Here is a 71,651-nt window from a genome sequence, read left to right as displayed (position 1 = left end):
TAAAGAATAAAAATATCAAAGTAGAGTCACCCATCAAATTTGAGGGCTAGAGTTTCTTTATGGACTTCAGAAAAGGAAAGGAAATTCACCCTTTAAATGACACATGGATGCCTCTATAGCTCATCTCTCTCTCTCTCTCTCTCTCTCTCTCTCTCTCTCTCTCTCTCTCTCTCTCTCTCTCTCTCACACACACACACACACACACACATCGGTGCCCCATGCAAGGGTGTAACAGATTTTCAATAAGTGTGCCCCTCCTCTCTTGGCATAGCGTGTACTCGGAGTGGTGAGAGAGTAATCATGGATGTACTGAGCATTTGGTTTTTCTATATCTGTCATGTTCTTCCATTTTGGGACTATTTAAGATTCCCAATGTTTCAATAAACCAAGGTTTAGTGTATTCTTACCACTGAAATTATAAATGTCCAGCTAGAGTTCAAGCTTGCCTTAAAAGAAAGTCGACAAAAATTTTGCAAGTTTTAGTGTAAATATAATCAATTCTTTAAATTTCGACCTAAAATTCAAAAGAGTTTTATTTTGCCTTTATAAATTTTTAAATTTCTTCGATTGGAAATTTCATTTTTAGTAAGCCATATTTGAGACACCTCTCTCTCTCTCTCTCTCTCTCTCTCTCTCTCTCTCACACACACACACACACACACACAGCCTCAGCACGCTCATGTTGTTCCACATTAGGTGTAGGTAGTGCCAATTCAACTTTAAGACCATCCGACTATGGCCCTTTGTGCAAAGCTACAACGTGTAATGTGCACATTCTCAGGGTCAAAAAGACAATGATACATAGAGGTGCCAAGTATAAGATTATAATTCAATGTTAGATGATGCGTGAAAGCTTCAAAAGCTCAACATTTTTTGAAGCTCGAATATAAATTTCAGGGCTAAGTGTGCATTTGTGTAGAAAGGAAAGGGGAGTTCTTTATGGCCTTCAAAATGCAAAGTAGAATTGGCACCCCTTCAAACTGAATTGTAAAACAAAAGTAGTCACCTTTCAAATTTGAGGGATGGAGTGAAACTCCAAAGCCTTGTCGAAGTCTATAAATAATTTAAAAGTCATCATTTTCATTTTCTATCCTTTACTTTTGCATTTCAAAATAGATGTTTCTTAAGTTCTTTTTTGAAATGTATCAGAGTGTGACATGTGGATGTCCTCTCCTTCTTTGAAAAATTTAAGTTGCTTTATATACGATATAGATATACAAACTTGTAAAAAAATTTTAAAAAATATTAGTGTTGGTCTTGAAAAAAGCACTTTGATAAAATACATCTTCAAAAATCAAATTTTCTTTAAATAATAAAATTTCTATTAAAATTATTATTTTTGTATGTGCTTTTAAATTTCTACATTTGTTCTATGTTGAGTAAAAAGTCTTTAAACTTTAAGTTGTGTTCTATGTAGAGTACAAAGTCTTTTGACTTTACAATCATTTTCTACATTCCTATCCTTCACTTTTGCATTTTAAATTAAATGTTTTGTAAATCTTTCTTTGAAGTGAACATATGAGTGACACGTGGATGCCCTCTCCTTCCTTTAAAAAATTCAAGTTCCATTATATACAGTATAGACAGTGTTCGGAAAAAATCATTTTCACAAACATACGAAAATCCCTCCAAGACAAATCTGAACCGGAAATTTTACAATACTAGCTAGTATTTTTGCAAAATTACACTATTTTCCATGTGTTTTAAGCAGAATTTTCTCCTTTTTACCCTCCTCTCAACCGGCTACGTTGATTTTGCAACCGGCTCAAGGCTAAGTTGAGGCACACTTTTCCCGAACACTGCGTATAGATATAGAAGATAGATGTCCGTGCAAAAGGGAAACATTTTTGTAACTAGTTTTAGTATAGTTGATTATTTTTTCTATGGCCTAGGATTATAGCATTATAGCATTATAGCTAGGTCGTGGGGGCAGGTGGACACAAAGTGAAAGTGTTGAAGTCTCAATGTGAAGCTTCTTCATTTAATTTATTCATTTATAGCTTGGACACTCAACAATAGGCCTTTTACAAGAAGCACAAAATTATATAGAGAGTTTGTTTATAAATACTAACATTATAGACAAAGCTCTTGAAGATGGACCGTGAGGGGTGGTCCATCGGGATTGGGTGATGACAAAAAGTGGAGGAAACTCAAGGAAGGAATTAGAACAATTGTCCATGTGAATATGGACTTCACCAAGGCCACTTTTCTCTTACTAAATACGGAAAATTGTCCATGTGAATATGGACTACACCAAGAAACTTTTCTCTTACTGGTTTTTTTTCCTTTTGGATGATGGTGTGTGAAAGACCCTCTATGGATCCTTTCATTCCAAAGGGTGTGAAAGTTAAAAAACTAGTATAAAAATAATTTTCCTTTGGGAAAGCAAATGCCATGTGCAAATATTTCTACATGGTTCTTGCTCCCTTTAGAGAGAAGTTTTGCCTATCTCTTTGATGGTGTTTTGGTCTATGTGAACAAGCCTAAAAGAAACCTTCTCTTCCTTCAAGCTTGTGTGCATCCCCACAACCCTATGAGTCTATGACCAACATTTTGTATGAGAGGATGTTGTAGTTTCCCAAGCATCCTGCAACAATTGTATGGTACCATGATTGATCGAGGTGATTATCGATGAGCTCATGTACCTTGATTGCATGAAAGTTTTCTTTAGGTTCATTTTACCCTTGCTTCACCCATTGGTAGTATATGCTGTGTGACTTTTTGTTGTTGTTGAACAAACACCTTAGAGTCTACTTTGGGCTTTAATTAGTTAGCATAGATTGGTTTTGTGTCTGTGTTCCTCTTTTTAGGCAATAATTGCATCATGTATCCTTGATCATTGACAATCATTTACTCCATATATTGACTATCAAGGACAAGTTGGACGGAACCAAAGTACCTACTAAGGTTGTAATTATGCATCATTTATAAACCTTCAAAGTACTTTGCAACATTGTATAGACTGGTGGAGTTTCAATTGGTAATATATAATAACTATAACAACATTCCAATTTCCTACGCTATCATACATTGATGAACCTTTTGTAAAAATAATCCCACAAACTCTATCGTCTTATTTGAACCTTCCAAAATTAGGATACATTATACATACTTTGTGGATACACATCATAACAGGGTCTCAATGGTCCCTAATTTCCAAAAGCAAAGGGTTTCATAGGAGGAAGTTTGTTGTTTGCAAAGAGAAAACAAAATTTAGGCACGTGCATATGCATCAATACAATAAAATATCCCATTGAAGTGGTTTGATGTGCATGACTCCAATCTGAAGTTGTCTACAATGGTCATTACGAACTAATAATGGGGTCTGGAAAGTGCTACCCAATTATTTGAGAGTGCATAAAGTGAATCAAATCTAAAGGAGTAAGACAATTTCTACTTGTAAACCTAAAGATAACTTTCAGAATGAAATGTAGATGGTGGAAAAATATCATGGAATCTATCAAGCTTCCAAGTAGTTCATTGCAACGTCCTTGAAGCTCACATAGCTAAGCATAGTTGTAACAATGGAAGCCTCTTTTCTAAAAAAATGCTACCTTATGACCCGAAGCCACAAAGGTAGTACCTCTTATTGTTTTGACAAAAAATATCATCTCAACCAAAGTCTCAAAACTTAATTTAAGTATACTCTATGGCTTCATGCCATGTAGATCAAACAACACAAGTATAAAACCAAAAAAAAAAACACGTTCACTAATTTATCCTACCAACGTAGTTCAAAGCAAGGTATGCTTTAGTACATCAACATAGTGAATCAAATTAACACACAAAAGTACGTGCTTCAACTATTTCTAGTAGCCAAGGTTGAACGTTGCTATATGGCATGGCCATCAGAAGCTCGAGCCATCTTTGTCATCAATGCATTCAATCGATTCAAATGGACCTTGAGCCGGGTAACCTCTCCTTCTAAAGCAAGGACCTGGTCCTTAAGTGCATCAATTTGGACCTGGATTTCCCTATTGGGCATGTGTGAGCTTTGCATTGATTCAAATTGTTGCTCCATGCGCACCAGCATGTTGAAGTGGTTCTCCTCAACCTGGGCCATTCCTCCATTGAAGCGTTGTGCACATAAACGCACCTCATTGCGAAGGTCTACAATTTGTTGGCCATTTGCTTGCTGAGCCACATCCAAAAGTGCTTCCAAGTGTCGTTCGAAGTCCAATTGCCTAGACTCACTATGGACAAAGAAGTCCCATAATGCAGGCATGAGTTCATGATTCCCATCATTTACCACAGGATTAATAGAAGAGGATCCCACGCATCGAGCACTTCTCTTTGCCGCTCGAACATTGGCAAACCTTGGAGGAGTGGACTCAATACCATCCGACTCGGTCTCAACGATGGCATTGTGATTCATGTTTTCCATAGTTGTACCATTAAAAAGTACATCACAATGCATATAAAGTTGAACTATGTGTCAACTACCACAAAGGAAGCAATCCCTTGCACAATATTACGAATTTAACATCTTATCATACAAAAAAACATAATCTACACAAAGCATAAGAGGTGCAAGTTCAAGAAAAGACACAGAGAGACTTTAATGTTTTCCTCAAGCAACATGCATGATTTTCTCTCTTCCTTATTGCACATCTCTCTCTCTCTCTCTCTCTCTCTCTCTCTCTCTCTCTCTCTCTCTCTCTCTCTCTCTCTCAACCTAGCAACCTGTCCTCTCACAAACGTGAGGATCAATGCATAGAATTGTTGTGCTTAAACAAAGATCTCTAAGATATGAACCTAATATCTTGGATCCCTCAAACTCAAATCGCAAGTGGAAAACCGTATTGCATAGAATTACAAAGTCATAATAAACACCAAGACATTTAGAAATGTATCCAGATTTTCAAAGAACATTGCCTAAAATGGATCACAAGCATGGCAAAGCTATTGTATGTTTTTCATAGAAGCAAAAACAGTCAAGGACATTATCGTGCCACAAATGATCTAAGAGGCAATATCAACGTAGCTCGCTTCATCATGCAATTGGCAATCGGCTTGGAGTTTCTCCATTCCTAAATTAAGGACCGTTTTTCCATCCCAAGGTTGATTATCTCCTGGATTAACAAACAATAGTAGTAAAAAAGGGAGACTTTTTTTAAAATAATACAATTGAAGCACCAAACACAACAATTTACACATACCAGTTATTGCAGCTATGTGTGGTACTGCCAAACATGAAAGTTGTTTAGGCAAGTAGATTTGGTAGATCAACTCAGCGAACCTAGAACTCTGGAGGTACTCCCAATCATCGGGAACGGAGTATTTTTCATATCTAGCAAACCATTGAGCATCATCTTCATCTTGGGAAGACACACACTCCTTCCTTATCGAGTAGACACCGTACTCAATGTCGGAGGAGTATTCCAAAATACGCAATGTAAAGATATCGATAGATGGCAACTTCCTAAGGTCCGTAACACATAAGGAAACAAAAAAACCATGAATCTTACTTTATGCCGTGAATTTCTGATTTCATGCACACACACCTGGTCTTGTAGTGCTTGCGGATGGTCCTGAAAATTTTTTTGTGCGCCAAAGGTGCACACCAAAAAAGTGGCTCTGCTTAAAATAATGGAAAAAAAAATCAAGGTCCCAAAGATAACATAATAAGTCTCCACATCATGTCTTAATGGTGGACAAAAACATACCAGGATGTTGATGATCTTCTACATTTAATAGAAAGGACACCTCGGAGATGTAACTCATTTGATCCATGATCTATATACCCAAATAGAAACCACAAAATATACAATGTGAGGAAGGAACAAAACCTTCACATGACATAGTTTAGTATATATTATGGAGAGAGGTAGAAAATTAATTCACAAAATATTTTATGATTTGAAACATATATAAAGAAGACAATTATGAGAAGGATTGGAGCCTTAGTATGGCATTGATTGATATCTCATGGTACATAATGTTTATTGTTAGTGCAATTGTTTTGTAATTACATCAACGTCACGTAGGAGAATTTTCACTCCAACAGTTGAGCGTGCGCGTGACAGTGCAACATACAATTGTCCATGAGTGAAGACCGGTGTCACCAGGTATAGGCCCAACATGGTAATGCTTTGGCCATGTGACTTATTTATCATCATACAGAAAGAAGGATTGGAACCTTCATATGGCATTGTTTAATATCTCATGGTACACAATGTTTGTTGTTAGTGCAGTTGTTTCGTTTACATCAATGTCACGTAGGAGAATCTTCACTCCTGTGGCTGAACGTGCACGTGACAATGCAACATACAGTTGTCCATGAGTGAAGACCGGTGTCACGAGGTATAGGCCCAACATGGCAATGCTTTGTCCTTGTGACTTATTTATCATCATACAAAAAGTCAATCTAACTGGGAACTACCTCCGTCTAAGAACAAATGGAAACTTTGTACCAGAAGGCACAAAACATATTTGAGGGATGAAAACCGAGTGCCTACCCGTGTACCTGTAATAACTTCTGCCTCCAGAACTCTTGCATGAAATGCCTTGCACACCAAGCGTGTCCCATTACATAGACCTCGACTTGGATCAATGTTCCGTAGTAGAATTATTGGGGCATTCATTGTCAACTCCCAGCAATGTGTTGGAAATCCACCACCCAAGGTGAGACTATTTAAAAACTCCACAGAGTATAAGAAAGGATCTTGCATCGAGTTTTCCGCCACAGAGTCAGCACTAAAGTATTGCACAACATCACCTTTCATTGTGTACAGGGCCTTAGCATTGACAATATCAACTTCAGAGTTTTTTGGAGCAAGGATGGCCCGCTCTCTGAAGTATTCTGCATGGACCACATCTTTATCAATTTCTGAATAGATGCAACCTATCAATACATCCAATGAGGATGAAGAAAGCACCATGTGACAGGGGATTTCTATCATTTGTTCATAACCGATTGTCAAAGTCCCATTTCCTACATCCATAATCCATTCTCTATAGGCAGAATTTGCAACATCACCACCTCCCACACGCATGTTACGTGCCAATCTAAGAATCTTCACACGATTCCATAAGTGCGATCGACAAAGTGTAGCATCAACAATGTCAGCACGCGCTCCTTGGAACACCACTGGTAAGATCTGTCTGAAATCTCCCCCAAGAAGCAACACTTTTCCACCAAATGGATTTGTTGAGCACATGATATCTTGCAAAGACCTGTCCAAAGCTTCGAAGGCATAACGATGCATCATAGGAGCCTCATCCCACACAATCAACTTGCACATTCTAAGCAATTCAGCAAGTTGACCTTGAACAGGGATATTGCATGTGCTACAACTATCAAGGTCCAAAGGGTATCTTGAATCTAGAAGTGCGTCCATTTCGCAACAATAATGCTGAAATACCAGAAGATGCTGTGGCCAATGCAACTCCTCCTTCTCCACGCACACGTGACAACAAACAATTATACAAATAAGTTTTCCTAGTCCTTGCAGGACCATCTAGGAAAAAAATAGCCCCACCATCAATAGTCAATCCATGCAACACTGCCTCAAAAGCAATCTTTTGATCTTCATTTAGACTCTGCTCCATTTCACGTGACACGGATAGCTCTTGCATTGTGTCAAGGCATTGCTCTTGGAAAAGCAAGCTATTTTCATCACGTGTCACAAAGCGTTCATCAGGCATTGGAATTCTAGGAAATTCAGCTAAACTTTGTCCAAAAGTACCAAGAATGTTATGCAAATCTCTCAATGCATACCCTTCAGCAACCTGTGCACAACCATCTAACGACTCATATCTCATCTCCAACATGTGTTGATAGTCCTCATACAAAAAAAGTCGAAATCTTTCCCATAAGAGATGAGGGGAGGAGGGTTCACAAAACAATAGATGGTCACAAACAAATGTCTCAATTGCAAGCCTGTATGTGTACTGCAAGCTTCCTCCATGCATCCGAACCATTCCCCATCATCTTCCAAGATATCCCTTGCAATGCATGCTGCCTTGAATGTTGGAAACAATACACCATTTGCAGAGTGTAGATCCTCAAATGATTTACATCCTTTACAAATAGTCAAAAGCAAACGGACATAATATCGTTCACCTGCAGAGGGATGCACAAAATACATCCGCCCAATAGTGTCCCCACGACGTCTCTTTGTCCATTTCTTGGAACCCGAATTCCACACCCACTTTTGAGGAAAATCAATGTACAAACTATCGTTTGCTTCAGAATTCTCCAAGTTGCATGTGAACCACTCTGTCAAAGTGGTCTTCTCTGCATTATCTCTTTGCAAGACATCATTAAGTCTATCATTATCTCGAAAAGTCAACATTTGACTAGCCGGAACATGCACGCTCAATCTCTGAACAACTGGTGCGTCATTGTGCAAAGGATATTAAAAAATTCTCCAGCAAGACTCAGATGCAGATACATAGCGGCCATCTGTGTACATGTCTATCTCATCAATGTTCACCCTTTGTGCATCACGTACCGATGTATGGAATCTTACAGTTGCCCTATCATGCCCCTTGTAGATGTACTTATAGACATACTTGACGGCTGAAATTGTCGAGCATACCTCAACATTGATATGCGCATTAAATAGTGTTGACGAAATAGGATTATATGGCACAACCCATCGGTTATCAATAGTAGAACTCCTAACCTTGGCGGTGAAGCCATTGTTTCGTCACACATAAATGGGGTAGCCATTATTATCCATGCTTGTTTGCTCACAAAATGAACATGGATATTTTCTAATACATCGGCCATCAACCATGCAAGGAGATGAACTATTGAACTCACCGCATGGACCATGAATGTTACAACTACCAATGATATCATGCAGCACTGGAAATCGATTTTTATCTGGCAGCTCTGCACAAACCATCTTGTCATAGTCAAATGTTGATTGAGGCTTACATCGAGGATCTAGAATCAATAATGTATGAGAATGTGGCAAGCCTCTCTTTTGGAACTCCACAACAGACATGTAAGCCACCACTTTCCCAAAAATATCTTTCTTTAAGATATACTTCATCATGCTCGAGTGTTTTAAGAAGAAAACCCTGGTGGTTATGTCTGGTCGATCAGAGGAAACCTGTCCTGGAAGTAATGCCTCATTTATTTCTGGCCATTTGGGGTTACATGTGAATGTGATAAATAGGTATGGCTTTCCCTTTGCACGCACAATTGCCATTGCATCTTGATACAATTGGTACATGTGTCGAGGGCCGCCTATAAAAGATGAGGGTAAGACAATTCTTCAACCTGCAGACCGTCCAACTACAGCATCACTCCCAGACAAATGCACCATGTCAACCAAGCCTGCATACAATTCTGCCCTCAACGTCTGCTGATTTGTACGGACCAATGCAAGACGACATTCCTCAATGGCACAATATGCATCAACCATAAATTGTTGAAGTAAACGACCCCCACGAAGCAAGCATGACTCTATATCAGCACGAACCTGTAGCCGATATGCATAGTACTCTCTTTGAGTGACACATTGTCGACCAACCAAGGCATCCAAAGGGCCATGCACATTATCATAAGGAAGCTTGATATGCCATCCATCTTCTCCCCGTGGAAAGGAAAACATACAATAGTGGCATGTACGACCTGTGTAGATTTGAAATCCTTTACAGCCTTCCATTTTGACAATGTATCACAATGTCTCGATGTCCAACTGTTTGTACATCCCCTTGACCTGGCATAATCGCAGCAACCTCATTGCCAACAGGTATCAAGTACTGCCTGGAAGTATTTCTATTCTCACAAATTGTCATTTTGATCTCCACACCAGGACTGTCACGTAACATTCTACCAACATTATAGAAGGCATTCGCATACGGATTACATGATCGCATCATCATTGATAATGCTTCAAGAGTGGACAAATTCAAACCATCCAAGGCACTCATATGATTCCGAACCTCATGCTCAGTATCATATACATATATCTGTGCAAATTTTGGAGCCCCTGCTTCATGTGGTAGCAAAGAACCAATTCGATGGTACACACCGCCATGTACACGAAAGCAATATGCACTAGACCTACCCATCAATTTCTCATCAATGGTAGCTCCAAGAGATGCAAATGCCATAACACTATTGTAACTCCTGATGTTTCTTCTGAAAGACCTACTCAAAGCATCACTATTAGTGAGTAGCCTCTCCAATACATCTAGCGGTCTTGCAAGAGGAAAGAGGGATACTTTCCCACCTTTGCAACAATATTTTCCCATTGATGGTGTATCTTCCTTCTTCATTTCACACGGCCAAAGACATGCACCACAAAACTCACAGAAGGAGGACATGGTTCCTGTATGATCTGTAGGCAATGAGACATGTATCAATGGTAGCATGGAAGGGTGGACACCTCGTAGACATGGATAGGCATGTAGAATGCAAGCAATTCCTCCAAGTGATGTGTCATGAACATACGGGACCTGTTCCTCATTTTGAGCGTCTATGAGAGGGCAAAAGTGTCCGTCATGTTGATGGCGTTGTTGTCTTATGTTGGAGGTGCGTTGCCTTGCCCGTTGTCGACGATATCTTCTTGTCGCATCCAAACATGAAAAAGTGTGATGTCTTCGTCCTTGTCCTTGCATGACAGTTTGCAAAGAAACTTGTGGAATAGTAACATCACCATGGATAGAACCCTTCACAAATGTGGAGGGACTCCTACCACGACCATGGCCATTTGTTGAACATGGCAAGGCATCCTCTAGCAAGTATATCGTACGTTGTATAGTGAGTTGACGTTGATAATTTCGTGCAACCTTTCGGCGTGCACGCACATGAGAGGAATGACTTGTAGATTCAGGAAGACAAAGGCATGTGTCCCTTGTCCTCATAAATGCTTCTATCAAGCAACAGAGAAAACACTAAGTTCATAATGAGTGCATAAGTTTTATCATTTTAGTTACTCCCAAATGAAAGCATAAAATATCCTCAATACATCATAGTATTAATTAAAGTAGTGTACTTAAGGTAGGGAAGTTCCTTATCTATACTAACTTCCAAATGCAAGCATATAATACCCTCAACACATCATATTAATTGGAGTATTATACCCAAGGAAGGAATAAAGAGTGCGCATGAGTTCAAGGCTTGTTTGATAGATCCTTTCTATTGCTTTAACAAACCTTTCCTTTCACGCATCCTCCCACTTCTTCTATCAGTAAGATATTTTAAATTTAATAGACGTCATAGGATAAATTGAATATGAAATGACACCATTGGAGTTGAAGACTCAGTTGTGAGACTTCTTGAAGGTTATTTAGCATCTCCTATCATTGGTTATCTCTATGACATCAAGAACAAATTTTTCATGGGTTCTTGCATGAAGAAGGAGAGAAAGGTTGAACCACCCAAGTGTTGTAAGAGTGGTTTTGTGGTTTTCTCACCCAATGTGGTAGATTGGCTTTTCCAATTCCTTCTCCAAATATTGTAGGTTGGTTCTCCCAATTCACATTGAAATAATATGCTTAGGTATCAAGACTCATCGGCAAGTCTATTAGCATTGCTCGTATGACATTCAAAACCTGCCCCGTAATGGGGTCTTCCTATTGTGCTACAAAAAGTGCCTATCATGGCTACCTGCATGAAGAAGAATAGGAATCTTAAAGTTTGGTAAATTGGTTATCAGAGTTTCTTGCCCCGTTGCAATAGACTGGCTCTCCCAGCTCTCTCTCCATTTTTTTTGACTGCTATGCTAAGAGCAAAAGTTTCAAGGGGTCTTGCTTGTCTCATGCAATATTTCTCAGAATAACGTAAATGAGGTAAGGAGTTCTACGTTTTCCACTGTAATATGAGGAATCACTTGGGTTTCATTCAAAATAGCAAATTTTGGGGTTAGTTTTTTGTCACAAATTTTCTTGACCGCTCTACCTCTCTCTCTCTCTCTCTCTCTCTCTCTCTCTACCTCACAATGCTAGGAATTGCATGTGCCATGTGTTTTTTTTTTTGAAATGCAGAATGCCTTCTTTTATATAGGGAATGTTGAGATGAGGTTACATTTGGACTCTTTTATCTCTCTCTATGGTGCTAGAAAATGTGTTTATCATTGCTACATACATTAAGAAGGAGAGGAAGCTTGAAGTTTGGTAGATTGGTTATCAGAGTTTTCTGTCCCGTTGTAATAGATTGGCTCTCCCATTTCCTTCTCCATTTTGGACAGCTATGTTGCCCGTGATTAAGAGGAAAAGTCTAGTTCATTGACATGTGGACATGTCAAGGGGCCTTACTTGTCTCATGCAATATTTCTTTCTTAGAATAACACAAATGAGGTAATGAGCTCTACGTTTATGACTGTAGTATGAGGATTTACTTGGGTTTCCTCTAAAATAGAAAATACTCGGGCTAGTTTTTGGCACAAACTTTCTTGATTGCTCTCTCTCTCTCTCTCTCTCTCTCTCTCTATATATATATATATATATATATATATATATATATATATATATATATATATATATATATATATATATATATATATATATATGTGTGTGTGTGTGTGTGTGTGTGTGTGTGTGTGTGTGTATAGTTTTTTAGGAATTGCACGTGCCATGTAGTTTTTTAGAAATATAAGGTGCCTTTTGTCATGAGTGTGAATCATGCACTTGCCTGATGTTAAGATATGTTGAGATGAGGTTGTATTCCACCTGTGTGTGTGTGTGTGTGTGTGTGTGTGTGTGTGTGTGTGTGTGTGTGTGTGTGTGCGCGCGCTTCACAAGGCTAAGAATTGCATGTTTCATATGTAAAAAAAAAGAAATAGAACGGCTTTTCTCATGAGCGTGAATCATGCACTTGCCTGATGCTTGGAGATGTTGAGACGAGGTTCCATTGGGCCTCTTTTAGCAGTTCAATATGTATAATCAATTTAGACATCATGGCAGCGTGATAGAACATAGGTGCAGTAGTCCCAATGGTCTCGAAGGCTATGGTGCAAAGGTGTAGAGAGGTAGCTAGTGGTCAAAAGTGACAGAGAGAGAGAGAGAGAGAGAGAGAGAGAGAGAGAGAGAGAGAGAGAGAGAGAGAGAGAGAGAGAGAGAGAGAGAGAGAGAGAGAGATGTTTTAGCAGGGTGATAGACTAAATCACTCCAAAAGAAATCTTAAAGCTCTCAAGTATTGTAGCATTGATATTTTTTATCCAAGTGCTCAAAAAAGAGCTATGTTTAGTGTAATCCCACATAACTTTTACTTTTGAAATCATTATTTGAAGCTGAGAAAACCTACAAAGACATAGAGGATAGCTCGTGGCCAAAAGTGGTTATGATAGAAAGAGGGAGGGGGGAGGGAGACAGTTGTCTCAAAAGCTATAATTTTCCTTTAAACATTGTTCAAACCTAGGTTTAGTGCATTCTCACATGCAAATTTGGAATTCACATCTAAATTCCAACTGGAAAGCAAGAACACCTCCAAAGCTCAAAGGAATTTAGGGTGTAAAAAACTTCAAATATAGGCAAGGGTTTCCCTTTGCCACCACCCATCTTCACCACTCACATTTTGGGAAAAATCATTGTGTATTGGAGTGCTCGAAGATTGGTTTAGTGTACTTCCATCCATGGATATCTTATTTTAAAAAAGAGGGCCAAATAATCTCAATCATGATAAAGTCAACGACGCAACATTGACTGTAGGTGAGACCATTTGAACCATCACCAAATTAAAGGCTTTTGCTTCTCTTTCTGGTCCCAAGGGAAAACACACCACATCAAAAGACCACCACTCATTGACACACAGGAAAAATCCAAGTTTAGTGCAATCCCACCTATGAATTTTGAGATCCACCTCTAAACTTTCACCTCAAGGTGATAGCACCCATGAAACTCAAAGCACCCGTGTTTTGGAGAAAAGCATCCTAACTTAAGTGCAATCCCACCTACGAATTTTGAGATTTATCTCTAAATTTCACCCCATGGTGACAGCACGCATGAAACTTGGAGGAATTTAATTTAGAAATCTCCAAATATAGTGGAGGGCTAGCCTAATTCATCGTGCCCTTCATCATCAGTGTTTTGAAAAAAAACATTTGGCTATGAGAGTGCTCTAAAAGATCAGCTTAGTGTAGTCCCACCTAACAAATTTTAATATTTACCTTGAGATTTTCATTTTGACCTTGAGAACACCATAAGGTGATTGCACACACGAAACGCAAAGAAAATGCAATGTCAAGAGGACCGGTTTAGTGTAATCCCACCTGACAAATTATGATATTTACGCCTAAAAATTGTAATTTTCAAATTTTCATTTAAACCTTGAAATCCCAAGTCAAAGGTGAGAATGGCATACAGTTTAGAGAAAACCTTCAACTTTAGTCAAGATTTTCCTTCGCCTTTGTCGCCTCGAATTCACTCGTGCTGCCTTGGATTTGCTCACTCTTTGCCTCGGATTTGCTTGCCTTCAACCTTGGACTTGGCTTCTTACTTTGGGCCTTGTCAATGCCAAAAACCAATATATGGAATTAGCATCTTATTTTCTCTCTCTCTCTCTCTCTCTCTCTCTCTCTCTCTCACACACACACACACACACACACACACACACACACACACACACACACACACACACACACAATGTGTTCGGGAAAAATGTGTCTCAGCTTAACATCATACCATTTTCTACCATTATAATAATAGACTTAGTTGTGGTGCAACAATGTCCACTATCATACAAATTCCTAAGCTTATACACCAATTCCGCCCCAAGATCGAGGAAAACAATGCAAAAACACCCTAGTTTCCAAATTTTCCCCTTGTTAATAAAAAGTCCTGGTTGAGGGCAAGGGGAGAAGGCGAAATTCCACCCCAAAATAAGTAGTACAAAACCCTGGAAAACAACCAATTTTCTAAAAAACTTTTGATCTAGCAATCAGAAAGCGCCAATTGGGGGCAAGGGGAAAAGGTGAAACTCCACCCCAAAAAATTTGAGAAAATTAGTGCAAGCTTGGCAATAACTTGAGGGCAAAGGAAAAAGGCCAAACTCCGCCCCAAAAGCATGGGTGCAAGACAATCGTCAAAGTACATGGGTTCGCCTCGCAACAATGTTTGGAAAAAATGTGTCCCAGCTTAATATTGTGTGGTTCTCAATGTCAAAATGCCAATCGAGGGCATTTACAATTAGTGATCTCTTTCTAGAGTGCCTGGCACACCAATAAGGCATTATATGTAAACTTTTATTAAAAAAAATTCCCCTTGGCAAATTAAAGGAAAGGAATTTTGTATGAATGAAAAACGGTTTTCTATACTCCAAAAGCAACGTGAGGGCAAGTGGAAAAGGCCAAATTCTACCCCAAAAGCATGGGTGCGAGATAGCCGTCAAAGTACATGGGTCCACCTCGCATGGCCTGTAGTGTTCAGGAAAAATGAGTTTCAGCACAATATTGTGTCGTTCTCAATTTCAAAAATGCCGATTGAGGGCAAGGGAAAAAGGAGAATTTCTACCCCGAAATAGAGAAAAATAGTTTAAAAATAGAAAAAATAAACTTATTTTTTTAAAATTTCCCCTTGGAAAATTAAAGGAAAGGAATTTTGTATGTTTTAAAAGGTTTTAACACCTTAATGTCCAAACTTTCAAAACAACTATTTCCCAAAGTTTCATTTTAGGGCAAGGAAAAGGCGAAATTCCGCCGCAAAACCCTGGACAACAACCTTTTTTTAAAATAAACTTTCGGTCTAGCAATTGAAAAGAGCCAGTTGGGGGCAAGGGAAAAAGTGAAACTTTGCTCCAAAAAATCAAGAAAATCTGTGCAAAGCTTGGCAATAAGGTGAGGGGCAAGGGGAAAAGGCCAAATTCCGCCCCAAAAGCATCAGCGCGAGATAACCGTCAAAGGACATGAGTTCGTCTCGCATGGCCCGCAATGTTCGGGAAAAATTTGTTTCAACTTAATATTGTGCCTTCTCAATTTCAAAACTGCTGGTTGAGGGCAAGGCAAAAAGGTGAAATTTCGCTCCGAAACAAAAATAGTGTAAAATGTTCAAAAAATAACCTTATTTTTTCAAAATTTCCCCTTGGCAAATTAAAGGAAAGGAATTTTCTATGTCTAAAAAACATATTTTATACCCTAAATTCCTAAATATTTTTTGTTCTGCTTCATTAAGAAGATGCTTTTCAAAGACATCATCTCTCCTGACTATGATATTCTCCTACACCAAACCATAAAAGCGCTAGCTTTTGGAAAAACTGTTATAGCTAGCATATATAATTTTATTGGACTTTCAAGACAAACTTCCCAAGTTCCCCCTCTACTTCTTTGGAAATGGATTGAGGCATCGAAAGTACTGCTTCATGAGCATATATACCAATTTATCAAAGGTCTCATCCTTACGATAAAGAAAACATATCCAAGCGAAATGATTGAAGTCATCAACCAGTAACATCAAATAAAGGGCACTCTCAAGTGATGGAACCTGCATAGGTACACCAAGGCTCCAAAATCTTCAAGGCTTACCGAATAGAGTACTTTCATAAAGTCTCTCTATGTTGCTTCCCTCAGATAGCAGAACTACATCATTGCATTGGAAGTACTTCTCCACAACTGTGTGCCATTTATAAAGGTCTCACAAGTCTCATCCCTATGGTAAAGAAACCATATCCAGGCGAAACAATTTGAGTCATCAAAGAGCACCATGAATTACTTATATTGTGCCAACTCGCTCCTCTACTATTTTATTCAATTTGCACTCAGATTATTCTACCAGATTCTCTCCCAAGGATCTCCTACCTTTACAAAAGTAAAGGTCGAAATTCTAACCCGCGCCTTTCAATCGCACTCAACCACTCCAGCAAGCCCGCCGCATGGCTCACATTGGCAATCTATGAAAAAAAAAGATATAATGATTTGCCTCCACCCCAAACTCTGAGTGTCCCCTGCCCTCGTCCCCATCCTTGCATGCATCTAACCACTCCAGCAAGCTCGTCGCCTTGCTCACTCTCGCCTTTTATGGCGAAAATAAAAAGATATAATGATTTTCCTCCACCCCAAAGCCTTTTTATTGTCTCACGCACGACGCAAATGATTGGCGTGGAGGGTAGACTCAATCACAATAAGTTTTGGACAGATTCTCACAATAATTCCCACATTATGACTTAACGCAACATCATGAGCTTCTGTGAGGGAGGCACGACATACCTAGCTAGGTACGATTGGGAACAGGGGACCGCCGGTCCAACGGGGGGACCAGTGGTCCCATGCCCCCAATCGCACCTAGCTAGGTACGTGGTGCCTCCCGAGCAGAAGCTTCATGATGTTTTATGCATTGTATGAAAAACACTGAAAAAGTCTCCCTTTTCCTACATGAGGAAATTTCTAAATCTTCTTGTGGATGGACCCTTTTAAATAGCCATACAATAGGTTGGCACTAGTGTTAGAAAAAAATCGGGGTCTAGTGTATTTTAACCGGTTGAAATTGTAAAATCCCGGTTAGATGTCAAGCTTGCCTTTAAGAAAACCGGCAAATTTACACAAGTTTTAGTGTGATTAACAGCAAAAGCTTCAAATTTTGACCTAGAAACCGGGAGAAATTCAAGTTTCCCTCCCGAGCAGAAGCTCATGATGTTATGCATTGTATGAAAAACAATAAAAAAGTCTCCCTTTTCCTACATGAGAAAATTTCTAAATCTTCTTGTGAATGGACCCTTTTAAATAGCCATACAATAGGTTGGCAGTGCCAGTGTTAGAAAAAAACCGGGCTCTAGTGTATTTTAACCTGTTGAAATTGTAAAATCCTGGTTAGATGTCAAGCTTGCCTTTCAAAAAACCGGCAAATTTACACAAGTTTTAGTGTGATTACCGGCAAAAGCTTCAAATTTTGACCTAGAAACCGGGAGAAATTCAAGTTTCCCCTTGAATTTTGACCTAAAAACTGGCAGAAATTCAAGTTTCCCTCCCGAGCAGAAGCTCATGATGTTATGCATTGTATGAAAAACACTGAAAAAGTCTCCCTTTTCCTACATGAGAAAATTTCTAAATCTTCTTGTGAATGGACCCTTTTAAATAGCCATACAATAGGTTGGCAGTGCCAGTGTTAGAAAAAAATCGGGGTCTAGTGTGAATGGACCCTTTTAAATAGCCATACAATAGGTTGGCAGTGCCAGTGTTAGAAAAAAATCGGGGTCTAGTGTATTTTAACCGGTTGAAATTGTAAAATCCCGGTTAGATGTCAAGCTCGCCTTTAAGAAAACCGGCAAATCTACACAAGTTTTAGTGTAATTACCGGCAAAAGCTTCATTTTGACCTAAAAACCGAGAGAAATTCAAGTTTCCCTCCCGAGCAGAAGCTCATGATGTTATGCATTGTATGAAAAAAAACTGAAAAAGTCTCCCTTTTCCTACATGAGAAAATTTCTAAATCTTCTTGTGAATGGACCCTTTTAAATAGCCATACAATAGGTTGGCAGTTACATGGAATTTCTACAGATGCCTTGTTTGGAGGGTAGTAAAAGAAAAGGCAGAGGGGCAGCAGCGCTGTGACTGCGGCGTGCAGCTGGCTTGCAATGGCCCCGACGGAAGCCCGCAGCGCTGTGTTTTTTGCAAATCATGCATGCAGCTGGGAGACTGCGGCCTGCAGCTGGCCTGCAATGGCGCCGGCGGGAAGCCCGCTGGTGACCTTGGCAGAGTTCACAGTCTGAAAGCCGGACTTCTACGACGTGGGGGCGGCAGCGGCTCCGGTGGGCGGCAACGGCTACAACTTCAGCGTGGCCGGGCGGATCTGTGTTGGTTGCTGGGAGTATCGCCAAGGTCAGCAGCGCTGTGTTTTTTGCAAGTCATGCGAGGGGGGCAGTCCTGCAGGGCACGAAGGTTTGCTGGACTTGAGGCAGCAGCGTTGTGTATGCAGATCATGCGAGGGGGGCAGTCCTGCAGGGCACAATGCAAGCTGGACAGAGACGGCACACGACACACAGAGACGACATTGCTCTCATGGAGGAGGCAGCGAGAGAGAGAGGGAGAGAGAGAAACCTTACCTTCAGTCGCATACACAACGAGCTTTGACCTCCACGTTATCTTTCTCTCCCCCTCTTCCCTCTCCCTCTCCCTCTCCCTCTCTCACGCACAGACGTGAAGTTTATCTTCTTCTTCACTCTCTCTGTCACTCTCACACGCCATAGCAGCAGGGGCCCTCGACTTTTGATTTTCTTCAAGCCCACCCTCCTTGAGATCTTCTCACGCGCTTGACAGGCAGCTCTCCAACGTCGTAGCCTTGAGGGCAGCGCATGCACGACAGGCAATCCATTAAATGCAGCATGCACGACGATGAGTCTCTAAGCGATCAACTCAGCGCGTTAACCCAAATTTTTTTGAAAAACCAATTTTTTTGAAAAATCAAACCTCTCCAGCGTAAGACACGTGGAGGGGCTGAAAGAGCTTGAAATTTTGAAGCTCCATAATAGAAGTATAGATATAGAAGATTTTGCCGAAACTGCACTGGGTATGCAGGGTGCAATGGGTTGCTTGAATTTTGCCACTCAAGTGACCATTGGGCCGTCGTCTGTGAGCAAGTATGCTCCCCTTACGGCAAACAGAGCGCTTTCTGGAGCAAGTGCCGCCGTTCCCTACACGCGCAGCAGTGGGTCGCTATTGCATGCCTCACACGGCAGTGTTTCTGTGGTCGGGTCTTTGACAGATGATCGTTTCGAATCATTTTATGCATCTGGGTCCATGCCTCTAGCGACTCAAACTCCAGCTGTCGCACAAAAGGCAGCTGAAGCAGACGTCATGGGCCTCCTCCTGAAGCAGCGCATCGTCTTCTTGGGCTGTAGCTTGGATGACTTCGCTGCCGATGCCATCATCAGCCAGCTCCTTCTTCTGGACGCCCAGGATCCTAATAAGGACATTCGCCTATTCATCAACAGCTCTGGTGGTTCCATGAGGTATTCCAAATTTCACGACTGTAAACTTTGGAATGTTGATTACAAAACAGTTGTTTGTCAGTAGACATTAGCCAAATGGATAAAATTATAGCTCTTTTCTCTGCTCATCATGAAAAACTTGGAGCGTTTTGCTCGTATTAGAACTTATATAGTCAACACCTGTTCATCAGTACTACAGATTTGCTTTCCTGCAAATTGTGTTGATCAATACCCGTTCATTAGTACTTTAGATTTGCTTTCCCACAAAGCCTAAGTGAAGTGAGACTTTGTGAGCCTCTGATGGCATGAGTTAAGGCTATGAACAAAATCTTATAGGCACTACAATAAACTTCTGTGCTTTTGCATATCTAAATCTTGATAGGCGGCTTTTCATGATAAAATTTATGAATCTATGCATTTTCACGTCTTAAATGCTGCTTGAGCCATCCTCCGGGGATTTACTTTTTATAGAAAAGGACAACTAGAAAATCCCCTATTTACAACTAGTATATGGTAATTATGACCCTTATACTTATGTTATAAGAGTTGTAGTGAAAAAAATTTCTTACTTCGGGGGTTACCAAATCTCAGGAAGTCATGTGTGGTCTAGTGTGATGCGTGTGGCAACAGTGGGGCAGTGTTAATCCAAGATGGTCGGGTAGTAGCGTATGAAAGCAGAATCTTGCAAGGACCAGAATAGACTATGCAAATCTATGAGAAAGAGCTACTCGCCATGATTTATGCGCTTTCTAGTGACAAGCTCAAGGCGCGGTTCTTGCCACCTTAGTACCTAGCGCAGTTAAAAGAAAATTGGCGCAATCTCAAGCAGAATGGTACTCCAGTCATGTCTTTTTCTAGCCGTGTTTTGCAGCTTGGCACCTAATTACGCAAATCGGATGCGAAGCGCAAAGAGGCTTTTATGTTCGGGCTGGACGACTATATCAGGTTTGATGTCGAAGTCCTCGACCCCGTAGATCTCAACAAGGCGGTAGCAATTGCTCTCGCATAGAAGATGAAGTACAATAAGGGAAAGCCGAAGGAGAACAGGACTTCTCAAAGTACCTCTTAGACTCCCGAGAACCCGTAGAACGGTAAGAATGGTAACTCTTCTAACCAATCTTCCTCTAGTCTTTCAGAAAAGAACTCACAAATGAATCTAAGGGTAAAGCTAACACAATTGCTGAACCTAAGCTTACCCCATATGAAAAAGCAGCACAAGGAATTTTAGGAGGATACATCACGTCAAAGGAATAAAGCATTTATTCCAAGGGAGGTCGATGTTATTATTGTCACATCAAGGGTCATATAAAAAGAATATGTCTTAAGATTGAATCTAGCGAATCTAAAGAATCCACAGAACCCACATTCTCTGCTAATGCCATAAATGAGAACACGAGTGTGACCCAAGTTTCTCATGATCCTCCCATTGATGAGTCTCTCATTAAGTGTTATGGTCATGTGAAGCGTCTGCGTTTTGTCATATTGTTTGATCCAGGCAGTATGCATGATGTGATAAGTGACTCTCTTGTTGAAAGAGCCCGCTTGGAGGTTAGCAAGACATCTCCTTTCGAGGTGTTGGGCTTCGCTCCCGGTGTGGACTCTCTTACACGAGAGTGCTTTGATGTGTTGTTCATTGTTCAACAAGCGTCTTTCCGCAGGAAATTGTAGTTTCTCCTCTTTCAGGATGTGATATGCTTTTAGGCATTCGATGGTTTCGTGAGCATAACCCTCTCATTGATTGGACAGCCGATACTTATATTTTCAATGCCAAAAGTGACTCTCCCATTGTCATTCATGGAGAGAAAGTTGTTTATTCTTTATCTCATTTCTAATGTGCATGCGAAGATTGAAAAGAATCAACAGGTGATGTGCCTGATGATGGGGAGCCCGATGAGCAACCCGAAGTGGAGGAAAACGAGGAGATCCTTGTTCCTGAACAGATTTTGGGACATAAGGACACAAAAAATAAGGGTAAAGTAAGAAGGTGGTTCTTGGTTAAATTCAAGAACTATCTTGCATTGGATGCGAAGTGGATGGAGGAGGAGGACCTAGCAGATACTCATCAGATCGTGAACCTTTACCTCGAAGCTTTTGGTTTAGCATAGTCTACTCCAAATGGAACCCAGAATTCAGCTTGGCCGCAGATCTGGTGCAGTGGGATGCACAAGAGGGGAGTTACTCCGCTCCTTTGTCAAGAGATGCCTTGATTTTTAGAATACTAGAGTCACTGATGTCTCTTTGAGCTTCAGGGATATTGAGAGCTGACAATATTCTGTTGTATGACTTTATGAAATGGAATTCCAGAAAATATGAAACTGACTTGTTCTTGACTTGTTTAAGTGCAGGAACTGATAGACTAAAATGACTGCAGCATTTTGGTCTAATTGATCTCGAATAGACATGGTTGCAATAGGGGTTAGTCAATCGAGCATCAATGAGGTCTCGACTGGATCTAGATGCGATTGCTAGCTACATTGCCGATAAATCATGGTCTAAGATCCAAATGAATGTTGAATGTCATGTGATGTCCTGTGATGTCGTGTGATGTGATGTCGATTGGTACATGTGCTAGATGTGTGTTCCTAGTACGTAGGTACTAACAGTCAGTGTCTGCTAAGACGGTTTATGGCCTCTGTCTGTTTTGGAGCCGTAATCGAGGGCGATTACAATGCTTTCAAGAGGGGGGTATGTCACAAAGTGATGACGTGGCTGCCAAAAATCGTAATTCTACTAAAACCCTAACCCTAACCCTAACCCTAAAATCAAAAACCCTAACCCTAACTGCAATAACCGTGATTTTGCTGACGTGCGAGTTGACACGTGGCAGCAGTACGGATCTCGGTGATTTGCGGCGGGATTCACGGAAGCTTTGGGCAGCTTTTTGGTTTGCTTTTTTTTTTTTTTCCGAGAAAAAGATCCTTCTATTAGTTAATGAAAACTGCCCATAGGGCTACATCCACCTCTGCAGGAGAGGGCTACAACAAGCATGATGGGGAGACTCTCCCAATGAAAAAACAACATATATACAATGAGGCTAAATCAAGAGATGGGAGGAGGGAAGAGCCACACAGGTGGGCAGTAGTGCCATCTGAGCACCCCCTGGACAATGGGTAGAAAGGCCCAGGGCGCCAGAGTCGAAGGAAAGCCTTGCGGCGCTCTCGCATGCGGTCGGAGCTGCCCTGTAGTCCCTCAAGCTGTCCTCTGAGAGTATGGATCAGCTCTAGCCAAAAGTCACGAACAGTCTCTGTTGGTGGCACAGGGCGAGCCTCAAAGATGCGGAAACAGCGGGCCCGCCAGATGAACCAGAGAGCTAGGCCGCTGATGAGCTCCCAACACTCCTCTCTCTCACTGCACCACTCCTGTGGAGTAAGATCTGTAGCAGGTTGGAGTGTAGGTCGCCCCCCCTGCATCACTATCATCCTGCTGGTGGAAGATAGCTCAAACTTAAGTGCCGGGCCCGTTAGGGTGGACCAAGCCGCTGCCCCCCAAGTGTACTGTCGAGCCGTGGAGAGGGCACGCATCAGCCGAAGAACTCGTAGCCACACCTGTAGGGCCGAGGGACAGTCCCAAAGACAGTGATGCTGACTCTCCACCAACTGGTCACAGGCTGCATATGCGGCTGAGAGACCACTATGCACAAGCCAGCTCCCTACTGCTGTGGCTCTGTGTGCAACCAGCCACTGGAACAAAGTGACGCGCCCCGGCTGTCTGGAGTCCCACAGCCTCTGCCAAAAAGCTGCCAAGAACGTGCTGCAGCGGGGCGGGCCTCTCTCTGTGTTGCAAGTATATGACGTCCAAGCCAAACAATGTATGGAAAGAAGGGGACTCTTGGGCGGTCTGCAGAAGAGAAGGGGTCCCTCCATAGCCACTCACCAGGATCCCACTGTACTCGTGCCAGTGGACAGCACTCCCAAGCCCATAGCCTCCAGTGTCCTGTCTCAAGAGCTGCTGGGTCAGGGTCTATGACGCAAGTCCTCCCACAAATGCCCACAACTCGGATCCTCTGGAAACAGCACTCTGCTACCTGCGGGGCCTCTACTGCAACTCGCTGTAAACGTCCCCCACCTTGAAGCTCGAAGAACAGGGCTGGGACAGTCTCTGAGCAAGCCCTGACTGAAATGAGAACCTCCAGTCGTGTGAAGGCTCCCATCCACCGGGGTGCTACTGGCTCGAGAGGCGTGAGCCACTCAGCTGGAACTGACTCTGAGATGTCTTGACACATGCTCTGCACCCCTCTCATGCCCTGTAGGTGGACAGCCTGCACCTCCTCTGACAAACCTGTGAACTCTAGCCAGTCACCTAGAGAGCGCGCTGGACCTGCTGCCATGGGACCCCAAGTAACATGAGGCCGACTCCCAACCAAGTGGCCTCTCTGAGTGCTAACCATGGGGTTCCAGACGAGGGGCAGCCGTAGGCGCTCCTCCGTGCACGTCGGCTGTCTTTGCCCTAGGCACGCCGTAAGAGCTCCCAAGATCGAAGCAAACTCACAGCGAATCGGTCCTCCAGTCTCCTGCTCAAACCAACTCGGCGCAACTATGTAAAGATCCATCTGGTCGAAGGTTGCCAAGGGCCTCCTGACTGAGGCACCCTGGCACGAAGCCTCTGCGGCAAGAGCTCCTTCCAGGGCTCCTCGCCTGGAAGAAGTCCTCTGACGACGAACTTCCCAAGAAGGGCTCTGCTGTGCTGTGCTGTGCTGTGCTGTGCTGGATCAATGATCCCAAGCCCTCTTTGAGAACAAGGAAGTGTGATGACCGACCAAGCCACCTTGGCTCGGGCAATCTGAGTGTCTCGACCTGATCAAAGGAAGTTCCTGATCAGCCTCTCTACCTGGCTGATACAAGAACTCGAGAAGATCCAGCAAGAAGTGATGTATCACATAGTCGCCAACAACACCTGGTTGGCAACTACTACTCTACCAGCCAACGAAAGTCGTGCTAAGCTCCAATGTAACAACTTTCTCTTGATGGACAGGAGAAGAGGAGCAATCTGCTGCTCGGGGGACAAGTCCAAACCAACCTGACAACCCAAGTACTGAACTGCAGTCCCTGGAGGAATCCACCTGAAACCCTCTCCTGGCATCCAATCGGGTATAGGAGCACTACCAACTCAGAAAGCCGCTGTTTGCTTTTTCCTACGCAATTGGGAGAGAGAGAGCCTCTTTGCTTTAATTTACTGAGAGAGAGAGAGAGAGAGAGAGAGAGAGAGAGAGAGAGAGAGAGAGAGAGAGAGAGAGAGAGAGAGAGAGAGAGAGAGAGAGAGAGAGAGAGAGAGAGAGAGAGAGAGAGAGAGAGAGAGAGAGAGAGAGAGAGAGAGAGAGAGAGAGAGAGAGAGAGAGAGAGAGAGAGAGAGAGAGAGAGAGAGAGAGAGAGAGACCTGCCTGCCTGTTGCCGCGCGACCTGCGTCTTGCCTGCTGCTGCCGCGCGCGCTCTGCCTGCTGCCTGCGCGTACCTGGCTGCCCTGCGCGTACGTGCCTGCCCTGCGCGTACCCGCCTGTGCGAACCCTAATTCCGCGTAACCCTGGCTGCACTGCGCGTACCTGGCTGCCTGCGTGTACCTGTTGCTGCCGCGCGCAACCCTCACAGGCCACATCTGCGAAACCCTAATTCCGCGAAACCCTAACAGCCCGAAAACCCTAACTGTCCCTATCCCTAACTGTCCCTAACCCTAACTGTGCGCATCTTTCTACCGCCTGCAAGAGAAATAGAGAAAGAGAGAAAGAGAGAGAGAGAGAGAAAGAGTCCAAGCTTCATTTCGAGTCTTGCTTTTCCCGTTTGCCAGTCTCGCCCATTCTTCATGGCGGCTTTGCCGGTCTCGAGTGCTACACATGGCGCTCCATCACCACTTGCCTGTCGCGTGGACTGTATTGGCGACTTGTTGACACGCATTGACTCCAAAATACAACACTTGGCACAGTATGCCTTGGTTGGCCGGATGATTGGACAGTCTCCACCTCGATCTTCTATACGTGATTGGTGTCAGATTGCATTGGGCACTACTCAGGGACGGGTCTCGGAGCTTACATTCCTTGGCAAGGGCATATTCATGGTACGTCTTTCAGATCCCGCCACCACTGCCTCAGCTCTCCTGGCTCGCTCTCTGATACTCTCTGATCGCAGGATGATATACTTGACGAGGTGGTATCCCGAGTTTACTACTGAGGAGTTTGACAGTCGACACCTTATTCCCAGATTCCCTCTGACGCTCTCCTTCCCGGATATGCCTCTCCATTTTATTGATGAGCATCTCCTTCAGATGATTGCTGCTCATTTTGGCACAATAGTTCCAGGATCCTGCATCTTCTCATCTGGTCCACCTCGCATTCAAGTCTTGGTGTTTGGGGATACTTCATTACCAGATACAGTTACTGTGGCTGTGCGCGATCGAGACTACTCTTGCCGAATGGTAGTCACTGGCCGCCCAGGACAGTGCTTACGCTGTCACGAGATGGGACACTTGGCACGAGATTGCCCCACCCTGCCACGCCATCGGCGGCAACAACAGCCGGCTCGTGGCACTCATGCTCAGCCACGTGGTCAACGTCAACAACCGGTTCCTCCTACTACTACTCGAGCACCTCAGCAACCTGTAGGTGCTCCTCGAGCTTCGACCCTCCATGTTCCTCCCTCCGCTTCAGCTCCTACTGAGGCAGCATGGCAGACAGTGGGTCGTGAACATTCCTTCCGTCCTCGTCAGCAACCTACAACGCATGCAGCCCCCAGTGTTACCTCTCCTGCTCCCTCTCAAGTTTCCACCACCCCCTTACCCCCTGCTTCTCCTCGCCATTCTTCTTCTTCAGCACAGGATCACTTACCTCTGCTACCAGCTCCTCCTTCACTTGCCGTTCCCCGGCCCGCTCCTTCCCCTCTTCCCGAGGTCCCTATTCCCATGCAGATGGATCATTCACCGCTATTACCTCTCCCTTTTCCTCCTCTCCCTCTCGCCCTTACTCCCCCCCCTCCACCTTTTGGTCCTCCCCCTCCCTCAGCCGCTCATACTTACGTCCCACGCAGTTTTCTAAGCTCTTGCCCTCTTTCCTGGGGCACTCATCGGGCTGAAATGTGCGGTGACTCAGAAGGGCCATTGCAGGTGCAGCTCTACCTTATTCATCACAAGCCAGGTTGTGTTCCCTCTTTAATAGGCAGTCGCTCTCAGCCTACCCATTCTTTTTTCCTTCCATTCCACGCGGCTCAGGAATGGTTCGAGGATCAGGTTCTACATTTTGTGCATGCACAAACTATGGCTCGGCTTCATTTATGGTTGTCTACTTCCGCTCCAGATGTATTGTCTCCACACTTCCCTTCATGTATTGGTGCTATGGAGTGGAGTGATGTTTATGCTTGCTATTCATTGCCTATGGTCATTCATGTATCCTCAGATGTGGTGCTTCCTATGTCTATGTGCATTTGGGGTGTCAAAGCTGCAGCATCGGTAATGCAATGTAAACAAGCTGAGGTCCGCAGTTGGTGCAATTTCACACCTCCAATTCTATCATCCATTTCTCCCGATGAGCAGCCAGCTTGGGATCGATTTCTTTTAGCTATTCAAGGTGTTGACGCCTGGCACATACCCTCTTTTGGTCACCACCCTGCTACACTTCATTACTCGTGGGGGTTTCAGAGACATCAGGGGAGATTATTAGAGCGACTTGATCGTTTTTACATTGGCCCTTGGGCAGCAGCTCTAGGTGGATTTACTACTATTTGGAGAGGGACCAGCCTCTCAGATCATTTACCCATCTCATTGTTTATCTCCTTCACTAGATCCTCTGCACAGAGACGAGGTTGCCGCATCCCTGATAGTGTTCTCACCACTGAAGTTTTGCAGCAGCAGATTCGTGACTTATGGTCCACGGGTGCTTCTTATTGTGGTCCCCCTGGAGAGTTCCTTGCTCATTGCATTACTCAGTCTAGTATATACTGCCGTGATCAGACTGCTATTATTCATCGTCAGTTGAGAGTACGCGAGTCTGATCTTCACATTCCTCTTGGTTCCACTCAACGCTTGCTTGAGGAGTGGCCTCAGGATGCTTATCTCGCTACTAGACAGACAGAGCTCATGGAGGAGATTCGTCGCGTACAGGAGGCTAGGTCTGAGTTCACTCATCATGCTTCAGTATCTCATTTGATAGCTAAAGCTGATCGAATGAATAAAGACTTCTTCGCTGTGCATAAAGAGCGCCCTCCTGGCACCACCCTTCGGACTTTGTGCGATGCTTAGGGGACACTACATATGCATCTTGATGTCATTCTTGATATGTCTGCCAATTATTTTGAGGCATTGTTCACTGTTGATGTATGCACTACTGAGGTTTTACTTGCCCGTGAGCAGATCTGGCATCACACCCGACACCGTTGTATAGACACTATGGCAGAGATCTTGTTGGCACCCTTCACACTTGCAGAGCTTCATGCTGCTATCGAGAGTCTTGATCCATCCTCTTGTCCAGGAGAGGATGGCCTCACTAGAGCTTTCGTTTTGACTTATTGGGATGTATTGCATATACCACTGCTTCGCGGTTGTCAGGACATCTTTGCATCAGGATATATGCATCCGGATCTTTGTTCAGGTCTCATATCTCTTATTCCGAAAGGGGGTGACACCACACAGCTCCGCCAGTGGAGACCTATTACCCTACTCCCTTCGGTCTATAAGATATTAGCGTTACTGATCATCCATCGCTTGCGATCGTTCTTACCAGATATTATTCATACTTCTCAGACAGGCTTTGTCATGGATCGATGCATACTAGATAATCACTTTTTATGAGGCAGTAGAGTGGGCCAGATCATCTACTGAACCTCTCGCTTTTTTCATCCTTGACTTCGAGAAAGCATACGATCGTGTTGAGTGGGACTTTCTCGAAGGATCATTAGCCAGGATGGGTTTCCCTTCGAGATGGATCTCAGGCATTTCCGCTCTCTTCAGGATTGCTAGTAGTGCTATTACTATTGGTGGTCGTGTCAGTCGCAGTTTTGAGCTTTCTCGATCTGTCCGTCAGGGATGTCCTTTAGCAGCATATCTGTATCTATTTGTAGGAGAGACTATGTCCGACTTTCTTCGTGCTCAGAGTCATGCATTTCGTGGCTTGACCATGCCAGTACCTTCAGCTCCGGACCTTATCGATCAGGAGTTTGCTGATGACACTATGCTGATGTTGCGCTATTTGCTAGCTGCTCTTGATGCCATGCGGGAGGTCCTAGAGGTTTTTTGCATTGCCAGTGGTGCACGCATTAACTGGCATAAATCCTATGGGTTACTGGTTGGCACTGATGACATACTTACTTGGGGGGTAGCTGATGGTTTCACATGGCTGCAGCCGGGTCAGACATGCAGATATTTGGGCTTTCAGGTTGGATTTGACGTTTCTTCACAGTAGCAGTTTGCACCCGTACTACAGTCTATTTGCAGGAAGCTATGCCATTGGGCTTCACGTCATCTGTCGTTGGCTGGCCGTGCATTGGTCGCCAACCAAGTCATTCTGGCTACAGTATGGTATACGGCCTCTTGTTGGATGCTACATTCTGGTGTGATAGCTCAGCTCTGCTGACTAGTGCGGAACTTTTTATGGAGTGGCACAGATAGGACTACTGATACTCGTGCTCGAGTTCGCTGGTCCACGATTATTCGTCCTAGGTCAGAGGGAGGCCTTGGCATTATTGATCCAGAATTACAGAGCCGCGCCCTTCTTACCAAGCTTATTGTTTGGGGTCTTTTTCCCGGCCAAGAACCTTGGAAGATGCTTCTTCAGGCCGCTCTTTGCACAACGACTCCACGCCTCGGCACTAGAGATGGTCATACTTGGCATGCAGGGTATCGTTTTCTCTTTACGGATGCCCCCTTGTTCACCAGCACTCTCGCACCCTTCATCCGATCGCTCCTTCAGATTTGGGTTTCCATGTGACGGGCTATCATATCTCATGTCGTGAGAAGATTGAGCGCCAGCCTCTCATTTGGAATGATGCAGTTCTTGATTCTTTGGTTAATCCACCCCGTCAGCTTGGAGAGAGGACTCACATTGATTGGGCTGCTTGGGACACTGGCCCTACTGCCTCTATGCGGTTGTTTCATGAGACACGTATGCTGGATGCAGATTTTGTGGCAGAACATTATGACATTGGTCGCGGGGTGACAGACAGACTGCTTGAGATTGACTTGGCTGTTCCTTCACAGTGGGATGCAGCCATGCGAGGCACGGTTTAGATGCCTCCACATTGTGGCTGGGAAGGTCTCTTTGCTCAGAGCACTCTCTTATTAGTTCGTTTAGACACCATGCTGTTCACAATTGATACTGACTACTCTCAGGGGATTCATGCTAGATTGACATATAATACCACCTCTCCGCACCTTGTCTACCCCGGCGCTCGATGGGAGGCCATACGAGTAGTTGGTTCCCGCGGGAAGCGTCGTTGTGTTGACCCCCGTTTCGCTTCCACTGATGCCGCACTTTGGAGGCTTTGGGTGTGGGAGGGTCGTGCCCTATCTCAGCTTTATTGGGACTCAAGAGAGTGGCATTGGCCTCACTCTAACCCCACCGGTGCACCTGTATCATTCTTTGAGTACACTGTCAGAATTGGAAGATTAGCATTGATGAGACATCACCCGGAGCAACCCACTCGTATGCGTTTCTGGTTACATTCAGGTCTCTCCCATGCCTATCTACAGCAGTTTTGGTCAGCCATCTGGGATTTACATGCGGCTCGTCGTATTTCTTTTTTCATGTGGATGATTGCACATGCAGGACTTCCAGTTGGGACTTGGCTAGCCACTATGGGTCATGATCCGTTATGTACTCGCTGTCCTTTGCGACTACTTGAGTCACCTGCACACTGTCTTTGGTCATGCTCATCTTCTCATGTAGTGTGGCTAGCAGTTTGCTTTTTACTTAGCAGAGCCGGTGTTCAGCAAGGATTTCTCACTTGGGGATCTGTCTCATGGTTGATACCGATGCCCGGACCGCATCTTTTCTACGAGGGCTCGGACACAGATCCAACTCTTATGCTTACCTCGACTGGTTATCGGCGAGGGACTTTGGCTATGTTACCACAGATTGCTTGGCAGGGGGATCCTCAGACACGTGATGAAGTTTTTTCAGTCATCACTAGCATTACACTATGGAATGTTTGGAGAGCTCGTTGTCTTCACATTCTCAATGCGGCTCCACAGCTCCTTCAGGATACCCTCACTGCCATTTGGCTGGACATCATTCACACCCTGATTTGGCAGTGGGATTCTTCCTCAGGTACATCTCGAGCAGTCGAGGCTTGCGATTTGCCTTCCTTCGGTGTTGAGCCCGATCTCCACTCTTCTTCACACTTACAGGTGGCCAGATTACATGGCATTATGCCCCCCCTCGGTGGTTTCTCCTCCACTCATCACACAGACCACCATGAGATTGTTCTAGTCGAGTTGTCACTATAGTGGCTCTCACCCTTACATTCAGCTTGTACACCCCACGTGATAGGCTATTTTGGCATCCGCTGGGGATTATATTGTACTCAGTAATATACAGCCCTGATTTTCCAAAAAAAAAAAAAGAGAGAGAGAGAGAGAGAGAGAGAGAGAGAGAGAGAGAGAGAGAGAGAGAGAGAGAGAGAGAGAGAGAGAGAGAGAGAGAGAGAGAGAGATGATGATGATGATGTTGTATTTACGTCGTCGGGGGGCCAAAATGACCCATGGGACCACAAAAAAAATAAAATCTACAAGAGGCTCCCCTCGTGTGTAGAGGGGGTAGTGGGCTAGTAGGTAGAGAGAGAGAGAGAGAGAGAGAGAGAGAGAGAGAGAGAGAGAGAGAGAGAGACGTCGTATTTCTTTTTTCATATGGATGATTGCACATGCAGGACTTCCAGTTGGGACTTGGCTAGCTACTATGGGTCATGATCTGTTATGTACTCGCTGTCCTTTGTGACTACATGAGTCACCTGCACACTGTCTTTGGTCATGCTCATCTTCTCATGTAGTATGGCGAGCAGTTTGCTTTTTACTTAGCAGAGACGGTGTTCAACATGGATTTCTCACTTGGGGATCTGTCTCATGGTTGATGCCGATGCCCGGACCGCATCTTTTCTACGAGGGCTCAGACACAGATCCAACTCTTATGCTTACCTCGACTGGTTATCGGCGAGGGACTTTGGCTATGTTACCACAGATTGCTTGGCAGGGGGATCCTCAGACACGTGATGAAGTTTTTTCAGTCATCACTAGCATTACACTATGGAATGTTTGGAGAGCTCGTTGTCTTCACATTCTCAGTGCGGCTCCACAGCTCCTTCAGGATACCCTCACTGCCATTTGGCTGGACATCATTCACACCCTGATTTGGCAGTGGGATTCTTCCTCAGGTACATCTCGAGTAGCCGAGGCTTGCGATTTGCCTTCCTACGGCGTTGGGCCCGATCTCTACTCTTCTTCACACTTACAGGTGGCCAGATTACATGGCATTATGCCCCCCCTCGGTGGTTTCTCCTCCACTCATCACACAGACCACCATGAGATTGTTCTAGTCGAGTTGTCACTATAGTGGCTCTCACCCTTACATTCAGCTTGTACACCCCACGTGATAGGCTATTTTGGCATCCGCTGGGGATTATATTGTACTCAGTAATATACAGCCCTGATTTTTCCAACAAAAAAAAAAAAAGAGATTTGATTTGATATTAACGTCCGCGGGGGGCCAGAAATGACCCATGGGACCTCAAAGTGATACATAGTCTCCCCTCACGGGGGTGTATGGTGTGGTGTGTGTGTGTGTTATTCTCTTTTTGTGTTCCTATGAGTGTCTTTTTATGCTCAAGTATGCGGGTGAGGTATGTACCGAGAGCTGTAGGGGAGGGGTCTGTCTTGGATAATAGGTCGGCAAAGGTAGAGCAACCGCTTAGAAGTGGTTGAAAGTTAGCCCGGATGTGAGCGTATTCTGGGCATTCCAATGTCACATGTGTTTCATCTACGGGAGCTTGCATTGTACATGATGTGCATATCCGTTTAGAAGCATCAATTTTCAGCCAGCCCTCTGTTTCTATTTTGAGCATGTGACCTTGTGCGCATCAAAGAGATGGCTCTTCGTGCCATGTGGGGCATGGGTGTTCGTATGTGGGCCTGAGGTTCCATTGGGTTTGTGCTATAGCCTTCCCAATACTTTGTGTTGACATGCTTGCAATAGTATTCAAATTTCGAGCGGTGTTGCGTTGTCTTCCACTTGGTGTGGAGGCTATTTAGTAATGCAATTTCAAAATTCAGCATGTGTTCTCCCTCCTTGCCCTCCTCAATAAGCATGTCCACATATGCCTCTACATTCCATTTAGCGAACCATTTCTTAATGTCCTGTATGAGGCTCGATGACAAAAATTTGCTTTTTTTTGTCTTTTGCGGCGCACATCCCGTTTCCCATGCAATGCGGGGGATTCGAGTAGTAGGCATCACTTTGACCTTCATGATATACGTGTACATTTTTTGCAATGCTTTCATTTCTAGTGGTCTCTTGCCTGTCTCCAAGAGTGGCACGAAGTATGGTGTCGTCTTTTTGACCCCCATGTGTCGACATAGAAATTTTTTCTGAATTTTTTCAATTTCATTCCATGTGTGGGCTGAAATGCTTGCTCCCCATATTTCCACTCCGTAGAGGATGGCTTGCACTACGCATGTCTCAAAAATGGTCGCTTTTATCTCCCATCTTTTTATGCTCCTTTGTGTGCACATGTTTTCAAATTGATAGTACTTGGCATGGCCGATGTCAATTCTATTATGTGCGCATTGTCCCCAAGCATAGTTGCACGGGATGTCAATCCCCAAGTACTTGAAACTGTCGACTTTCTCAATTTGTTTCCCTTGATACATGAGGGGGGTGTGGATATCCATCTTACGAGTCTTTACAATCATGAACTTTGTTTTATCTACATTGATTGATAGACCCACATTTTCACAAAAAGCATGTAACGCATTGACCAATTTCTGTAGAGCTGTAATGTCATGGGCGAAAAGAGCCACATCGTCTGCATAGATGAGCATGAGAAGTGTAAACATCCCGATGGCTGGTTCATCCCCTTCTAGTTGAGGGAGGAAGCTTTCTATTTGATCAATGCACAATCCAAAAAGAGTAGGGGAGAGAGGGCATCCTTGTTTGACCCCCATGTTGCTCGAGAAAGCTTTGGACAGCCCTTCGTGCGTTTTTAGTTGACATAGGACTCTGTCATAGAGACGTGCTACCGCACTCTTGAGATGCATCGGTACTTTTATGCATTCCATCCTTTTCCATATACCCATTCTCGGGACCGTGTCAAAGGCTTTGGTGAAATCTACAAAGCAACAGTATAATGTTTTTCCCTTTAGCCGACTCTCTTCCATTAATACCCTGAGTGAAACAAGGTGATCAATGGTGCTATGTTTTGGTCGAAAACCTGTTGCTCGTTTTCCATTTGTCTCTGCCCATGTGCTTATGCTTTGTTCTAAGATGCTTCCCAAAAGCTTTGCCATGCAAGATCCAACCATAATGGTACGGTAGTTGGTAGGCTGATTTACATCCCCTTTTTTGTAAAGTGCTTTGATCCAGTTCTTTTGCCAATCCTCGGGTAGCCCTTGAACAATGGCTTGGTTTAGCATTCTATGTATCCACTCTCTGGCTCTCATACCTGACCATTTAAGCATTTCTGAGTTCAAGTGTAGTATGTCCGGAGCTTTCCCATTTGCAAGTTTCTGTATGCCTTTTTTAACCGTTCCGGGATCAAAGTGGTCTTGGGCATGGAGATCGGTTTGCATGCGTGGCATTTCTTCCACATTATTATGCACATATAGTTGTTCCACATACATGTACATGTCATCTGAGCTTATGTCCCCCATAATGTCATGTCTCCGTCCTTTTATTTTCAGCCATTCTTTTTTGGGATTTTTCTTGAAGTTGGCTATGGCTTGTGTCTCCGTGCGTAGCTCATAGTTTCTTCTTTTCGGCCTCTTGAGATTTGTGTAGTCTTTTGATAGAGTTTCCCATTCCGTGTTCGTCGTTGACAGTGCCCGCAATTGTTTTTTGACATACTTGCACTCTTCATCAAACCATGGGTTATGCGGTAGCCCTTTAACATGATTTCCTCGCCGATGCGTTTTTCCCATTGTTTGTTCCACGGCGTCACAGAGAGCTTGTTTGAAAATTGGCCATGTTTGTGCGATGTGTGATGGTATGGGTACATGAGCAAGTGCATTGTCTAGATGTTCTGCATACATTCTTTTCTTGTCCACTTGCATTTTGTATGTCCATGATCGGGCATGGGGCTGTTTTTGTGCTTTTTGAGTGGGAACTTGTAGCCTTACATGGATTGGGGTGTGGTCAGAATTGGGTGACCTCTTCCCAATTGTAAAATTACTTACAATATGGGATGCCTCATATGCAATCAATACATAATCAATAACACTCATGCCTTTTTTGGCTGTGTAGCATGTGCATTCTCCCGATTTTTCAAACTTACTTGTTCCATTGACGGCGATTAGTTGTAGGGATGTCATCATACTGAGCAATGCAATACCTTGCGGGTTTGTAATGAGATCTTTCGAACATCTCTCCCATGTGGGATCTAGTATCTCATTATGTTCAAGCATTGGAGGTGTCATGAGATCCACCATTTGCATTTGCGCATGTGCTATGCGAGCATTCATGTCCCCAATAAGCATAATCATCCCTTCTTGTGCATATGCATGGATATCGGCATACAGATCCTCGAAAGGGTAATTCTTCTCTACATTGAAGGCACCATAGAATGGTGACTCTCTATGGGGGATGTAGCACCCGGCAATGAACATAGGTTTAGGTTTTGTGTCAAACTTGATCCATATGTACCGGTTATGGGCATCTGTCTTGCAAATTGTGATCATTTTTCTGAGTTCCTGTCGTTATATCACTGCGACTCCTCCTTGTCCCCTCATTTTTGTACATGGCATCCGTAGGGAGTGTGTGACATATCCTTCAATGTGTGGTATTCTACATGCATCGTGTTCCCATGTTTCCAATAAAAAGAGAATGTCGGCTTGTGGTAGGACTTCCGTTAATCCTTCTCCTTTATGCCACGGGAAGCCTTTGCAATTCCAACTTGTTACGTGTAATTCCGTGAACCCATGGGTCTCGCATTGTCATTTTGTTTCCTCTTTTGCTTCCCCTTTCGTGTCCGCTTGGGCTGTTTTTTTGTTCATGCGAGCTTCGTATGCTTCACGTCTGGTCTTTTGTTGGTTCGGCGTTCTATCTTCACTGATGTATAGTGCGCTATCCTTTAAGTAGATGCGGGCGTTTTCGAGGATAATAGCCCTCTTGCGGGCATCTAGAAGTGTGCATACGATTGCCCGATTTGCTTCTGGTTTCTTCTTGCCTACTCGATGTGCACCATATACCACCACATTGTGCATTTCGAAGTTAGTGGAGATCATTTCTGTGATGTCTGTGTTCAAGGTGATGACCTTCTCGTTGTCGGATTCGGGGATACCCCGTATCACGATGTTCATTTTTCTTTTCTCTTGTTCGGTGTATTCTTTGTCATCCTCATTAGCATACATGTCTCTGTTCATTGAAGAAGTCTGAGGCATTGGTGTGTTTGTCAGTGCATCTTTCCAAGAGCCCACATTTTCAGATACATTCATTTGCGCAATCTTTTCATCGTGAGTGGCTAGCGTGTCTTGCATTGTAGTTGTTTGCTTATCAAGAGCACCCTGGAGCTCCTGCATCTTCTCCTCTTGGTGACGGACTCGTAGGTCTTGCATTTGGAGCTTGTGTTCCAATTCTTGGTTTTTTAGAGCTAGGTCTTTGATTTCATCACTCTGCTTCATGATGGTGGTGTGCATCGAGGAGATGAGTCCCCATGTGTCTTGTAATGAGCATGGTGGCGTATTCCCTTCCATGATGTCCGGTTTCGGGGGGGTTGTTTGCTGTATTGGTTTGGGTCCCATGGTGAGAGAGAGAGAGAGAGAGAGAGAGAGAGAGAGAGAGAGAGAGAGAGAGAGAGAGAGAGAGAGAGCCTCTTTGCTTTATTTTAGCAAGAGAGAGAGAGAAAGAGAAATTGCTTTATTTTTGCAAAGCTTTTGAGCTTTTGATTTTCAGCTTTTGGGGCTCTGCTTTTGGCATCCCTTGTACCTTTAAATTTGTGAGTAGGCCTCTCACAACTCAGAGCATCTGGACGCAGAGTCTGAGTGTGAGCGCCTGCCTGCACTCTTGTACTTTGAACACAGATTAATACAAAAAGAATTACCGAGAGGGGTGCCAGTCTCTGGGGCCAATATCTCTAGGCACGGAACTCCGCCGGGCAAGTGTCGAATAAATTGTGAATTGTGAACTGTTTTGAAGTGGTTATTTGGTGGTGTCGTGGTAGATTCTTGACATGGAGTGTCCAAGTTTGTTACGCGTGCAATATGGCATGCCTGTGAAAAGGGATCACATAAGGACGGTGATTTAAATACAGGAAAGCATCACGAATGAAACACTCGAACAATGCGTGTTGACTAATCAGTCGAACACAGAATACTTCTTGTGGGGGTTCTTGGGATCTCGACTCGAGAGCCAAGATCGGTTCTTCATGATTGATCGAATTTGCAATGAGGTTAGTTTCACTAGAAAAGCCATCAACTAAACCATCATCCTTGTGAACAATCACATCTTTTTCCTTCAAATCATCATGCAAGTGAATAATCACATCTTGATGATGCAAATCATCATGCTCGTGAATAATCACATCTTGATCATGCTTATCATTATCATGCAAATCATGTGTGTCGTGCTTTGGAGAAGACAAGTATGAGAGAGTCCCCTTCTCTTGATTCTTGTCAATTTGCGCTTGCACACTAGACAAAAGTTGGAACAACTCTTGCACGTTGGGCTCTCTGTTCGGTCGCCAAGCGCGCTCGCTCACGCTCACGCTCAAAGGCTAACCGGCTTTCTTCGCGCTCGTGAGCCAATTCTGCTTTTCTTTCTTGGTGCTCGCGATCCATTTCTGCTTTTCTTGCTTCGCGTTCTAACTTCTTGTCCATCATCATCTTGTCAAAAGCCTCCATAGGAGTTAGTGCAATCCTTGGCATAGATGGGGAAGGGGGAGGGTCGGAAAAACCTCCTGGTGGGGAAAATTCTTCTTCGCCACTTCCCTGCTCATCATCTTCATGCAAAGTATCCATTCCGCTTCGGGTGATGACCATACACTGAGATCGTTGGTGCTTAAGTTCACGAGGAACTTGGGTTCTTGGGTTCGTGAGGTTCTTGAGTTCTTGAGGTTCTTGAGGGTCTTCTTTAGCTTGCAATTTGTGTTAGAGAAGGATTTTCTCTTACCCGAGCTATACTCTTCCCTGCGGGTGCACAGCTTGGCGGCCTTGCGCTCACACCAAGGTTGCTTTTTCCCACCTCATGTCGATTGGCCGGCCGCTACATGGTCTGCTCTCAATGAGTGAAAAGAGAAACAAGGGGAGGCTGGACAAGCCCTTCTTTCTTGGGGTTCCTGTCACTCTTCAAAAACACGATTAGGAATCGCCACGCCCAAGTGGACTTGGGTTACTTGCAACCGCAACAAGCAAAAAAAATTCTGTGGTTCTTGTGGTTCTTTCCTTGAGTGATATAGAACACTGTCAAAGCTTTGATACCAATGTAAGGTGCAACGGAAGTGAATGTTGAACTTTGCTCAAGATGAGTGCTCCGAACTGTGTTGAAGGGTTCCTTTTACTTACAGAAGGGAGAGCCTTCTGTTCCTTTAGTAAGAGAGTGCAAATGATTACAAACAAAGTGGCAAACATTGTGAATGAAGGTGCTGAGACTGAGAGATAGAGAGAGAAGAATACGACACCAGAATGTTGTCAAATCCTCCTCCGAAGGCCCCACTCTCTATGGCGAGAGCGGTCTACTATTGATTGCACAAATCTCTACAATGCAATGGACTTGCCGACGATGTCGACGACGAGACGGGCTGAAATCTGCAAATCTTTATCTGCTGAATTTTGACTCTATGTCGATGACGACGGCAATAACGACGATGCAATGACGACGCGCTGAAAACGCAGATGCTGAAATCTGTGTTTTTCGGGCTGAATCCGTGAACGCTCACTGATCTGACTGTGCGGCGAGGATCTGCTATGCAGGAAGGTGAGATCTACGAGGTTTGGGACTTCTACTGTGGTGTTTGACTGTTGGAAACTGAAAACGTTGATGCTAATGATGGTCTTCTCACGGAGAATCTGCAAAACGCTAAGGGGCTTTGCTGATCCAAAAACGCTAGGGGCTGATCCGGGTCCTGCTGCAAAAACGCTAGAGGGTTTGTTGTCCCGAGGGGGGTCTTGCTGAGAAGGTGCTTTACCGGATGTGTGGTCCCTGCTGTCTCTTGTGCGTGGATTTGCTAGCGCTAGCTTTTCTTATATAGTGCTTGACTCAAATTGCCCTACCCAATTTCCCAACAAAAGTCACTTAAAAATAATAAGTGAAAATTGGCTAAAATAGGGAAAATAGGTCTATGCACTCTAAAAAATGCTCCTGATTGGTTTGTGACTGAAACCTGATGATCATGCTGTGTGCAACCAGAGGATATGCATCTACTCTAAGTGTCTGGATATGCACGGTCTGCGAACAGACTCACAAAAGTGCCTGATCACTTTCTAAGCTAGGCTAACTGAACTGAACTGAACTGAACCCAAGTCATGAAGTAGCTTGTCCACGTACACATAGGGTTAGATGTGCACGTGACATATGATCATTTAAGAGTATTTGGTTGTGAAGCTTTTGTTCATCTACGCAATGACTTGATGTTAGGTGCAGCGGAATGAATGTTTGAACTTTGCTCAAGATGAGTGCTCCGAACTGTGCTCGAGGTTCCTTTTTGTTCTTATTGAAGGGAGAGCCTTCCGCTCTTAATGAGAGAGTGCTATGATCACAAACAAAGTGAATGGACATTGTGTGTGCAAGTGTATGAGACTGAGAGATAGAGAAGAGAGATACGACACCAAAGACGTTGTAAAACCCTCCTCCGAAGGCCCCACTCTCATCGGCGAGAGTGGTCTACTTATGATTGCACAAACTGGTACAAACTGAATGCATGGGACTGATGCAAGTCTAGGCTATGTCGGTGATGACGACGGTGATGAGGAGACCGACCTAAGGGCTGAAATCTGCAATCCTTTATCTGCTGTCCAAAAACGCTATGGGTTGAAATGTGGCCTGCTTGAAAACGCTAGGAGAAACGCTGGTACCTGCTGTCTTTAAGGCTGAAAATCTGCACTTCGTTAGGGCTGAAACTGCAGGGTCTTAAGGGCTGAAACTGATGGTCCTTTCGGGCTGAATCTGCTACTCTTTTAGGGCTGAATTTGCAGGTTCTTTATGGCTGAAAAACGCTGCATGTTGAGGTTCCATATGCTGAAAGCGCTAGCCTTATGAAAAACGCCGGGGCTGCAATCTGGAAAACGCTAGGTCTGAGGGTGTGTGGGCGATGATCTCCTGATGGAGTACGCCAGGATCTAGGGCGATGATGCAAAACGCTAGATGCTGAGTCTTGCTTGGAGGGGAGAACTGCCAAGGTCTTGCTTGAGAAGTTGCCTGTTGAGCTTGGCTCTTGTTGCCTCTTCTTCCATTTAGTGCTAGTCTAGGTTTGCTTATATACAAACTTACTCAATTTGCCCTACCTACTTTCCAACAAAAGTCACTTAAAAATAATAAATGAAAAATGTCAAAAATAGGGAAAATAGGCTAAATGCATTGGAAAATTCCCCTGAAGGATTCTGATGGGAATGCTTATGATCATGCTGTGTGCAACCAGAGGATATGCATCTATACTAAGCGACTAAGCATTCACGATCTACGAATAGACTTACAAAAGTGCCAGATCACTTCTAATCTAGACTGATTGGACTGACTGAACCTTGATCATGCTGTAGCTTGTCCACGGACACATAGGGTTGGATGTGTCACGTGACATCCCTTCCTTTTCAAAGTGAGGTACTGGTACCGAATTGTATGGCGTCGAGGGAGATCGCCAATAGGATCCGGAATCTTGGAAGGGACTCTTCGCCGGCCCACTGTGACGTGTGGGTCGTGCAGTACTTGAACTTCATAAAGGTCTGCAAAGCTTGCTTCTTTGGGCCATGCCGAAAGCGACACAAAGTCTTTTGTGGCTCCTTCAATGCTTCATGTCGTCGAGAGTCATGCTTCTTTCTTCTTCAAGAATCTCTATGGCTGAAAATTCATGAAACCATTTCCAACACAAAACCATGAACATACCCATTTTATGTAAAGTGAATGGAAAAAATCTTGTCTTCTCTAAAGACTGTGTATGCAATGTAGATGAACATAGAGACGGAGTGACAAACCGTTCATCAAACACATGCAAACGATGAGATCGAATCTTTTTCTTTTGATCTAAAGCAATCAATTGTGGCAATTCACAACAGAAATGCCCATGCTTGGTGCCCATACTTTCATGTGCTCTTTCTACAAATGTGTCATGCCAAGGAAGAGACATGAAATGTGACTTCCTTGAATGCATACTTTTCAGCTTTTCACGAACAATCCGCATACATTCGTGCTCATTCATGAGTGAAATGTGCTCAACGTACAATATGTCATGCCTATGAAAAGGGATCACATAAAGACGGTGACTAAAATACAGGAAACGATCACGAATGAAACACTTAAACAATGCGTGTGCATCAATCATGCGAACACATAATACTTCCTGTGGGGGTTCTTTGGACCTAGGCTCGAGAGCCAAGATCGATCCTTCGTGATTGAGCGAATCTGCAATGAGGTTAGCTTCACTAGAAACAGTATAAACTAACTCATCCTTCTTGTGAACAATCACATCTTCGTCATGCAACTCATCATGCTTGTGAGAAATCACATCTTGATCATGCAAATCATCATGCTGGTCATTGTCATCCAAATCATCATGCTCATCATTGTCAATCAAATCATCATCATGCTTCTCATAACCATGCAAATCCCATGTGTATGCTTTGGAGAAGAAGAGACTAAGAGAGTCTCCTTGTCCTGAATCCTTTCAATCTTGTCCTGCATATTAGCATTGAGAGAGGGAGAATGAACAGTGTCCTCTCCACGAATGACAATAGGAGAATCACTTTTGGCATAGAGAGTGAAAGTGTTAGCCTCCCAATCAATGAGAGGGTTAAGATCATGAAACCATCGAATGCCCAAAATCATATCACATCCTGAGAGAGGAGAGACAAATAATCTTCTACTGAAGGCAGCTTGTTGAATTGTAAACAACACACCAAGTCACTCCTGCGTGATGAGAGAGTCCATACTGGGAACAAAGCCAGAGACCTCGAGAGGAGATTTCTGACTAACCTCTAGACGGGCTCTCTCAACAAGAGAGGGACTGATCACATCATGCATACTACCTGGGTCAAACAATATGACAAAACGCTGCCCCGACACATGACCATAACATTTAATGAGAGAATCATCAATGGGAGGGTCAAGAGAAACTTGGGGCACACTCGTGTTATCAGTAATTGCATTGACAGAGAAAGTGGGTTTTGTGGATGCTTTAGATTGATTCGATTCAAGCTTAGGACATGTTATTTTTATGTGATCCTTAATGTGACAACGAAAACAACGACCTTCCTTAGAATAAGTGCTTTGCTCTTCCGACGTGATGTATCCTCCTACAAATCCTTGTACTACCTTTTCATATGGAGTAAGCTTAGGTTTAGCAATTGTGTAATGCCTTACCCTTAGGTTCATTGGAAGAATTCTTTTCTGAGAGATTGTTGGAAGATTGGTTAGAAGAGTTACGGTTCTTACCGTTTTGAGGGTTCTGAGAAGTCTGCGAGGTACTTGTGGAAGTCTTGTTCTCCTTAGGCTTTCTCTTGTTGTGCTTCATCTCCTGTGCGAGAGCAATCGCTACCGCCTTGTTGAGATCGATTGGGTCGAAGATTTCTACATCAAACTTGATATAGTCGTCTAACCCAAAAAGGAATGCCTCTTTGCGTTCCTCATCCGACTTGCGTAATTGGGTACCTAGCTGCAAAACACGATTAGAAAAAGACATAACCGGCATACCAATTTGCTTGAGAGCGCGCCAATTGTTCTTCAATCGTGCGAGGTACTGAGGTGGCATAAACCGCGCCTTGAGCTTGTCTTGGAAATCAGCCCAATTGAAGGAAAGGGGAGTGAATTCATCGTCTTCCTCGAGGTGCACGGCTAGCTGTGCCTCTTGCTACACGTGGTATCAATTGATGGCATCACTGGCAAGGTACATGGCTATCGTCAAAACTTTGCTATTTCTTGTCTTCTTAGTTGTCGCAAAATAAGCATTAAATTGATGCAACCAAGAATGAATAACCGTAGCATCCATCTTACCATCATACTTACTGAAGGTCAACTTCTCTGTGACTGGATTGTTGGAACCTGCATCGTGGCTTGCGCCACTTGAGGAACTCCCACGATCTTTGGCTGGCTCGGACTTCGAGGCAAGTACTTGTCGAATCAATTCTTGAGTGCGTAGTCCTCTTTGAGCCTCACGCTCGACCTCCAAGGCCACTCTTTGAGCTTCACGCTCGGCCTCCAAGGCCGCTCTTTGAGCTTCCCGTTCCTCCTTTCTTTGTGCTTTTCTTTCTTTTCATTCATCGCGCTCGCGTTCTAAAGCAATGCGATTTGCTTCTTGTTGTGCAAGCGCAAGGTGAGTCCCTTCGTGATTGGCTTCTTGTTGTTGGGCCATCATGTCCAACATTGACTTGACCATCACCTCCATGCAAGTTGGTACAACTCGTGGCGTAGATGGAGAAGGGGGAGGGTCGGAAAAATCTCTTGGTGGGGAGAACTCTTCGTCGCCTCTCTCATGCTCACCACCTGTATGCGAAGTATCCATTCCGCTTCAGGTGATGACCATGCACTATGATCTTTGGTTCTAAAGTCCACGAGGGACTTGGGTTCTTGAGGGTCTTGGGTTCTTGGATGCTTGAGAGTCTTGAGGTTCTTGAGGTTTTCTTTCTCTTGCAAACCGTGTTTGAGAAAGATCTTCTCTTCACCCGAGTTCTACTCCTTTCCGCGGGCGCACCCCTTGGCGGCCTTACGCTCACACCAAGGTACCTCACGTCGATTGGCCGGCCTCTAAGTGCACGGTTCGCTCTCAATGAGTGAAAAGAGACACAAGGGGAGGCTGGACAAGCCCTTCTTTCTTGAGATTCCTGTCACTCTTCAAAAACACGATTAGGAATCGACATGCCCAAGCGAACTTGGGTTCGTGCGACCGCAACAAGCAAAAATTTCTTGTGATTCTTGTGGTTCTCTCCTTGAGTGATACAGAACAGTGCCAAAGCTCTGATACCAATGTTAGGTGCAGCGGAATGAATGTTTGAACTTTGCTCAAGATGAGTGCTCCGAACTGTGCTCAAGGTTCCTTTTTGTTCTTATGGAAGGGAACGCCTTCCGTTCTTAATGAGAGAGTGCTATGATCACAAACAAAGTGAATGGACACTGTGTGTGCAAGTGTATGAGACTGAGAGATAGAGAGAGAAGAGAGATACGACACCGGAGACATTGTAAAACCCTCCTCCGAAGGTCCCACTCTCGTCGGCGAGAGTGGTCTACTTATGATTGCACAAACTGGCACAAACTGAATGCATGGGACTGATGCAAGTCTAGGCTATGTCGGTGATGACGATGGTGATGAGGAGACCGACCTAAGGGCTGAAATCTACAATCTTTTATTTGCTGTCCAAAAACACTATGGGCTGAAATCTGGCCTGCTTGAAAACGCTAGGAGAAACGCTGGTACCTGTTGTCTTTAAGGCTGAAAATCTACACTTCCTTAGGGCTGAAACTGCAGGATCTTAAGGGCTGAAACTGATGGTCCTTTCGGGCTGAATCTGCTACTCTTTTAGGGCTGAATTTGCAGGTTCTTTTTGGCTGAAAAACGCTGCATGCTTAGGTTCCATCTGCTGAGAACGCTAGCCTTATGAAAAACGACAGGGCTGCAATCTGGAAAATGCTAGGTCTGGGGGTGTGCGGGTGATGATCTCTTGATGGAAAACGCCAAGCTGATGCAGATCTAGGGCGATGATGCTTGATGATGCAAAACGCTAGATGCTGAGTCTTGCTTGGAGGGGAGAACCGCCAAGGTCTTGCTTGAGAAGTTGCCTGCTAAGCTCGGCTCCTGTTGCCTCTTCTGTCATTTAGTGCTAGTCTAGGTTTGCTTATATACAAACTTACTCAATTTGCCCTACCTACTTTCTAACAAAAGTCACTTAAAAATAATAAGTGAAAAATATCAAAAATAGGGAAAATAGGCTAAATGCACTGGAAAATTCCCTTGAAGGATTTTGATGGGAATGCTTATGATCATGCTGTGTGCAACCAGAGGATATGCATCTATACTAAGCGACTGGGCCTGCACGGTCTACGAATAGACTCACAAAAGTGCCAGATCACTTCTAATCTAGACTGACTCTATTGACTGAACCCTGATCATGCTGTAGCTTGTCCACGTACACATAGGGTTGGATGTGTCACGTGACACTTGAGAACAAAGCTTGATATGAAGTCCATTAAGGGAGTCTTCCTAGGTTATGGGAAAGAAGGTGAAATGGGCTATAGAGTGTGGTTACCACAATTTGAAAAGGTAATTCGCAGCCGAGATGTAGTGTTCAATGGGATAAAATTGCTTATGAATTGCTACAAAATCTGATTCTGACAAGAAAATAGTCAGATTTCAGCCTCTCGTGCCACCCATTGATGTTGAAAAAGAGCCTCATGATGCATTACCTTAAGCTGAAATTGATAATCAGCCGGTTAACCTTAAGCTAGAAGAGGTAGAACATGATATTGATCCTAATGAGGATGGACAACCACCTGAATTGGCTGAAAATGATTTTCAGCAGCATGATAGAGGTGAAAATGAGCTGCCTCATGATGTATAACCGTTGCGTGAGAATGTAGACCATGTTAGACTTACAACATCATGATAGAGCTGAAAATGAGTTGCCTCATGATGTAGAACCGTTGCTTGAGAATGTAGATCATGTTAGACTTACACCACTCTGATGCTTCACAGGTCTAGGGCATACTTGTACGGCTAGTATATCTCCGGGCTGTCCACTCAGTGTAGCTTGTGTCTGGTCCGCCCGCCCACCTTGTCCGGGCACCCTCATATATTTCCATATATGATTTTCTATTGGGTCGTGGGGATTTTTATTAGGCCTTGCCCTACCTCCCCTTGGGCACCTATTTATGGGACCAGGGGGGGTACCCACTTCCACATCTCTCATCTCTCATCTCATAGAGATCACACATTTGATTGTATTGGGTATTCTGCTCATGGTAGTCATGGGGGGCTGATCGCCCCCCTCTTTACCATACTTTGCGTCTCTCTCTCTCTCTCTCTCTCTCTCTCTCTCTCTCTCTCTCTCTCTCTCTCTCTCTCACGCTTCCGCAAACGTGCACACTCACATGGTATTAGTCGCCAAGGCACATGGTATCAGATGCCAATTCACATGGTATCAGCAGCTTCATGCTCTCCATGGGACCAACGCTTCATCACCTGCAAAGGTTCTCCTCCCAAGGGATCAGCTCAACCTACATTTTTGCAAGAAATATTAGATCTGCTGATTTCCTTGCTAGCGCTACCATTTCTGGACATCTTTGTCACGGAAAACCCCTCGAGATCGATTTATGTTTTTGACCTTCATCAACGTTTTTGACCCCATTTTTGGTGGTTTTATCGGTCACTTTGTGTCGTTGACTGTTGCCATATACATGTGGTAGTGATGTGTGTGAACACACTAGGACCGCCGGGGCATTTTTCCCCTCTTTAGGAGGTTTTTTCCCCCGTGCATTGTATATACGCCCATCACTCTAGGGTTATCTATCTTTCCATTGCACACTAAGTAACATACTCTCTATTGTGTGCCTTGAGCTTCCTTCGTCTTCTCCAAGCTGAGTGTGTTTCTCTGCAACCCTAATTCCAACAATTGGTATCAGAGTAGGTCACGTCTTCTCGGGCTTAGTCGCCAGTTGCTCCAGCACACGCTTGCTCACTTTCTCCGATTTCAGTGAGCTTTGGCGAGCGTTCGAAGGTCGACAAATATTTTGGGATAGCCCGAAGAGCTTGGTCTGCTCAGAATTTTGATTTGGGCTCATTTCGGCTTCCGTTTCCACTACAGGCAGTACTGCACAGGCTATTTCGTCATTTTGTGCAGAATTTTTGTCAGTGCCGTTTTCTGCATAACAGGTGCCTTATAGTCTTCTGCGGTTTGTGCTATATAGCACAGGTTGTTCCCGCTCCGTTTCTCCTATTTTCGGGCAGTTTTCACATCAGGTGCAGCATTTACCATGGCTGACAACAACAACACAGATGTGTTCAAGATGTTTGTTGCTGAGGAAAGGGTGGATGGGGACAGCTACCCTATGTGGGCTTATATGATGCAACATGTTCTTGTGTCAAAAGGTGTCTGGAACATTGTGCAGGGCATTGATGTACGTCCTGGTTTGAGGATGTAGGCGATGTTGAGGATGTTGCAGGTCTTGCTGCAAGGATTGCAGTTGTAAGAGTTGTTTTGCCTACGGCAGAACAAGCTCGTTGGAATGTTAAGGATGCGCAGGCTCATGCATTGATTGCGTTGTCTGTGAAGCGCACCATTGTTCCTCACATCCGTTCAGTAAAATCAGCAAAACAGGCTTGGGATATTTTAGCAGGTCTTTATGCAAGCCGCAATGAGGCTAAAATTGCTTTGCTGCGTAAAGAGCTGGGGTCGAAGATTATGCATGAGGAAGATGACATGGACACTTTCCTTGCTTGTGTCAAGGATATCAATGAGCAACTTATTTCTGCAGGTGAAGTCATTTCAGACAGTTCCCTTGTGCAGACTGTTCTTGATGCCTTACCAGATTCTTACCAGACTTTTGCTAGTACTTGGAGACTGATGACCCAAGGAAATCTTGAAGTTGTCAAGTTTGATGTATTATGCACATTGCTGTTGCAAGAGTCACTTTTCAGAAAAAACTGGACTAGGCAACGTGCAGTTGAACAGGCTTTTATTGCTTCTCAAAGAAAGGGTGGTAACAGTAATGCAGCCACTTCTTATGGTTTTGCTGCGAGTATAAATTCTGTTCCTAATGCTTCTGCTAGTAGTACTTCGTCTGGCAATTCTGGTGATAAGGGCAAAAAGAAGATGCGTTGCCATTATTGTAAAGCCAATGATCACTTGATCAAGTCATGTCCTAAGTTGAAGGCCAAAGAGGCTAAGAAGAAAGAGGGTGGTTCCACTGCAAATGCTGGTTCCACTACAAATGCAGCCATTGTTGAGTCTTCTGTGAAAGGAGATTGTGTTGCTGACGTTGATGCAGAATGGGCTTTTAGCGCTACAAAGCACATTACCTCACATCGTGAATTGTTTACCTCTCTCGAGTCAGTTCCTCATGGGAATTCAGTCACTTGTGCCAACAACGTCTTTTATCCAGTTCAAGGAGTTGGAAAGATTGTGCTCACTGCTGCTAATGGCAGTTCTTTCACACTTGTTGATGCACTTTATGTACCTGAGATCAATAAGAATCTCTTGTCTGTATCCGCACTTGCTAGGCTTGGACTTGTAGTCAAATTTGTGGATGACAGATGTACAGTTCATGATCTCAGTTTTGGTGATGAAATTGTTGCATCTGGGCTTTTGTGCCGTGGGCTGTATAAGCTCACTTTGTATGACAAGTGTGGACAAAATTTTGCAAATGTTGTTGCAGATTCAAGGGCTGTTTCAGATGCAAAACATTGGCATGCACGTTTTGGTCATCTGAATTTTGCCAGTTTGCTGCGTTTGCAAAAATCTGATATGGTTGCTTCTTTGCCGCCTCTTGAAGCACCTGTCAAACATGTTTGTGAAGGCTGTATTTTGGGTAAGATGCAACGTTCTAAATTTCCAAAGGTTGGTTCAGTTCGGGCCACATGCAGGTTGCAGCTTGTGCATAGTGATGTTTGTGGGCCCATGCAAACTCCGCCCTTGGGCAATTACCTGTAGTTCGTGACTTTCATTGATGATTACTCCAGGCATGCATGGGTATTTCCGCTTAAAGCGAAGTCCAAAGTTTTTATGTGCTTCAAACAATTTCTGGCTATGGCTGAAAATGTCTCGAAATGTACTATGGACACCCTCCGTTCCGATCGAGGGGGGGAGTATATGTCTCATGAATTTAATGCATTTCTGGCTAGTCGTGGGATAAACCACCAATGTACAGTGCCTTATACACCTCAGCAAAATGGTGTTGCTGAGAGGAAAAACATGTCACTGACGGAAATGGCACGATGTATGGTCAAAAGTCAAGCTTTGCCGCATTCTTTTTGGCTTGAGGCCATTATGTGTGCCACTTATGTACTTAACAGGTGTCCTACGAAAGCTTTGCAGTCTATTACTCCATATGAAGCATGGCATGATAGAAAACCTTCTATTGAGCACATGCGTGTTTTTGGCTGTTTGGCATATGCTTTGGTGCCACAAGTGCAGCGCAGAAAATTGGATGATAAGGCTGTCAAATGTATTTTTGTTGGTTAGTGCTGAAAGCAAAGGTTACAGGTTGTATCATCCGCAAACAAAACGTATTCTGGTTTCTCGGGATGTAGTGTTTGTGGAAGATTCTGTTCAGCCCTTGCTGTCATGTACTAGAGACAGTAATGTAAGCTCACAGGACATTTATGACACTTTGTTGCCTCTTTTTAGTGGTGGAAATACGAATGTAAGTTCCAATGAGACAAATGTACAGCCTATGGGGGTTTCTGAAAATATTCTAGATCAGCCTATTACTGATGTAGATGTACATGATGTACTTGATGAGGAAAGGGCTGAAAATGAGCAGGCTAGAGGTATGCCAAAATGGCTGGTGCACACTTTGCGTGACAGTAAATTGGATGCACCTTTGTCTAGTCGTACTCGTTCAGGCTCTCGCCATGCATCTTATGCATCAGATTGTTATGCTTTGGCTGTGTCTAGCTTACATGATGTTGAGGAGCCTCTGACTTTTGATGAAGCACAAAATTCAGAAAATTGGATGGTTGCCAGAATATGATGCACTTATAGAAAATGACACATGGACTTTATGTGATTTGTCTCCTAGCAAAAAGGCTATTGGTACGAAGTGGGTTTACAAGTTGAAACGCAAGCCGGATGGTGAGATCGATCGCCATAAGGCTCGACTTGTTGCAAAGGGTTATGCACAACAAAAAGGCATAGATTATGAAGAGACTTTTGCTCCCACTTGTCGTATGACTACTGTGCGTTTGCTATGTGCATTGGTAGCTCATTTTGGTTGGGATGTACATCAATCAGACATTGTTACTGCTTTCTTGAATGGTGACATATTTGAGGAAGTTTATGTAACGAAGCCTCGCGGTTTTGTCATAAAAGGACAAGAGGACAAAGTGTGCAAATGTAACAAGGTTTTGTATGGGTTGAAGCAATCTCCTCGTGCTTGGTATGAGAAAGCTGACAGTCATTTGGTCAAACAAGGTTTTCGTAACAGTCCAACAGAAAGCACATTGTATGTAAAGCGTGAGGGTGATGTACTTCTCATTGTGGTTCTTTATGTTGATGATTTGCTGATCACTGGACCAAATGAGAGACATATTGCTGAATTTAAGGCTGATTTGAATGCTACTTTCAAGATGAAAGATTTGGGGCTGTTGCATCATTATTTGGGTATATAGTTTAAGCAGTGTGATGGTGGTATTGCCTTGTGTCAAAAAAGTTACATAGAGACATTGCTATGTAAGTTTGGACTTGAGGATTGCAATTCTATTGCCACTCCCATGGAAACAGGTTTGAAGTTGAGTCTACATTATGCTAGTGATCCTGTTGATGTCACTCTTTACCAAACTGTTGTTGGCTGTCTCATTTATGTATGCAACACGAGGCCGGATATTCAGTTTGCAGTCTCACAGGTCAACAGATTTATGCATAGCCCAGGGTCTAAGCATTGGCAGGCTGTCAAGAGGATTTTCCGCTACCTTAGTGGCACTTTACATCTTGGCTTGTTTTATCCCAAGGGGGGATCATTGCCGCCAGACTTACATGCTTTTTCGGACTCAGATTGGGCTGGTTGTTTTGACACGCGAGTGTCCACAAGTGGTTTTTGTTTCATGCTTGGCAGTTCATGTATATCATGGTTGAGCAAGAAGCAACCTACTGTGGCCACTTCGAGTTGTGAGGCTGAGTACAGGGCAGTCTTCACAGCTACGGTTGAGTGTGTATGGCTCAGACGCCTTATGGTTGATTTGGGTGTTGAACAGGACACTGCCAACACTATCTACACTGACAGTCAGAGCGCATTGGCAGTTGCGAGGAACCCAGTTTTTCATGCTCGCACAAAGCACATTGAGGTGCATTAGCACTATGTCAGGGAGAGGCTCTCAGCAGGAGAGATCAGCTTGGCTTATGTGCCAGCACAGGACAATCTTGCAGATCTTTTCACAAAGGCATTGTCTCGTGAGAAGCTTGAAGCTTTCCGCAAAGCTTTGGGCTTACTCCCCTTTGTGGATTGATCCTGTCCTCAGGGCATGGCACTTCCCTTTACTCATGTGCCAGCTCTCGTTCACCGCATCACTCCAGAGGGGATTTGTTACCATATACATGTGGTAGTGATGTGTGTGAACACACTAGGACCGCGCGGGCATTTTTTCCCTCTTTAGGAGGTTTTTTCCCCTGTGCATTGTATATATGCCCATCACTCTAGGGCTGTCTATCTTTCCATGGCACACTAAGTAACATACTCTCTATTGTGTGCCTTGAGCTTCCTTCGTCTTCTCCAAGCTGTGTGTGTTTCTCTGCAACCCTAATTCCAACATTGACACCTTCCACAAGTTGCTGGGCACCTAGGGTACCCATCAAGCCTTTGTTTCTTCAGCAACAGAAGGTTTTTGGTGCCAAAAAGTGCAGCAAAAGTCGTCCGCATAGCTTTTGGACCCTGGATCTCGCCACCACCTACCTTGCTTTGCATCTGGTGCATTGCCGGTGAGTATCCTCTTCGTCTTCATCAGATTTCAGCAATTACCCCTTGCTGTTTTCTCTGTTTTCAGCCCATCTGGGGCAGTGAGAGTGATTCACCACCCTTCCCATACTCCTCTGCACCGCTCCAGACCATACCAGGAGCGGACGGGAACACTGAAAATCGCTGGACAGCAGCGTTTTCATCACCTCGCAATTGCGTTTTTGGGTGGACTGCAGCCACATGGTTTGAGTTTTTTCACAGAGGATGAAGTTACCTCCTGCCAGGACACCATCTGGTGGTGGTCCATGCGGTCTCTCAGTGGCTGCTGTAGTACACGGTATCTTCGACATCGGCTTGATCATCTACGGGCATATGATCCTTGGGAGATCCATTCATTCCAGCCATCATTCGGCGGTTGCACGATCCAGAGGGGGTGGTGACGTGGTTTGGACACACTTATGCACTCATCAGAGGAGTTCACAGTAGATATGGCCATGCTCATGACTTACCACTTGACCTCGACACGTCAGATCTCTTGCTTACACATGAGCATCTACATTGACTTAGGGAGAGGATCTTGGATCTCTTCTTGGACAGGTTCATTGCTTGGATCTACAAACTGAAGTGGGACTTTAGTTCTTTGAACTCTCTTGGAGGGTTTACCCGTGAGATGCGGGAGATTAGGCATCCCGCGACTACATTCGGAGTCACCCAGAGCTTGGCTTGGATGGTAGTGCAGCTGCTCTTTTACACTCCTGATCATTTGGATTGCTACCTTCAGAGTTGCTTACACTCACCCTCGGTAACCTTACAGCAGACTTATCCCCCAACCTAGGTAGTAGGCCATTCCCAGCTCTTTCACATTGAGAGCCACATTGAGTTGCGGTTTGGTGGCGTTGTTGGCATGGATTCTGTTTTGGTTGACACCGAAGGATTGAAGGCAGGAGATACAGGCAAGACGGCACATACAGATTAGTCTGGCCTTTCCTCTTCTCGAGGATCTTCACAGCGCAGACTATTGAGTCTAGCTTTCCCCTCATCTTGGATTACCCTACCTACTGACAAGACACTATCCGGTGGTGGTCCGTGCGGTCTCTTGGTGACTGCTGCAGTTTACGGTAGCTTCTATACTGCAGACTGTTTAGTCTAGCTTTCCTCGATTCACCTTGTATCGGCGGAGTACAATAGTTTGCTACACTGCTCGTGACTGCACTTTACCATGGAGATTTCTTGGCGGTCGTGACACCCTCGACTGTTGCTACACTCACGGAGTTTGCCGGAGTATTGTCCTGCAGTGGACATCGCAGCAGACAACTTCATCATTTGCCTCACAAATTCGGCTTCATGCGGTTTGTTCAGCATCGGGTGCTAAGAGGAGGTGTTAGACTTACACCACTCTGCTGAGCTGCTGTTTTTTTTTCTCAAAGACAGTGCCATATAGAGGTTGATGACTATAGCTACCAAGCCGCACACTCCTAGGACTTCGCAAGCTTTCAAGAATTTTTTTGCCCGAAGGTATATGATTTCTGGCATCTTCCTTCGGAGTGCAACTTTTGGCAGATTGGGGTATCCTGAAATGCTTGCCATGGAAACCTTAGCAAATTCTAACTTGAAATTTTGCGACATCTCTCAGTAGGTGTCTCTTTTCAAGTTAAAAAGCTTGGAGGTCTAGTGTGATTGCCAGGTCTTGGGACTACCATCACCGCCACAGGAACATTGCTTGTCGAGGCTTGTTTCGACTATTCAAGAGTTTGTGGATCATGCTGCGGTCGGCTATGACCTTATGGAAGGAACCTAACCCTAATTTTTGGTGCAGGTTTCAGAATGGAAAGTCACTCAACTCTTGGAGCTCGACTGATGTCGAGATTGCTTTTTAAGTTTGAGTTCTGTTTGAAACTTGTTTGGTGATCCTGTTTGGAATTTGTTTGAAATGGATGGTATCTGTTTTGAACCTGTCTTGGTGCCGATTTGAAATGTTTGACTTTGGTTTAATACTGGTTTCAATGATTGGTGATTTTTTACTCGTGGGTGGAGTAGTGAGAAATGCTGTTTTGGTATTGTTTGAACCTTGGAACGACGCAGACGGGATGTCTGGGGAGCGTTTTGTTGTATGCTAGAAAACCTTCGAACGACGCAGACGGGACGTCTAGGGAGCGTTTGGTTGTATGCTTGAAAAATATTGTTGTTGTTACTCCTGACTCGGACCTGGATGGTTATGCAGGAGTATTAAGTAGTTTGAGCAGTGGTTACTCTCAGCACCTCCAAACGACGTAGGCTGCGGTCTGGGGGGACGTTTGGTTGTAAAAGGCCTCTATATCTCCCGGCCCGGACCTTTTTTAGGTTATGCGGGAGGAGTGATGAGAGAGTTGTTGAATATCTCTCGGCCCAGACCTTGTTAGATTATGGAGGAGGAGTTTTCATCGGTGACTTTATGTTTCTATGTCTTGTAACATACATATGTGAGCATTTGTGTTGCATTGTGATGTGCCAACCACTGAATATTCCGTTGCCGTTTGAGTGTGATGGCTAATTTTACTACGTTGGAATATCAAGAGTTCCGATCTAGACGAAAGGAGAAGCCAACTCCTTAAACAAAAAGAGCAAACTGATTGTTCCTCGGAATGACCCTCGGAAGTTTTTGAGCTAACTTGAGGTCTCTTGCAGATATGTTGTAATCGCGGACGATTACTTTCTTTCAAGAAGGGGGGATGCCACAAACTACTGATGTGTCAAGCCACTGAAGAACGGAGCCACTATGCACATCCTGACTGAGGGGCCTAAACCCTAAGAAGCAGAAGAAGTTGAAGTTCCCACCAACATATGGGACCTCGTTCGATGGGGCCCAAGTGACATAAAGGCATTAAAATAAAGCTGGACACTCACACACAGAAGACAACGTGGAGAGTTGATGACATGGCAGAACTGTATGGAAAACCCGGATTTTGCGTTGAGATGATGACGTGGCAGAATGTATGGATTTTCGCGTTTTGCGCTGACGGTTGACGTGGCAATTGTATGGATTTCCGTGATTTATGCTGGCAGCTTTTGAGCACTTTGAGTTTAAAGATTTTCATGTAAACTGCTTTTAATTGCCAAGGGCCTTTAAATATCAGGATAGGGCTCATTCTCTGACACATGCTTCTGGACGAAGGTGCAAAGGATGGAGTAACGGCTTGTACTATGTTGATGCAATATAAAGAAATACCGAAAGGGGCGCTTTGGGGCCAATACTCTCTGGGGTGGAATTTCACCCTTGGTGTCGCGTGTGCTCTCGCTCTCTCTCTTTCAGTTTCTATTGGCACGTGGTGCCCGTCTTGTGACAAAAATGGGCCCGTCGGAACCCAAATGTTGTCGGGTTGCAGGAGGTCGGCCACCAGTGTTGGCAGTGTGGCGAGCCCGTCCCTGTCGTCGACGGCGGCTGGGCACTTGCTACCAGCCATTTGCTGGCTGATTGCTGGCCTCTGTCGAGGTACCAGCATGTGTGTCCTGGGTACTTGTTTGCTGGGTATGCTCAGCCTTGGGAGGCTGCGCATGTGCTGTGGGTCGAGATCTCCCTTGAGGACAGGCCTTCGCTAAGTGGCTCATCTACTTGCAAATGAAGCATTGGTTCGGGAGTCTCGAATACTCCACCCTCTGGTGTAACCATCCCCCACTCCAGCTTGGGAGTTAGTTTCCGGCACTACTTTTCAGTTTTGGTGGTTCCATGTGTAGCAGACAGGATTGAGAGTCTATTTGGTGGCTTTCTATAGCACCTTGTTCTTCTCTTGCAGAGCTTGGATGCAGGGTCTCTTGATCTTGCAGTATTAGCTACAATCTCAGTATTGATGTGTGTTCCTTTCTGTTGGATGTTGGTTCCCGATTCACTTTGAGAGTGGGGTGACATCTTCTCTGGCGGTTTTCTAGATAGATGAAGATTAGTAAGCAATTCTCACTCCTCGTTCCGATAAAGTTTCTTCAAATATAGTTTGCAGCTCATCATTGTATATGGTGGTTGATGCAATTCTTTGGTTCTTCTTCATCGCATAGTTGATTCTTAGTAGCTTTGGTTGTCCCATTCTTTGGACTTACCGTAGCAGCTTGGAGATTCTCGCATGTGGTATATGACCGGAGGTCATGTTTCCGACTCTTTCCTTGGGGGTGGAGCACTGAGCGTTGGGTAATGATCTGGATACCAGTATTTTATGCCTTTACGCTCAGTTTTTATACATTCTCTTGGAGCGGTTAGCAGCAGCACCTTATGCAGATGCTGGTTGTGCGACTTGTGAGTCGGTTGAGTTGAGGAGATTCTTGTCAGAGTTGGATTTATTTTCAAGGGACAACATTTTACTTCTCGGATGTCTTTTGGGGGTAGTGGTTGGATGGCATACTGGCCAGGTACTACTCGACCTTGGAATTCTGTAGCAAACATCCTCGTCCTCAAAACCCTCTCTTTTACAATTGCAGATGGCTTACTCCAGCTTCTTGGTTCGTTTCCTTTCCAGGAGTTGAGAGGAGGTGTTAGAGTTCAGGCATCTCTCTAGATTCGTCCAATCAATCTCAGTTTCTCCCAGGGGTAGGTGTTAGGGAGTGAGGGCTGTTTTGTGGCTGTGCCGGGCCAGTGTGAGGAGGTTCTCTCATTTCGGGTTGTGTATAGCCATGTTTAGCCTTGGGTTTTGGCTTGGTTCCATGGCCATACAGGCTCCTGTTGCCCTAGGTATTTTCCCCAAGTGCACTATGTTGCTCACATGCCCATTACCCTATCATTCCCTATTTTTGCCCCTTTTCATGGTCGTGAGGGCTGGGAGTCTGGTTGGGCAGCCTCCTAGGAGAGGTATACAGGTGAGCCGGGGAGGGGGGGGCTTAGGTATTGGTAATTGCAATTCATCCCTAGAGGGGGGCACCTCCCTTGAGTGCACCAGAGGGCAGCAGGCAGCTTGCCCTAGCGTTTTTGCTTGGCATGGGCAGCATGCAGAGAGGGCAGCCCTAGTATTTTTGGGCATCCTAGATCTGCATTTTTGGGCAGCCATCTATTAGCAGTCGTAGGAGCTTCCTGTCCGGTGGTAGCTCTAGAATCTCCCAGGAGCAGATTAGGGAGTGATCCATAAGTGCTGATGTGGCAATTGGACCCGTGCGCTGCTTTTCAGCCTGTTATTGAAAGCATTGACTTTTTAAGGGTGCTACAGCTTTTGGGTGATAGCTTTTGCTTTTGGGCATGCTTGCCTTATAAGGAGGCCTAGGGGGTCTAGTGTGGCAGATCATTGCATGGTTGCAAGATTGCCGACTCGACTTTGGCAGTTGTATCTGTGATCATCAATATAAAAAGAAGCAATGCGTTTGACTTAGGGGCCATTGCGGCTAGAGAGCATGTCTCGTCTCTAGGGTTCTTTTTAGTGTTACAGTTTTCAACCTCAATCGTGTGTTTGTTGTTGATTCACCGCCTCGCCAGTGGCTTGCCGATTACAAGCACTGCAAGGGGCGCCTACGCTAGGGGCCAATGCATCTGAGTGGGGAATTGCGCTCCACTGTTTCAAGTATTTGCTGATTTCAGTCCAGTTTGTGCTTGTGTTGTTCTGTCTTATTGCCTTGTTAGGTGACTTGCTGGTGATACATCTCCTCTTGCCCATCCTACTTGTCGCACCAACTATGATCCTCGTCTTTGAACAAATTCCCCATTAGTGGGTATGTATGGCTGTCTCATCAGAACACTGTTCAGGGCAACACTCAACGTGTTCCTTCTTCTATGAGAGGAGACTCCTCTGCTTGGCCTTCGATCTTACTTTGTTTGGTACTCTCTCGCTTACTAATCCCTTGACACATACTATGGTGACTACAATGATGCCTCTCCGCATGGCTCCTATGACTGTTTTGCTGACTACCACAGTTCATGCATCAAGTGCATCAGGTTCCACTTCCATCAATCCTCCTCTGGGTGTTGTTAACCGTGCTTCTACGTAATGGGAAAGCGGAACGGCGCATGAAATGCCATTCTCTGTTTCGGATACTCACGTCTGAAACATGGAATGGGGATTTGGAATGGCAAGTTGGAATGAGAACGGGAACAGAGACTTGGAAATGACCATTCCAATATGTTACTTGTGCTCTTATGTCGACTTCGTTTTATTCACTCTCTCAATCTTCTTGATAAAGTTATGCATCTCAAGTGAATGCCCAAATTTGCGTTCAGTTAATAATTTGTCATTTTTAGGTATTGTTTACCAATCTGGGGTGTTAAAGTGAGTCGGGCAAATTCATTTGGGGTGTACATAAGAGAGCCCTGCCCTATTCTGAAAATCATCTAATTCACTGCTGGAGTCGGTTGGTTATGAAGATCTCATTCTTTTTCTCTTGCATGCGCTCTTCTGCTGCATGCATGACTTTGATATGATATTAGAGCGCAAGGCTCTCAGATCCAGGGTCCACACGGGAAGAGGGTCAAGGAGTTCTCTTGGGCAGCATTTCAGAAGAGGCAGTGTTCTGTCTGTGTTAGCACGCCCATGGGGAGAGAGAATGGCAACATCCACCTTGGCCAGCTGCTCAGGTGTGCAGAGAGACATCTACTGCTTCTGTCTATTGGAAGGCGATATTTGAATGTTTATGTTTCAACTGTCACCAACGAGGGCCACCCTGGCATAGCTTGTGAATGGGCAGACATATGTCAAAGTTTGCTTATTATTTCTGGAAATAGTGACACACATAAAACTGAGTAGTTTGAAAGCATTTTATTCCAGTTTATTGAATGGAGACGCTCAATTATGTGGTGATTGTGCAAAGCATGTTGATTGTCGTTTTGCTTTTGTATCATATCCAGTGATCACCTTTTGAAAGCTTTCTAGAGCTTTTTGCTAAAGATGGCACCTAACATTGCAAAGACAACCCCTTCAAGGCTCATACAGAGCTTGCTTGGTATGCTAATCTTGAGGTGCTTAATAGCGTTTAATTATGATTTTGATTGTACAGGAATTTTCAAATTTACCATGATCTTTTGTTTTAGCTTCTGTTTGATTGTCCTTGCTGTATGCACTAGACAAGTTATTTACTTGCTAAAGGTTCTAAATGTAAGCTGAATTGGGAAACTTCTTTAAGAAGTTTCTATCAATATGAAAGTTCTTTTAATGTGCAGAAAATCGGAGAAAAGAGACATTGCTGATTTTGTTTTTTGTAACTGGCATAATTTTCATGGCATGCAGTGCTGCGATGGGTGTTTTTGATGCTATTCAGCTTTGCCGCGCTCCTGTTTCCACCATAGCTTTTGGCTTTGCTGCATCAACAGCAGCGATACTGTTAGCTTCAGGGTCAAAAGGAAAGCGTCTGGCAATGCCCAATTCACGAATCATGTTACATCAGCCTATGGGTGGTGCCAGTGGTCAAGCTATTGATGTGGAAATCCAGGCAAAAGAAATTATGCACCACAAGACCAATATCGCACGCATTCTGTCACAAATAACTGGCCGTACTTATGAACAGATTGAGGAAGATATTGATCAAGATCGCTACTTGTCACCCCTGGAGGCAGTGGAGTTTGGAATACTGGATGGTGTCATTGATAAAGATTCTATTATACCTCTTGTTCTTGTGCCTGAGAAAGTCACCCGGAGGCCAGAAATCAAAGATGCAGAGAGTGATCCTCTCAAATTCTTGATACCGGTCATTCCTGATGATGAAATATACTAAAGAAACTTCAACTTTAGTCTACTCTAGAAATGAAGGATTAAGTTGCAAGCTCAAGAGAAGGTTTGCTTGCTTGTTCTAGCACTTTCAAGGCCCATTTTTGTTCTGTTTAATTTTTTGTCCATGTAACTATAGTCCTATGTATGGAGCCTCAATTCGCTTCGGTTTAAGGCTTTTGTATGTTTTTTAGTCAGTTTTTGTGTTATTTTGGAATCTCCTTGTATTAGAGACGCCTTCATCCAGGTTGACAGAGCAATTGCAAACTTTTACGACTTGAGATAATGCACCTTGAGCTGTGGTGTGACTTTAGATTGGCTAAAATTAGTTCTCTCTGTTTTTGGAGGGTAGTTTCTTGACATATATCAAATTATTTCTTACTCACAGATCAAGTAGTAAAGATTGACTCTTTGTTTTGATTTTGAAATGGGACAATAGACTCGATTCCTTGTGGATATCAACAACCTGGTCATTTTTTGCATCCCTCATGTAACTAAGGCTGGTTACAGACACCAGCCCTGCCCGCTATTTCCCTGTTGAACGCCAATCAGAAGTAGCCACGACTGTTTTGAACGGCGCATGGTGTACACAGTGCCATTTCGTGTGCACTTCAGTTTCCCAGATGGCTCCCATGTCAGCACCAAAATCATGCTCCTTTTGGAAGGGGGTTTGATAGCACCCAAATACGCCATAAGCTCTTGGCCAATCCCAGGTTAAGCCATCCATTATTTTAATTTGGCAATGTGTAACGTTACCTAACAAGGGCCACCCGCCACTTCAAAATTGAACCGGCTTTGTGCAAGCACTCAAAGTGGAATGCGGTATGTAACTGCTCTAAGATTTTGAGATTTCCAAGCAAGTCAAGCACTTGAATTATTTAAGAGATTTGCTTGTTTGAGGTGTTTGATCCAAGGAGGGTGCCGTAGAAAGACGAATTTGAGTAGAGAAGTGGCATTAGCTTGGTAAAGTCAATAAGTTCCTACACCCACTCATTGGTAATAAATTCCTACACCTACACATTTGTAATGCATCTATTCTTGATATTGGAAACTCCTCAAGAAAGAGTGCCACACATTACACTGTCATACAAATGGATTTACATTGTTTTTCTAAGTGCTCACTGTTTGAAGTAGGCCACAAAGAAGATGATGATAGCTCCATCTTGAATTTAAATTCCACGACGTATTACTACTGATCTCCACATTTGCATTTATGTTTAGCATGTTCCTTCATTGGTTAAGAAAGAATCACCATCGTTTTGTTTTCACCCACAATGATAATGTGTATATGTTGCTGCGATCTTGATGCAATTAGACATATTGCCTTATTGTTGGACATAGTTAGTGCACTCTGATCCAAAGCACCGAAGATCTTGGTATAGTTTTCTTTCTTTATACTCATTCAAGGTTAAAGGAGCTCTTGAGAAAAGTACCAACACAGTTTGGCATTATTCAAAGAAATTAACCTTTCCAATTATTTAAAGGAAACTTGATTGCTCAAACATTAGCTTTATAATTTCAACATCGTCTATTGCTACCAATTACCACATTGAATTTTGTCTCGTAGTAGCCTTTCTTAAGCATTTTTCATCGATATGGTTTGAAAGGAGAAACTTGTATTGATCCCAAGATGGAACATCAAGCACTTCTATGGGCTACGTACATAGAGCAACAACATATTAAAGAACAAGAAAAAAATGCATCGAGGATTGGAATATCTAGTTTGAAGTGTTTAAATTGTATTTCAAATAACAACTATGCTAAAAGTTGTTTTCATCTAAAGTCAATTAGTATGCATAGGTAGGAGATACAATGAAGAGAGAAACTTTAAAATCTTTGGGCAAGGCAACAAGACATTGCATAACTGAAACCCTATGTATATATGGAGTGAAACAACTCTCTTTATGAGAGGCACTAATGTGTATGGGACTCTATAATAGTACAAGAGATTGGGAATCTAAGTCCTTGAGGGCTTATTTAACCTTGATAACTAATGCCTTAGTAAAATCTAATCTTTATTGTATCTCATATGTCCATGTGTAGCACTTTGATTGTGGTGAAACCAAGAATAGTATCTCATCGTGCTTTGTTCATTCCTCTTGTCATTCGCGTCAATATTGTCACATGTGCCAACAATGCCGCTCATCCAATTAAGTGACTTCGAAAGATTGTGGATCTTGCACATGGGGTAGTTCATTCACACTTGTTGATGCTCTTGATCAAGAAGAATCTTTCTTTGTATCTACATTGCAAAACTTGGTTATGTAGTCCATTTTCAGGACATGATTGTTGAGGGAGATGATGTAGGCACAAAATTTTAGCCTAAATACATTGAGCTTGCAAAAGCTCGACTAAAGGATGCAAGGCTGAAAAACAAAGACAGATTTGACAAGAGAAATAGACTGAGACCAAAAGCTATTGAAGAAGGTGATTGGGTGTTGGTGTATGATAGTAGTCTTGAAAACCGGCACTCTACAATAAGGAAGCTTACAAAGAGATGATTTCGTCCTTATGTTGTTAAGCATGTGCATGGAAATGCAACATACACCTTGCGTGAACTGGATGGGACAGAAATGAAAATTCTCACATTTGATGCACAACCAAGTGATGGATCCAACGATATGCAAACTAAGGATGAAAGTGAAGATATGGTGTCTGACTGTGTGTTTTGATGCTTAACAAAACTATTGTGGCACATACCGGAGGATCTGAAATGATTGAACGAGCACCCACCTCGCCATACATGTAGCCGGACACCACATGTGTACTCTTATTATTTTGCGGAGCTAGTGTAGTGATACTTTGTGTAAATCCTGATTCTAGAGTAGCAGGTCAATTTCTTGACAATTGTAAAGGTCCATGTGAATTGGCCACTGGCTATTTAGAAATCCCTAGGTATAAAGGTCAATAACTTTAATGTGAAAGGAGGCTTATCTTTGAGAGGAAGAAAGAAGCCTTGAAAACGTACGCTCAAGCTACGCAGTTGCTCCAACTTGTAATCAGCTTTTCTAATGATTGGGTAATCCGTTTTCAATTCCAAAACTTTGTTCCTCTTTCCATGCTCTTTTAATTAAGTGCAAGAATTGTCAATTTTGTTGTGGTTTTCGACTACGCATTAGTGAGTCTTAATTGTAGATTTGAGTGCTTAAATCACTATTTTTAGTCGTTTTCAACATAAGAGAGTGTCCCTAGACTATAAGGAAACCTTTATAGACCGATCTGTTGCTTTCAGGTCCTTTTTCATGATGAATTGTAATTTTGGTACCTTGTCGGATTGCAACCAGAGTTGGTAGGATAGTGCCCCTACGTGTCCTAGACCTCCTGCTAAAGTTTTGTTGCATTTTGAGTCCATTCAAGTGCTAAAATGGCGTGATGACCTAGAGCGGTGAGAAAGGGCATATGCAAATTTCCCTGATCATTGAGTGTTGGTTTGCTTGTTGAGTTGATGTGATTGCTTGTTAAGGTTCACATCTTGAGATTGAAAACCCCAAAGAGTCTCTGTGCCCCATCCGAGTCACTTCCCTAGAAGCTAGACGGGATTTGCCAAGTGCGGTGATAATGGTGTAAATGGAAATGCCCGTGCAAGAAGAACCAAGGGCAGGCTTTGGTCATAAAGAGACATGATGGTTCCTATGCCAAGGATTCCAACTAGAACATCTCCAATTGTGGAGGAAGTGCAGGTGGTTCCAGATCGGGCAAAGGATGTGCTACCAAGATCAAGTGTGGTTGTTGAAGCTCCATTGAAGTGTGGTAAAGATTAAAGAGTGCGGTTTGCAGATGAGGTCAAATCCGTGAAGCTAGAGGAACTTCCCAAGCTGGAGATGGAAGAAGAAGTTGAGCAGAGTGATAACAACTCTATGGATGCCGACATGAGTTGGGAAATCGAGTCATCTCAATGGAGGTATGATGAGTTTGACCTCTTGCATGTGAGTGGAGAAGCAGTGAATGTGGACAAGGAGCAAGATGAAGTGCAAGCCAAGATGCTTGATGAAGACCAAGTGGAGTAGTCTAGGCCTATAGGTGATGATATGCAAGTAAAGGTGATGTGTGGTGCCATGCTAATGACTCTATTGATGAAGGTGGCGGTGGAGTATGCCATGGTAATGCAAAGGATACAGGGTTTTTCCAGGAGGGGCGGAGAAACCTTGCCTACGAAGGAAGAAAAGGATAATGTGATAGAAAATGAGTTTCTATCTTCCTTGGTAGAACATGATGCAGTGGTACAGGAGGTGCTTGAAGAGAAGGTGGTTGGAGCCGATAAGCAGGTGGTGCTAAATCAACATTGAAGGGCCAATCAACAAAGAAGAGTTCAAACATGCTGGAATTGAGCGCATGATAGGTGAGAAGGCCAGTGTGGAGCCAAAGAAGGAAGAGCTTCCCATGCAACAGGTGCATGCTATAACAAGTCACATGAGGATTCCGAGGTTGTGTCCAAGCTTTCCAAGGAGGTTTGTGAGTGGTTGTTGAAGGATATGCTGATAAGTGCAGTTGTGTAGTGGGCTGTTGAGCAGGTACAATATTTGCTTGAGGAGGATCTCGCTTTAATATGTTTGGGAGAGCGGGTCAGGCATGTTTGATGCAAGTGATGCTGAAAGTATGTCTTTAGATGGCGAGCACGATGGTGCTTTATTTGGTGTGCTTGGTGATGTTGTGTTTGAAGTGAGGGGTGTGCCCATTAGAAAGAGGATGGGGTGTAGGAGAACCTCTTTATTTGCCATGAGCTTATGGAGGTGATTAACATTTTAACAAACAGGTGTGTGCCATGTGTGCAAGAATGGTGGGTGTGTAAGAGATGTGTAAGAGTGGTCAAAGGATGCACTTTTCCCCCCAAAAAGGAGGTGAAAAAGTTTATCAGTTTTGGCCTTCCATAACTCCCACATATGATCTCCAATTTGAGCGAAGATCATAGATCCGCAATCTACGGGTGGAGCTCTTTCCATAGATATGCTACATGATATGGTTTTACTAGCTAGATTTTAAATTCTATTTTGGGGGGGGAAACTTTAAATTCAAATAAACTAGCCGTTTTTCCTACTTGAATTCAAAAACTATCCTTTCATTACTTTCTTAATACTAAAGGTTTGACTTCCTTAAACTGCCAATTAAAGAGGCCCTCCTAGACCCCATTCTCGTCCTAATGAATGGGTGCATGGAGTGGTAAAGGTATGCTGTTGGAAATTTGGGTGTGTGGTTGGTTATATGCCTTGGTGTGACACTATGCAAAGATATTACAGGTGAATGGAGGAGCATAATACCTTAGGGTTAGCTTCATTGAAAACCTCCAATAATGTGGGTAAAAGTACTTTGACCTTAGGTAAGCTAGGGTTGAGCTTGAGGCGGGAACCCGACCTAGCTCGAGGTGCTAGTCTTGCTTGTCATGCTTGATGAGTGAGGTGCTTGAGGTGCTTGATGATTGAGGTGCTTGAGATGCTTGAGGTGCTTGAGATGCTAGGGTTGCACTTGAGGTGAGAACCCAGTCCAAGTTTAAAGTGCTTAAGGGCCAAGCTTGTGATGGGAATTGGGCCTATGCATGAGGGGCTTGAGGTGTCAAAAAGTCAAATATTCAATCCCTACAAGGAGGGGGCGCAACAGTACCAGGTGCTTGACTCGAATGGTGACCATGTTGTAAAGCAAGGGGTTGAAACCTGCATGACAAAAGGAGACGGGTAGCAGGTGCCAATCTTTGTACATATGCTAGGTGTTTTAGTGGTGTACAAAGTGTGTGTTTGAAATTGCAAGTTTTTAGTTTAATAAGCCTGTGTGTGGTTGAACATAGATGTTCAACTAGGGGGTGGGCAATGATGATGTAGCCAAAGTTGGTCTGTGTAGGAAAGTGCTCTATGCCAAGCTGTGTGTGCTAGTAGGTACATGACAAAGTGCAGAAGCCAATGTGGAAGACTTGGGAAAGAAAGGGCTAGTGGAGATGTATGCTTGATGCGGATTTTTAGGCCAAGGAGGCTCCAAAATGGGAAATTGAAGTGGATGGTCCAAGTGTCCAAGGTGTTGATGCCTCGGAATGTAGAGTTTGAGATGTTGTCCAAGCTGGTCTAGACGGCTCCTCAAACAGAGCCCTAGTGTGAAAGTTATGCCAGTCCAAAGATGGTAGTCCAAAGATGGAAGGTGTTGCAGATCCCCGACGGACAAGGCAGTTGGGAACAAATGGCCGGAGCAAATATGAGTGAATAGGATTGAAGTGCTTCTGTTGTGGACCATGCCAGTCTTTTCGGATTACGGATCGGAGCTTTGGAGTGCAAGTTATGGCCATTTGAGATTTTTCGGGGGACCAGTTATGGACCGAGTTAATTGCATGGAAAGGCATGCTATTTGGATATTTTTTGGGCCTCAACCAATTTCAAAAAGGTAGTACATGACATATGAAGTTTGTAGGAGTCAACTGCTTGTCAATCAGATTCCTGATCAGCAAGATACGACTGCTAGAAATTGGCATCAATTGCCGGTGGTGCGACATCAAATTCTTTTTTTGTTCTTTTGTGGCCTCAGTTTGTGAGCTCAGGGGAGTCAAAGTGTGGCAAGGCCAAAGGAGGTTGGAGTCAGCAATGATGGCTTTCGACCAAATGTTGCGGCTTGGGCATGGGATTTATGAGCACCAAGTAGCAAATCCTTGAAGGCAAGGAGAAAAAGGAGATTTTTTCTGGCATATTGGGGGAAGGCTTTTCAACCCAAGGGACGCGGTTCACCAGCAGCCACCACAGCCGCATTGCCCCATATGCAAAGTTTGGAGCCAGCCGGAGCCTATATGGCTTGGGCTGTGAGCCCCCAAGTAGTGTGCAAGAGAGAGAGAGAGAGGGAGTACCTCTCTTAGTGGTCAGCTATGGCGTGGCCTTAGGGAGCACCCTTGGGACTGAGCGTGGCGTGATTTGCGGATTTTGGTGGATGAAAACCTAATGGGAGGTGGGGCGGAGGTTTTGGCCAATGAGAGATGTTGTAGGCATTTGGGTGGAGTGCTCATGTGGCGTCCTATAAGGGCCCGATCTCATGTTGTCAAGAGTTGGCACTTTTGAAGTGGGAAGGCGAGGCACCACTAGCAAGGTCGCTAGTGGTCATGTGCCCGGGGTAGGGGATGAGCTATGAGGAGAGAGAGAGAGAGAGAGAGAGAGAGAGAGAGAGAGAGAGAGAGAGAGAGAGAGAGAGAGAGAGAGAGAGAGAGAGAATACTATATTCATAAGGATGGTGAGAAAAAGGGGACTTAAAGGCCAATCAAACTTGGTCATAGCACGGGTTCACAAGAGGGTTATGTAGCGGGGAATTCAAGGCAAGATCAAAGCCAATTTGGAAGTCCAAGTGTGACCCAACAGGTGGAGTCAAAGGCCAGTTAAAAGGGTCAATTCGAAGGGGTAAAGTGGTAAGTGAGGGAGAGAGAGAAGAGGAAATGAAGTGGAAAAAAGTAAAAAACTACCAAATGCAAGGGGCACTAGCAACATCGCTAGTGCACTCCCCGGAAAGCTACCAAATTAAGGTGACAAATGAGCCAATCAGAGGCCCCTTTCCCAAAGTTGAAGGAAGCCCCTACATAAGACATTTTTAATGCTTTTTTCCATGTAAGCTTTTTTCCTAGAGGCTTTTGCCCAAGAATTTTTTAGGAGCCTGCAAAGAGCCATAGAGTGTGTGGGTGAGTTCTTGGGTGGGCTTCTTGTACAAAGGTGAGCAATGATGAAGCTTCCATGGTGTTTCTCTTGTGTCGTTTCCCCTCTGCCCCCTTCTCTACTATTTTGCTTGTGTGTGTGTTGCTGGTGTGGAAGTGTAAGCCCCTTGGGCCCTCCTTTTGTGTGTGGAATGGAAGTGAAAGAGTGGTTTTGTGTGCAACAGTGGGTTGTGGCTTGAAACAAGCTAGGAAATGTGTGGGTAGCTATGTTGTGCGCATTTGTGTGTTGGTGTGTGTGTGCGGGCAATGACCTGCTAGCGTGTGTCGAGAGTTTCAAAGGTGACCTCTGGTGGATTGTGGTGCTGTGTATGCCCTCGACTATAGAGAGGCAATTTTTTGTGTGCCAGGTGTGTTCTCCCATTCCCCCATCCATCTTCTGATGCCCCCACGAAGGAGCCTCTGATGCTCCTAGTTGAAGGCCTTTGAAGAGCAAGTGCTGCTAGAGATGGCATGGATGGGTTTTGCCATTATCACTGAGGTCAAGAGTGTTGAAACCTGGCTTCAAGATTACGGATTGTTTTTGTTGAAAAGTGGTTTAGCAAGAGAAGAAGGCATGGTACAGGTGTTCCCACTCCTGGTTCGTGATAAAGCAAGGCTATGGTTTGATGGACTCCGTGAAGAAGAAAAGGTGGATTGTGAAGCCCTAGAGGCGGCTTTTCAAAGCAGATATGTCGCGAATGCGCAGCTGGACGTGGTGAGGAGAAAACTAGACAGATTGAAGTAGGCTTGGCAACGGATTTTCAAGCATTCATATGGGAGTTCAAAATCCTTTGGGGAAAGCTAATCAAGGTGACTACTACAAACAATGCCGGTTTTTTAAAACTGAGTAAGTCATGGATTGCCTGCATGAAGAAGTGAGCAACAAGGTTGAAATAGATGGCCCGATGTCATATGACGAAGCAATAGCTTTAGAAAAAGAGTGGACCAAAAAGATTCTAAAGAAGTGCAAAGCTAGACAGAATTTGCCAAGTGCAATGATAATGGTGCAAATGGAAATGCATGTGCAAGAAGAACCAAGGGCTCTTTGGTTATAGAGAGACATGATGGTTCCTATGCCAAGGATGCTAGCTAGGGTGGCTCCAGTTGTGGAGGAAGTGCAGGTGCTTCTAGATCAGGCAAAGGATGTGCTACCAAGATCAAGTGTGGCTGTTAAAGCTCCATAGAAGTGTCGTAAAGGTCAAAGAAGAGTGCGGGTTGCAGATGAGATCAAAGCTGTGAAGCTAGAGGAACTTCCCAAGCTAGAGATGAAAGAAGAAGTTGAGCAGAGTGATAGAAGCTCTATGGATGCCGACACAAGTTGGGAAACCGAGTCGTATCAATCTAGGTATGATGAGTTTGACCTCTTGCATATGAGTGGAGAAGCAGTGAATGTGTGCAAGGAGCAGGATGAAGTGTAAGATGAGATGCTTGATGAAAACCAAATGGAGTAGTCTAGGCCTACACTTGATGATATGAAAGTAAAGGTGATGTTTGGTGCCATGATAAAGGCCCTATTGATGAAGGTGGCAGTGGAATATGCCATGGTAATGTAGCAGATAGAGGGTTTTTCCAGGAGGGGTGGAGAAACCTTGCCTGCGGAGGAAGAAAAGGATAATGCGATAGAAAATGAGTTTCTATCTTCCTTGGTAGAACATGATGCAGTGATACAGGAGGTGCTTGAAGAGAAGGTGGTTGGAGCCGATAAGCAGGTGGTGCTAAATCAACATTGAAGGGCCAATCAACAAAGAATAGCTCAAACATGTTGGAATTTAGCGCATGATAGGTGAGAAGGCCAATGTGGAGCCAAAGAAGGAAGAGCTTCCCATGGAACAAGTGCATGCTATAACAAGTGATGCGGATTCCGAGGCTATGTTCAAGCTTTCCACAGAGGTTTGTAAGTGGTGGTTGAAGGATATGCTGATAAGTGCAGCTCTTCATTGGGCTGTTGAGCAGGTACATGATTTGCTTGAGGAGGATCTCGCTTTATATGTTTGGGAGAGCGGGTTAGGCATGTTCAATGCGAGTGATGGTGAAAGTATGTCTTTGGATGGCGATCACATTGGTGCTCTATTTGGTGTGCTTGGTGATGTTGTGTTTGAAGTGAGGGGTGTGCCAATGGGTGCATGTGGTAAAGGTATGTTGTTGGCAATTTGGGTGTGTGGTTGGTTTTATGCCTTTGTGTGACACTATGCAAAGATATTATGGGTGAATGGAGGAAAACAATACCCGGTGCTTGACCCAAGTGGTGACCATGCTGTAAAGCAGGGGGTTGGGAAACCTGCATGAGAAAAGGAGGCGGGTAGCAGGTGCCACTCTTTGTACATATGCTAGGTGTTTTGGTGGTGTACAAAGTGTGTGTTTGGAGTTGCAACTTTTAGTCCAATAAGCCTGTGTGTGGTTGAACATAGATGTTCAACTAGGGGGTGGGCAATGATGATGAAGCCAAAGTTGTTATGTGCAAGAAAGTGATCTATGACAAGCTGTGTGTGCTAGCAGGTACATGACAAAGTGCAGAAGCCAATGTGTATGACCTTGGAAAGAAAGTGCTAGTGGACGTGTATGCTTGATGCGACTTTTTAGGCCAAGGAGGCTCCAAAATGGGAAACTTGAAGTGGATGGTCCAAGTGTCTGAGGTGTTGTGTTAATGCCTTAGAATGTAGAGGTTGAGATGCTGTCCAAGCTGGTCTAGATGTCTCCTCAAACAGAGCCTTGGTGTGAAAGTTATGCCAGTCCAAAGATGGAAAGTGTTGCAGATCCCCGATGGACAAGGCAATTGGGAACAAATGAGCGAAGCAGATATGAGTGGATAGGATTGAAGTGCTCCTGTTGTGGACCATGCTGGTCTTTTTGGATTATGGATGGGAGCTTTGGAGTGCAAGTTATGGCCATTTGAAGATTTTTCGGGGGCCAGTTATGGACCGAGTTAATTGCATGGAAAGGCATGCTATTTGGAGATTTTTTGGGCCGAGTCAACCGCTTGTCAATCAGATTCCTGATCAGCAAGATATGACTGCTAGAAATTGGCATCAATTGCCGGTGGTTCGACATCAAATGCTCTTTTTGTTCTTTTGTGGCCTCGGTTTGTGAGCTCATGGGGAGTCAAAGTGTGGCAAGGCCAAAGGAGGTTGGAGTCAGCAATGATGGCTTTCGACCAAATGTTGCGGCTTGGGCATGGGATTTATGAGCACCAAGTAGCAAATCCCTGAAGGCAAGGAGAAAAAGGAGGTTTTTTCTGGCATATTGGGGGAAGGCTTTTCAACCCAAGGGACGCGGTTCACCAGCAACCACCATGTGGCGGTCGCATTGCTCCATATGCAAAGTTTGGAGCCAGCCAAACAACCTATATGGCTTAAGCTCTGAGCACCCAAGTAGTGTGCAAGAGAGAGAGAGAGAGAGAGAGAGAGAGAGAGAGAGAGAGAGAGAGAGAGAGAGAGAGAGAGAGAGAGAGAGAGAGAGAGAGAGAGAGAGAGAGAGAGAGAGAGAGGGAGTCCCTTTCTTAGTGGTCAGCTATGGCGTGGCCTTATGCGGCACCCTTGGCGTTGCGCGTGATAGCGTGATTTGCGGCTTTGGCGGACAACAACCTAATGGGAGGCACAACAACGGTTTTGGCCAATGAGAGATGTTGTAGGTATTTGGGTGGACTACTTATGTGGTGTCCTGGAAGGGGTCGAGATCTCGCGTTGTCAAGGGTCGGCACTTTTGAAGTGGGAAGGCGAGGCACCACTAGTGAGGTCGCTACTGGTCATGTGCCTGGGTAGGGGATGAGCTATGAGCTAAGAGAGAGAGAGAGAGAGAGAGAGAGAGAGAGAGAGAGAGAGAGAGAGAGAGAGAGAGAGAGAGAGAGAGAGAGAGAGAGAGAGAGAGAGAGAGAGAGAGAGAGAGAGAGAGAGAGAGAGAATACTGTATTCATAAGGATGGTGAGAAAAAGGGGACTTAAAGGCCAATCAAACCTGATCAAAGTAGGGGTTCACAAGAAGGCTATGTAGTGGGGAATTCAAGGCAAGATCAAAGCCGATTTGGAAGTCCAAGTGTGAGCCGACAGGTGGAGCCAAAGGCCAGTCAAAAGGGTCAATTCCAAGGGGTAAAGTGGTAAGTTAGGGAGAGAGAGAAGAGATCATGAAGTGGAAAAAAATAAAACACTACCAAATGCAAGGGGCACTAGCAACATCGCTAGTGCACCCCCCTCTCAAGCAAAACTAAGAGAGCAGTTCAAAGAAGGCACTCCCCTGAAAACTACCAAATTATGGTTCCAAATGGTCCAATCAGAGGCCCCTTTCCCAAAATTGAAGGAAGCCCCCTATATAAGCCATTTTAAGTCATTTTTAATGCTTTTTTCCGTGTAGTATTTTTGCCTATAGGCTTTTTCCCAAGAGTTTTTTGGGAGAGAGCCATAGAGTGTGTGAGTGAGTTCTTGGGTGGGCTTCTTGTGCAGAGGTGTGTGCTTGCAAAGCCCTAAGTGTGGTTTTTCTTGCTCGACAACCATGTGGGTCTTCCCTTTGATATAAAGGAGCTATGTATGGTGTTTTGAGCAGTGGTGAGCTCTAGTGTATTGGGGTGTTGTGTATGACTTGGGCTATAGAGAGGCATTTTTTGTGTGCGAGGTGTGTTCCCCCATTCCCCCTCTCCAATGTCTCCCAAC

At 44.2% G+C, this 71,651-nt stretch overlaps 3 protein-coding genes across 3 annotated transcripts; 1 reads left to right on the top strand and 2 right to left on the bottom strand.

Annotated features, from left to right (window-relative positions):
• Positions 1-4,471: 4,471 nt before the first annotated feature.
• Positions 4,472-7,244, bottom strand: LOC147447454 (uncharacterized). The gene is made up of 2 exons (XM_086523623.1): positions 6,467-7,244; positions 4,472-4,509 (listed from the first exon to the last, which is right to left on the bottom strand). Exons 1-2 carry the CDS (start codon positions 7,242-7,244, stop codon positions 4,472-4,474), a joined length of 816 nt encoding a protein of 271 aa, XP_086379749.1.
• Positions 7,245-7,299: 55 nt separating this feature from the next.
• Positions 7,300-9,164, bottom strand: LOC147447453 (uncharacterized). The gene is made up of 3 exons (XM_086523622.1): positions 8,771-9,164; positions 7,842-8,335; positions 7,300-7,731 (listed from the first exon to the last, which is right to left on the bottom strand). The coding sequence occupies exons 1-3, from the start codon at positions 9,162-9,164 to the stop codon at positions 7,300-7,302; spliced, it is 1,320 nt and encodes a 439-aa protein (XP_086379748.1).
• A 10,207-nt stretch (positions 9,165-19,371) lies between these two features.
• LOC147447452 (ATP-dependent Clp protease proteolytic subunit 4, chloroplastic-like) lies at positions 19,372-59,579 on the top strand. Its single transcript, XM_086523244.1, has 2 exons — positions 19,372-19,836; positions 58,894-59,579. The coding sequence occupies exons 1-2, from the start codon at positions 19,397-19,399 to the stop codon at positions 59,375-59,377; spliced, it is 924 nt and encodes a 307-aa protein (XP_086379370.1). The 5' UTR covers positions 19,372-19,396; the 3' UTR covers positions 59,378-59,579.
• Positions 59,580-71,651: the final 12,072 nt, after the last annotated feature.

Source organism: Adiantum capillus-veneris, chromosome 11 (assembly GCF_014529385.1).
Source record: "Adiantum capillus-veneris isolate H3 chromosome 11, ASM1452938v2, whole genome shotgun sequence".
NCBI classification, from domain to species: domain Eukaryota; kingdom Viridiplantae; phylum Streptophyta; class Polypodiopsida; order Polypodiales; family Pteridaceae; genus Adiantum; species Adiantum capillus-veneris.
This window is presented reverse-complemented; position numbering and strand designations above follow the sequence as displayed.

Bases quoted from the DNA above. Each gene is read 5' to 3' on its own strand.
- LOC147447454 (XM_086523623.1), bottom strand. From the start codon at position 7,244: ATGTGCAAGTTGATTGTGTGGGATGAGGCTCCTATGATGCATCGTTAT. The intron at 4,510-6,466 runs GTACACGGGTAG...TGCTTTGTGTAG, and splicing joins GGAGGCAGAAGTTATTACAG to ATTATGTTTTTTTGTATGAT.
- LOC147447453 (XM_086523622.1), bottom strand. From the start codon at position 9,164: ATGGCAATTGTGCGTGCAAAGGGAAAGCCATACCTATTTATCACATTC. The intron at 8,336-8,770 runs GTGAGTTCAATA...ATGACGCACCAG, and splicing joins TAACATTCATGGTCCATGCG to TTGTTCAGAGATTGAGCGTG. The intron at 7,732-7,841 runs GTGAACCCTCCT...GGTTGTGCACAG, and splicing joins TTGTGACCATCTATTGTTTT to GTTGCTGAAGGGTATGCATT.
- LOC147447452 (XM_086523244.1), top strand. From the start codon at position 19,397: ATGCAGGGTGCAATGGGTTGCTTGAATTTTGCCACTCAAGTGACCATT. The intron at 19,837-58,893 runs GTATTCCAAATT...CATGGCATGCAG, and splicing joins AGCTCTGGTGGTTCCATGAG to TGCTGCGATGGGTGTTTTTG.